The 72,089-nt window shown below is 41.9% G+C and overlaps 1 long non-coding RNA gene and 1 pseudogene across 1 annotated transcript; one reads left to right on the plus strand and one right to left on the minus strand.

The window, feature by feature from the left end:
- Nucleotides 1-26,921: 26,921 nt before the first annotated feature.
- Gm34689 lies at nt 26,922-48,763 on the plus strand. Its single transcript, XR_375056.1, has 2 exons — nt 26,922-27,069; nt 47,736-48,763. It is a non-coding gene; the product is annotated as a predicted gene, 34689 (long non-coding RNA).
- The window catches only part of Gm14111 (predicted gene 14111), a 1,209-nt pseudogene continuing 852 nt past the window's right edge, over nt 71,733-72,089 (minus strand).

Consider the following 72,089-nt stretch of genomic DNA (forward strand, 5'->3'; position numbering starts at 1 on the left):
AACACAAGAAAAGTGATCAAGGCTGTTGGGAACAAAATAAGGAGGGGGGGGGTTGGGGAAAAGTGGGGAAGGGAAAAGGGGCCCAACGACCGGTCAGAGTTCCTGTGCTCTGGGCAGGCAGACGCAGGCAGAGCTTCGGACACTTTCCCCTCGGCCCCAGGTGGGCATGTAAGCCTCTGACCCATGGGTGGGAGGTGGAGAAGGGGTAGCCCCCTACCGGGGACCCCAGGAGACACCCTGTTGCCCCAGGGTTATACAAGAGAGGGATGAGGGAAGAGGTTCTCAACACTGACCAGAGTGTGCAGCAGATCTTGATGGAACAGAGACTCTCTATGGTTTAAAAGCTTTATTGTAGAAATGCAGAGAGAAAAAGAGAAGGGAGGGGGGGGGAGAGAGAGAGAGAGGAGAAAAGAGAGAAGACAAAGAGAGGGTGAGCGACAGGGGTAAGAGGTTAGAGTGTGAGAGTAAGAGAGCGAGGTGGGGGCTGAACACCCCTTTTTTATTTTAAAAAATATTTATTTATTTTTATTTCTATGAGTACACTACCCTGTAGCTGTCTCCAGACACACACCAGGAGAGGGCATCAGATTCCATTACAGATGGTTGTGAGCCACCATGTGGTTGCTGGAAATTGAACTCAGTGCTCTTAACCACTGAGCCATCTCTCTAGCCCCACATTTCTCTCTCTCTCTCTTTTTTTCATGTAGAGATTTTTTATTGATGCATTTATCCATTTGTAGCTGAGTTAAGAGTAGACTAGTTAATCTTTGCTTGATTCAGATAAGAGATCCAGAACATACTAAAGAAGATGCAGCCCACTCTCACTTATTCAAACACAATGATCTCCCTAGTAATTATTAAAAGTTCTCTGGATATTGGGTGGATATTTTCTTTCTTTTTTTAAAAAAATTTTTATTAGGTATTTTCCTCATTTACATTTCCAATGCTATCCCAAAAGTCCCCCATACCCTCCCCCTCACTCCCCTACCCACCTACTCCCACTTTCTCAACAAACCAAAAAGAAGACAGCCACAAGAACAGAATGCCAACTCTAAAAACAAAAATAATAGGAAGCAACAATTACTTTTCCTTAATATCTCTTAATATCAATGGACTCAATTCCCCAATAAAAAGACATAGACTAAAAGACTGGCTACACAAACAGGACCCAACATTCTGCTACTTACAGGAAACCCATCTCAGGGAAAAAGACAGACACTACCTCAGAGTGAAAGGCTGGAAAACAATTTTCCAAGCAAATGGACTGAAGAAACAAGCTGGAGTAGCCATTCTGATATCGAATAAAATCGACTTCCAACCCAAAGTTATCAAAAAAGACAAGGAGGGACACTTCATACTCATCAAAGGTAAAATCCTCCAAGAGGAACTCTCAATTCTGAACATCCCTTTTTATGGTCTTCTCTGTTGCTAGGTAACTGGGGAGGAGTTTAGCCTGAAGGTTAGAAGCTTGGGCTACTGTCTATGGAACTACTGACCATGTTTCTCTTTGTGGGGGCTGTGGGAGGTGGTAACTTCGGCAGGGCCAGAGTTCCAGGAGCATGAGGGAATGCCTAATGTGTCATGAAGGTGAATTATGACCATCCCCACACAAGACAGCTGTTCAGCTGTCTTCCAGCTGGGCCCTGTGCTGCAGGTTCCCTGCTTTTGTGAGCTGTCGCCCGTGCTGAGGTGAACTTTGGTGTGCACACATGTGCATGTGCAGCCACACACATGTGAACAGTCATACACACACGGACACCATGCATATGTATAAAGAAATTAAGGAAGAACTAAATAAATAGGAGGATGTGTTCGTGCATCGGGTGAGTTAGTGTTGTCAAGATGACAATATCTTCCAAATTTATCTATAGGCTCAACACAATGCCTTTCAAATGCCTTTTCAGAAATGGGCAAGCAAGGGTCCTGGAATGTCTGAACAATTGGAAAAAAAAAGAACAACACTGTAAAACTGATATTCCCTGATTTCAAAACATACTGGGAAACTCTAGGATCCAGGAAAATGTGGTATATACATAAGAACTAACATATAGATTAATAAGTAGAATGAGATCCAGGAACCAAATCACACATCTATGATCAATTTTGTTTCAGCAAGAATGCCAAGATAAATTGTTGTAACTTTCTTGATGCTGTGTTAAAAATACCCAGGCAGAACACACTTAAGGCTTACATCCAGAGTGACAGAGTCTACCATGGTGGAGAAGACACTGCATCAGGTGGGGAAGGCATAGCAGTAGGAAGCCAGGCTCGACACATTCACTGCATTTGAACTCAGAAAATGTAGGAAATATTCTTCTATGAATCAAAAACTAGTATCTGGATCAGCAGGTGAGCTGTGCATTCCATCATTCACCGTGATCTTAGAAATGTTCACATCCTCTTATCAGTTACAACCACAGCTTGGCTTCAACACCAACACACACACACACACACACACACACACACACACACACACAAGAATTAAAAATAAAGAGCATATGTACTCTCTTATAGTTTAAAAGTCCTACAGCCCACTGCCTTTACAGTAGCTGTTGGGTTAGGTTTCTATTGCTGTGAGGGGGGGGGGAAACATGATTGAAAGCAACTTGGAGAGGAAAGGGTTTATTTTAGATTACAACTCTCACACACTTCAACACTGAGGGAAATCAAGGCAGGAATGGAAGCAGAGACCATGGAGAGATGTTACTTAATGGCTTGCTCAGCTTCTTTTTTATTATCCCAGGACCACCTACCTGGGGATGGCCCCACCCACCATGGGCTGAGCTCTCCTACAGCAATCATTAATCAGGAAAATGCCCTACAGACTTGTCTACCAGTCAATATTGTGCAGTGGTGGAGACATCTTCTTCAATCAATCTTCAATTTAATATATATAATGTGTGTATGTGACTATATGTGTAGTCATATATATGACTAAAACAATTGGTGTTCTCAAAATAAGACATGGTAAACTAAATTTAAACTTAGTGTCATTGGTTTAATAAATTTGCTTAAGTTTAACATTTTTAATGAAAAATGTTAAAAATGTAAGTACACAGTTTCAATAGAGAGATATAAAATGTCCATGTCTCCAGTAAAGGCTTTGATGATGCTTACCAAATAGCATATTGTTGGCACTCTAGGGAGGAGGGGGAACTGATGGTGACCTCAGTGGTAGTAAGTCAGGGACTGACTGTAAGCCATGGAATGTGCCGGTACAGCTGAGAGGACCAGGCTAGAGTTTGTAACAAGCACATATGGGACCCCTTGGGAGCCCCCAGAAATAACCAACTTTGGCACGGATTACAGCCATTAAAGGGACCCGGGCTAATGAGCTAGTTTAATTGGTTACTAATTGTCAATATGACCTCATTTGTACCTAGAGCCCAGTGAGACCTGGGGACATCCAGGTTACAATTAATAATGATCTGAGTGACATTTCACATCATAAATATCAAAATAGCCTGGTAATGTACACAACCAAAAGGGTGAGGCCATCTGTTCAGAGTGAATGAGACCAGCAGGCCTACCCCCGCCCCCCAGCTCAGTGCTGTCAGGAGAGACCTCGGGGAAAGCACCATGTTGCTGTATGAGTCAAGTGAGAAGCATGAGGTGAAGCCTGTATGTTGCTAGGTGTTGCAATCAGGGCAATCATGGGGCATTAGTAAAGTAGGTGCATATGGTAGAACACAGTACCAGGCCAGCACCTACCATCTTTGCTGTTGGCACTAGAGGCTTCCCGTTGCTCACGACTACTCACCTTCTCTGTCAGCCTATCCTCAGCTGACAGATCTGTCACAACCAGGAAGTCACAAGTCCCTCTTCTCACCCCAGGCAGCTTCCAGATAGCAACTGCCTACATCTCAGGGGCAAGATTAGTTGCTCCAAAAGGAGACTTGTGCAAAACAGCTGCAGAGCTTTCCTTCCTGTTCACACAGGAGGCCACAGCTGTGCTTTGTCCAAGTCTAACTTCACAGGTTTCTTCCTGAGGTAGCTTCTGCAACATTTCACCAGGCAACCCATCATTGCCTAAGGCTTTGCTTCATAAAAACACAACACAACAGAGTGTTGACTCCTGATTTATCTATTTTATAGGATTGCTGTCATTGGGGCCAGGGCCGCACTGAGCTATTGGTGTGGGCATTTAGGTGTGGCTAGCCAGGACGTTGAAGGGAACAGATGGGTGTTTAGGAGATAGAAAGAGGAAAATCAGGAGTTCAGAGTCAGCCTGGGCTATGTGAGACCCTGCCTCCAAACCAAAATAAGCAAGAAGTCATTGTCACCATGTGGGTCATCTTTAGATTGCTTTAGTTGCTCCACCAACACTACTCCAGATCTGAGCCATAGGGTTGCATGGGAATGACTACATCATAGGAAACTGCCCAGGAAGACAGAAGGCCCTTCTGATGTGTAAGACAAACGAAGGTGTACCTAACACAGGGTGCAACTAAAGCCTAAAGTTTATATTGTAGAAAAGGAGGTGGCTAATACTCTATGCTTTAAGCTACTAGCTCCAAAAGTCAGGAAAAATAGAGCAAAAATTAATGAAGAAGGAAACAGATGTCTATACAGTAGAGAAAAATCCAGTAAGTCGAAACCGGCAGTTTGAGGACTAATGAAATGATCAGAACTTTAGGAGAGACTAATCACAAAAGGGAAGAAACGGTAAATTCCCGACACAGTCTGAGCCACTAGACTCTCAGGGCTGGTGGCCTTAGAGATGCTCCACTCTAGGGTAGCTTGATGACTAAGGGCCCTGAGCAGAACAGGGTTTATTCCAGTAGATGCTCCACCACAGAGCTTGTGCATTATGCTAGAATCTTTCTTAAAATAAAAACATATACCTTCAATTGTTGGGATTAAATACCAGCAAAATGAATGCTAACTCTGAAACTAAAACCAGGCTATGTCTGAGTGCATCTCGGAATGTAACAGAATACCTAGGATAATTTTTAAAATTTATCTTTGTATCTATATGTGTGTGTGTCCACGTGTTGTGCACTCATGTGTGTAAGTGTGTGTGCCTGAGTGTGAAGACCAGAGTTGAAGCAGGTGCTGCCTTCACCTCTCAGGTGTTAGACTGTCAGGCACTCATAGCAAGCTTTTCCTGCAAGTCCTAGGAACTAAACTCGGGTCCTTATGTTTGCATGGAACTGTACCAGTTGATCTCTCTCTCTCTCTCTCTCTCTCTCTCTCTCTCTCTCTCTCTCTCTCTCTCTCTCTCTCTCTCTCTCCCTCTCTCTGCAAGCCTGGGGATCCCAGGTTTGGAGGCTGGAAATTCAGAAATTTCTTCTTCCTGTGCCATTATATGGTGGAGGGTGAGCAGATGAGAGACAGCAGTTTGTCGGGGGCACTCATTTTACCTTTTTGACAGTATTAATCTCATCCATGAGCACAGAGCCCTCATGCCTTAATGCTTCTTAAAGACTCCAAGTCTCAATACTGATGCAATGCAATTAAACTTCTGCTTGAGTTGTAGAAGAGACAAACACTCAAGCTATTAGCAGCCTGCTCTAACTGGGTTTGTCAGCCAACTCAAACATTTAAACCACCTTAGGTTGCATTTCTCACAAGCAGACTCTGATGTCTGGATTTTCCTTGGTTTGGAAAACAACACAGCTTGGAGTGGGGAGAAATGAAAACTTTGTCTATTCTGCAAGAATAAGAATAAGACTTTGTTTTTGTTTTTAGCTCAGGGCAGAGAGATGGAACCTTATGCTTTCTCTCTGCTGGGGATCTGTTTCATTGGCAACTTATAACTTTTTTGTTGTTGTTGTTGTTAGACCAACGACAAGAAAACACTAAGAGAAAGACAAAATGGAGGTACTATGCATCGAGTGGAATCTCCCTAGATCTTCCCACTCCACCCTGGCCTCCTGAACCCTAGCAACGCTGTGTGGAATAGCAGCACACCCAACTCCTGACCCTTGAGGTCAGAACAATAACTTGCAATTGCGTTGACATCCCTGTCATGTGGGAGTGACACATTGTGCAGTAACAGATGGTTGAAATGAATCAGTGTGAGACAAGTGACTGTCACTCTGTGGATTCTGGGTGACGGTGTCAAACTTGCCTCGAAGTAACTTACCTGAGATGTAAAGAGGCTGTGTGCTTCTCACTAGCATCCATACAGTGCAGGGAGGCAGGCTGCCCATCGTGGTGCTGAGTCTGTGTGTGTGTGTGTGTGTGTGTGTGTGTGTGTGTGTGTGTGTGTGTGTGTGTGAGGACAGTGACTTGAGGCACCCGAGGAGAAGGGGATGCTCTCACAAGTACAAAAGCTATGATGGTCTTCGGCACTCTGAGCAGGACACCCCGACACAGGCAGCTCTTGCCTCCCTTTTCTCAGCCCAGCAGGTCCTCACCACTCAAACTTCACATGGCTAAGCAAGGTGGACTCCCGGGCTCCCTTAGCTGCCCCTGATGGCTTCAGGCACCCCGTTTCTGGAGGCATGTAGGCTTTGGCTTTCAATAAGCTCCCTCCTTTTCACCCATCTAACCCCTACTTTTACTGCTGAAGGTCTTTTGGAACATCAGGCCCTTAGAAAGCTTCAGTATCTGATAAATGCCTTTCAGTTTTGCATTTAAAAAACAAAACATTCAACTCAAGTGGGCTCCAGTGGTGTTGACAGACAGGCTCTCTTGGCCTCTGGACCCAGCTTTATTTATCTCTACGAAGTGAATCCATTCCAACTACTTCTGCCACAGCTTACCATCTTCTAGATTTCAAAGGAGGAGAGATTTCTTCCTTAGCAACAGGGTAGTTTATGGTCCATGCTCATCTTTGAACTAACTGGCAGAGAGAGACATATGCAGGTTGATTCTGGCTAGTGTCATATGCTCTGCCAATGGCTTAGTCCTCAGTGGACCAGTGAATGATGGAGTAATTTCTAAATAAAATTCTGGGACTGGTGTCTAGTCAGGTAAAGGATTGTCCAGGCAGCATAGCAGCAACTATCCTGAGCCCCTGTTCTGAACCACTATCTCTCTTATAAACTGGTTCTGCTATCTTGTTGCCCACCAGTGATGCCCTGCGCAAACTTCAGGCACTGTCTGCAGGCTTCATGTGACCTATCTGTCTTTGTACATCCTTACCTCCCTGGGCAGGCAAATTTGTCAGGTACTCAAGAAATGCTTTTGTGATGAACGAATGAGTTCAAATTACCATGTAGACATTCAACATTTGAATAAGCACAAACACACAGGAAAAAGGTTAGACTGTAGCAAACGGACTGAGTCTCATTTTGCAGGCATAAAATTATAAAATTGATATAGCATGCATAAAAGTTCATGGATCATAAGCAATCAGTGAATACTCACAAACTGCACACTTATGCAAACAGAGCCTAACCAAGAGACCCTATCAGAACTTAGGAAGCTACTATTTCCTACATAACTCCAAAGAACTTCTTGCACCAAGGTTAGTTTAGTGTCTCTGAACTTCGCAGTTGCCATTCTCACAACTATATACTATTTCACTATGGGAACATGCCACACTTTATCTATTCTACTGTTGATGAGACTTCAGATAGCTTCCACTTGTGGGTTATTACAATAATGCTGTAACAGACATCCTAACATGTGTCCCGTTAGCACTCACGTGGACAGTTTTCTTGACTATATACCTAGGAGTAAAATTATGAAGGTAGACATAATTGCATGATAGCTGTAGAGGGAGAGCTAGGTGCTGTCTACAGTTTCACAATGAGCCTCGTCAACCATCATTGTAAAGATATGATTAATGGAATTTGTAGGTTTGATCTATGGAACCTAGGCATACTTTTGGACTGTCATCCCAAAACCTTGAACACAATACCTTTCTGACAATCCTAAATGAGTGAATGAATGAAGTGCCACACAGAAGTCTGAAGAGTCACAGACTTGAAAGTAAACTTTCTTCCTGCCTTGACTACATCGTGAATTAAACGAGAGACTTTGTGGAGGATTTCCTTCATAATCCCTTCAAAATGAGTTAGTCCTGCTCTGTACTAAATGGATTATGGAGGAATCCCAAAGCAAATCCAACTGCAATTAATGTTTTAATAAACCCGTTGCTAGTGTATGCAATGCCCACAACTTGTCAGGGGGGATTTTTGTCATATTTATAAACATTAATTAGTTGTTTGTTATTGTCAAACTAAATTTAAAATAAATCCACAGTACTGCCGGCCACTAGGGTGAGAATATCTCAGTGGTAACTGTAATTAGAAGATAGATGTGAGGGAATAGCCTTAATTAGTTAGCTAATGGGGAGCTCTATGCTAATTGAAATGAGGAGGCATTATATTATAGCATGATAAAATATCTTATGTGTACGAGTAAGACATGAGTTCCTTTGAGCATTAATAGTAAATCCAAACGTTATTTAACCCTTTCTTTATGGCCTTTTCACATAGCTCATAATTCTCATTGTCAAATAAATGTAAAATACTAAGTAAATACTAAGCTCCTTTTTTTAAAAAATTAAGGTGCAACCAATCCTGCTTTTGCCAAAATACTAAATGGTCTCTGTTGCTGGATTTGATTCTGCTCTTGTTTCCCTGGATTCCTCTAGAGTGGATGATCCCCTACCTTCCAACTCTTCCATAATTCAGGACACTAATGAACTTCATGGTTTCGTCTTCAAACCAGCCCTTCAGCACTGTTGTTAGCCACCTTTAAAAAAGAAAGATTTCTTTCATTTTTATTTAGCTGTTAGTGTGCATACCACATGTGTGCAGGTGACCTCGGAAGCCAGAAGAGGGCATCGGAGTTCCTGAAGCTGGCATTTCAGCTGACTTTGAGTCTGAAACCACCACAGGGGTGCTGGGAACTGAGCTGGGGTCTTCAGGAAGAGCACAAGCTCTCTTTAGCAGAACAGTCTCTCCAGCCCCACTCCCCTCTTGTCATAACTCATTCTCTCCAGATGGTGGCTTTTGCTGCCCTGGTTTTAAGCTGTCACAAGTGCAAGGTTCACTTCCTCAACCCTCATTCCCTGCTCCCTCGAGCTTCAGATGTCTTTATCCCAGGCTTTGCTTCCATTTCCTTCCAGTAGGTTCTGGAGCGACTTTAGGGAAGACTGACTCTGCTCTGCATCTTCAGACCCTTCGCCATCTTCTCAGCCTGTCTGTGCTTGTAGTTCTACCTGCTGACTCTGGGTTGTGAGATACCCCAGCCCAGGCCAGGAGTGCTAGATGTCCCTGCAGGATCAGACGGAGCATTTAAAAGTTACATTGCGGTACACTTCTGTACACATTTTTCTGTTGAATGGCTATTATAAATAAGGCTTCTATGAACATAGTGGAGCATGTATTGTTGTTATAACTCCATGGGATTTATTAGAATATCTACTAAAATACAACATTTTGAAAGTACTGAATGCTATAAAGTTTGAAAAAATAAAACCAGAGTCCATATTTCTATCATCAATGTCTGCCCACAATAAAGATGAACAATGCGTTCTAAGTGTATTAGTGTTGACTTAGTCCAAAGACTCTGGACTGTGATCAGGTCCTGGACAAGTAATCTGCTAGATAATCCTGACCTTCTATTGACTTCAACTCAAATCCAAGTAGTCATCTTCGGTGGATACCTCACAACAGTAGAACAATCTACTAGAAATGAAACTCAATCCTGAATTTCTGTTGTGGAAAATTCTAAAGCAAGCCTCAAGGATAAAGCTAAGTTTATCAGTAGTTTAATTTAAAGGCTTCCATGATTGATAGCTCTTCTCTCTAGCCATCACATGTCCATCACGCTATAATGGCCTGGCTGCTGGCCTCCTACTGGAAGCACCCCCTGCTTTATTCATGCCTGCATTGCTCTTCCTCACACCTGACACCTGTAAGAAGGCTTGAGCAAGAAGCTACCTTTGCATTCTCCAGAGCTATGTCAGAATCTTCAAGGGCTTCTTTCGAAGGCATAAGCTTGATGCAAGAATTCACCCACCCTTTCCCCACCTCTTCCCGAACTTCTTGTTGGCAATACTAATCAGAAGCTTGTTGAGCCAATTTTATCCCCAAATTCTTAGATAGTGTCCCACTTCAACAATCATGGAAGGAATGTTGAGAAAGAGGGGAAATGGCATTTTGACATTTTCTTGGCAACGCAATGCTGGGGTGGGCTGCAGAATAACTTAACAGCAATAAAATAACAGTCACGAGAGAAGTAACGAAGCACGTGTTTGCTAGAAGGGAAGAGAGGTCACAGCTAGAGAAAGGATTCAGGCCCCAAATCCTTAGCTGTTGCAGAAGGAAATGCTGCTAAGTCTGTCCAAGTGTTCATTCCATGTTGGGAATGCAGTTAGATTTAGAGGTGCTTGTCAAAGACCATCCTGCCCATCAGTGCTGGTCTAGATTGCAACTCTGGTCACAGAATCTGGCCTTTCAGCCTTCCACTCTGCTGTACAGGAGAGCTCATAGTTGTAACTTTCTTCTCCTACAGAACTCTGGGGACAATCTGGGAGCAGGCATCCAGACCCAGGATGGTTCTGCAGGAGTCCTGCTTTTTCTCTAACCCCACACCATGCTTTTGAAATTGTATTCTCATCTCTCATTCTGGCTCTGGCAGATTTCAGAAGAAATCCCTCTATCTATAAGTCTTACATTAGGATGGGGGGAAGCATTTAAAGAAAAAAAATGTGTCCTTCGGAATGAGTAAATAATGAACGTTCCTATTTTGGCTGCTTGCTGTCTGTACCGTTAGTGAGATTTAGCAGACAAGGGAATTTCTGTAGGGAACTCTAAATCACTTGATAGTGAAAGGGCTTCCCAGATGGCTTTATCAGTGTCCATGTAAAACTGAGATATCTGCACCAACTAATAAATTTGCTTCTAGGCATGCTTTTCTGACATTTGCCCAAATCCTCAGAGAACCTCGGTTACTGTATATCCTTGTACAGTATTTGAATTCTCAATTGTTATGCCTAGTTGGCTGCCTGCTGGGACAGGAAATAAAACTCCATGATAGAATGTCATTAAAAAAAAAATCTCTGAGCAATATTAGTTGCAGTGGTGTTATATGACAAACTCGGGTTTCTTCTCTCTCTCTCTCTCTCTCTCTCTCTCTCTCTCTCTCTCTCTCTCTCTCTGTATGTGTGTGTGTGTGTGTGTGTATGTGTATCTTCCTCCCTCCCTTCCTCCCTCCCAAATGTTTTATTCTCCAGAAAAAAAAATCATTTACATTATTGTCCCTTGTGGGATTTGTACATCCTGGTGCACGATAAAGACGCAGAAGGGAATTAGGTCACTAGGCAAGTTCTTTTTTTCTTTTAATAACTGCATCCAACCTCCTCCTCCTCCTTAATCCCATGCAGACAAAAGCAACAGAAACTAAGCCTTCCAGCCCCGTGATAGGCAAGGCGGGTGAGCAAAGCCAACAGCACACCTCTCTTTGCTCATCATGGATGTGTCTAATTAATCCCATGTGGACTGGCCTTATTCAAATACAACTGTGTTTTATAAACTGCTGCCTTGTTTTCTGGTCTGCGTGGTGACCCCTGACTGAGACAGCTGCGCTGTCTTAAGAAGTCAGCTATTATGGGAACAGGTTTCTTTCTGCTAATGGCGTCATGCAGGAAAGAATCTGTATTCAGTGCATGGAGAAAACATCCCCAGTGGGCAAGGAATTAAGAGACCATTAGAAGGGTATAAAGCAGTGGCAGCAGCAGAAGGGGGTGGATGGGCAGGTGAGGAGGAGGAGGAGGAAGAGGAGGAGGAGGAGGAGGAGGAGGAGGAGGAGGAGGAGGAGGAGGAGGAGGAGGGAGAATTGTGGTCCCAGATGCACCCTGGACAGGTGGTAAACCCAGGACTGGATGTCTTCCCCAGGGTGGCACCCATGTGGGTAAATTCTTGGGGTGCCAGGCAGGGTTCTTCAGGAAAGCCTGTCACTCAGGTTCTTTGCAACCCTCTTACCATCTGACATTTTTGTACCCAGGACAAACCCACATTTATGTATACAGGTCCAGTTGCCAGCATACCAATATTAAAGAACTCAGTTGTATAGAGTATGCAGTATCAAACACTCTCTTGGCATCTCATGCTATTCAAGCAAAAACCCCATAAGGAAGCCATTGGTATCTCTGTTACATACAGGGAAATGGAAGTTTGGGACAATGCAGCAACATATCCAGTATCAGCCACTACCCAGCATCTCTAGAGCACAGACTGAACCACTATGACCAAGAAACTCTGATTAAGCGTTACATGATCCTAAAGGCTTGATGTCTCTCTAATCAAGACACAAACAATGGGATGTTCCCTTCAGGAATGTGTCCCATGTACACCCAAGATCATACTTTCCATTATAGCAACAGTGTTTCACCCTGGCACCTACCTGGAGGTCACACATGGCACCAGTGCAACCAACAGGTTCTGGCAGAGATACGGAATGTCTCCAGAAGTTTTCAGGACATCAGAAAGAGAACCCAGAACTACTCTTGTCTATGTGGATGAACCTAACAAATATGATATTGAGAGAAAGGTGCCTGACACAAAAGAATACGTTGCTTTTCCACATGAAGTTCAACAACAGGCCAAGTGTCTAGTTACCCTCAGCGGGGTGTGCTGCCTCACATGTATAATCCCAGCATCTGGGGACCTGAGTTAGGAGTGTCACAAACTCAAGGCTACTTTGAGTTACCTTGTGAGTTCAAGACTAGCCTAGGCCACATGGTAAGATGCTGTTAAAACAACAACAACAAAGATGGCTGGAGAAATGACCCAACAGGTAGAAGTTCTGATGAACTGAGTTAAATCCCTGGAATGCAAGATGGGAGAAAAGAGCCAACTCTTCTAAATTCTACATGCTTGGTGTGACACATGTATGCCTACTTACACACACACACACACACACACACACACACACACACACGAGTAAATTAATTTTTTAAAACAATGGTTACCCTTGATGGGGAGGCTATTGTGTGGGAGAACTAGCCAAGGACATGGTGAGTATTAATTATTTTAGGAAGTTGGTTGCACGGAAATGTTTCCTTTGTACAAGTTTAATGGGTGGATGTGCAGCCATGCATTTTTTCATTATGTGTGTTTTACTTGATCAAAAAGACAAAGGCTTTTTAAAATAAATAACCCAATAGTCTTACAAAAGCTTTAGAGTTGATGATCAAACATCATTTGTAAATACAAATACAGTGCTCACCAGAACTGACCTAAGGCTAGTAACTAAAGAACAAAGACGGTTTAAGACGGCAGAAAAATGTCCCCTGACTTATTACCAAGGAACCTGCCTCATCCACACTCTGCTGATCAGCTAATGAATTGATGGCCTTTGTTGGGTAGGGTCACCTGGATGAACACAACTTTTGTCCACCAAAAGTACGAGTGACAACAAGGCACAGAGGTGGTTGGGAGGCTGTGAGATCAGCTCCTTGAAAGAGAAGTTCTGATAGTCATCTGTCCCAAAGCTCATCCTGGACAGAGAACATGTTGGAGAGAAATACTTCTGAACTAAGTGATATGGTTCCCACAGGGAGACTTCCAAACTCAGCACGCACTGAGACAGCCCCCAGTGCTCACAAGGGTGAGAATGAGTTTTGGCTTGGTGTGACGAGATACCCAAGATAAGCTACTTGAATGATGAAGGATCCACTGTGTTTCACAGTTTCAGGGGCTCCAGTCCATAGCAGGTTAGCCATGTAGCTTGCTTTTGTGGTGAGATAACATATTACAACAGAAGGGCGTGGCAGAGGCTACTCACTTTATGGCAACCAGGAAGTTAAAAGAGGGAGAGAAGGGGTCAAGAGGACTGATGGGTCACTCAAGGGCATGTTCTCAATGACATAGCTTCTCACAAGGTCCTGACTCCTAGACCTTCTACCATCTCCCAATAAGCCACTGGAGAGGGACCAAGACTTCAATGTGTGGTCCTTAGGGACATTCTAGACCCAAGCCATAGCACCAGCTTCTTCCCTTTTGCATTTGGCATTCACATTTTCATCCCAAGGTGATTTGTAATGGCTCAAAGTTACAGAAGAAGGATCGAGAGAGCTTCATCCGGGATACCTCAAACATGAGGATGGCAGGAGTTGGCTACCTGCCCCCTCCCAACCTGGTGCCATAAAGCCAGGTCCCCCACTATCAACCCTAGCAGGGATTTATTACCCTGACAGTTATCAGGCTTCACCTCTTGTTAGACTAAGCTCTTCCCCCAACAGAGCCCCTGAGTATGTAGATGAAGTATCTTCTAACACCTCAGCCCTGCCTTATAGTACAAGGCCACATAACCCTTGCCCTAGAGACCCTGGCCACCTCCACGGGAGCATAAATAGCCCCCATAAATGAACCAGTTCTTAGAAGCTGTTCCCAGGTGTGTTGCCACCGAGATCCTGCACTGCACCCACTCATGCCCAGTTAAGCTTCCTTCTTCCTTCTTCCACTCCAGTCTGTGTGCAATGGGCCTGGCTACCCTGAAGGAGAAGAGAGCAAGAGGCAGCATCCCAGGGCACTTATTCCATGTTTCATAACAATTTTCCACAGTACCACCTCTCCAGTCTCGAAAGATTGCCATACCTAGAAACCTAAGACACTGCTTTTGCCCTGAAGTGTGTGTGCTCTTTTCTGTAAACAAAGAACTGGAGGTCTTTGGAGTTATTGCTTCATGGAGCACCTTGCCTGAGGCCAAACACAGCCAGGGTGTGGAAGTTTCAAAGCTTAGTCAGGGGTGCTTCTCAACTGGGTCCCAAGGGGTGACTCATGAGATAGGTTAGCAAAAAAAGTGGTCTTGAGAAATAGGAAAGAGTTTTAGTGTGAGTTTTGGATTTTGTCTGTTTTTAATCATTAAAATTATCTTGAAAGATTCGAGAAAAGAATCTGCTATTCTCTGAAATAATCACAGACCAACTTTTAAAGTTAATCCCAGACACCTTCATGGCAGACGCCTGCATCATGATTGCTTTCATCACACATGCCTTCATCACCCATTCTTTCATCACAGATGCTTGCATCAAGGATGCTTCCATCCCAGATGTCTTCCTCGCAGACGCCTGCATCGTGGGTGCCTTCAGCATACATCCCTTCATTACGTATCCCTTCTTTTCAGATGCCTGCACCATGAATCTTTCTTTCCCGGATGTCTTCCCCACAGATGCCTGCATCATGGGTGCCTTCATCACACATCACTTCATCATGGACACCTTCATCATGCATCCGATCATCATGGACATCTTCCTAGTTCATCTTTCTAAATGTTCTTACCTTTTAACATTGAAACTGTCCGTACCATTTGATGTTGTTGTTAAGACCTGCTAAGTGGAATCCAAGATTTTGAACACTTAATGGGAAGAAAAGCAGCCAGATTATTCTAAATGTTGGTACTGAATAGGAGTGTGATACTTTAACAGTTGGATTTTAGACCTAGGCATGTTTCTTAGCATTGAAAAAAAATTCTCTTGTGAAATTTTTGAAGTGGGAGACATTAGTTTGTATTTCTCATCATTTTGCAGCACATATTAAACCATATGAGAAATGCTTTATAGAGATTTATATTTTTTAAGTAGAGAAAAGAAATTCTGGGTGTTTTTTTTAATGTATGTGAACTTGTATTTCAACACAGTTGCAGGTTTGAACTTGGGTTCCCTGGGGTGGAGGAATAGCAAGTGGTTTTAACCACTGAGCCATAGCTGCCCCTCTCTTTGAATCTCTATATGAATGGAAGTCTGTGTTGTCCACTGTTGTGTGTCCAGCTTCTTTCACTGAGCATTGTGCTTGTGAGATTTACCACAGTGCTGCTGTTAGTTTTCGCTTCTGGGTCCTGCTTTACCCTGCAGGTGTGCCCATGACGTGCAATATCATCTAACAGTAAAGATAGTGATTGGCCTCAGGCTTAAGCACCTCCAGTTGGTAAAACAAACTAGCAAACCTAACAAAAACCTGGTTTGGTGTGTCTCATTGATGTTTGTGTTCAGTCACGTAGCTTGGCTTTGCCAGCAGAAGATTAATGAGCATCAGAGAAGCGAGAATAAGAAATGACCTAGTGCAGCCAGCCTTGCCTTTCTTACCTTTCTCCCAATGCTCTGAGAAGAACACTGTCCAGCTCAAACTAATCCACTGGAGATATGACAAATAAGGAGAGATGACAGGAGGCAAGATACAGCCTGCTGCTAGGAGCCAACCACTGCTGCATCCAGCCAACTTGGACATGATAAGCATAATTGATTCTTACCTTGAGCACTGGGTTTCCATGGCTTGCTCTACATCATTACTGTGGGAGAGACTAATTACTATCATGGAGGCAGTCGTCCTCGTCAAGCTTTCCAAACAATTTGGAAGCACAACTGTCTCGTAGCCAATGCCATTGACTGAAAGTTTACATTTAGTCAGTGTAGTGAATGACTGCATTCTAACAACTCTATGGTTCACTCAATATTTATCAAAGGCTTGATTAAAAGAAACAATGTTTACCAAGAACTGCCAGAAATTCTGCCATGTAGCCACAGCCTGAGTCCTCTAAAATGTCTTTGTATTAATCCCAGGTAGCTGTGTCTTAGGACTGAGTTGTTTTTGCTCCTCCAGGATGATTCGTATTATGGTGTGCTGTAGCATGACCTTATTATGACCTGTGTTTACATCTACTGCAAGAACGTGGTTAGGAAAGCTCTGAGAAATGAGAGGAGGGAATAGGATAAGGGAGTGTTTCAAATTGTAATGAATGGGACAATTATGAATCTTCTACATCTTCTGAGTTTTTGAGACCTTGCAGACCATGTGGCCCGATTCTTTTATTGTACCATCTCCCTTTCAGTTGGCCTTTGAGATGCCTCTTAGAAACCATCTTCACTCCTGAATATTCCCTAATTTTCTCACCCAAGTTATTAAACTTTTTATTTAGTCTTCTTTTTGTGTGTGAATGTTGGTATGGAGATGATTGTATAATATGGCCAGAGTCACGCATGATTCTCCCATCTACACAGCTGCCTAGTTCCATCATGGCGTCCTCCCACTTCATTGCATCTTCCACTTATCACCCAAGCATCATTGCTTTCTCCTCAGTACCCTGATGAGCCTGTATGAGGCAATTGCACGTGTCACCTCTGTCCTAGGCATTGATATAAACCTGTAAATGTAATTTGTTCTTATACTCAAGACACATACCGTGTATTGAGAGAGTCAACAAGCTATATCTCTGCCCTCAACTATTATATAAAGGGGATAACAGGAGTATGGGCCTCTAGAATGTTCAAAGCAGGGAGTGTCAAATAAGAATGGCATAAAATATAGTGTTTGGTCTTCAGCAAGTTTTCAGCAAGTATTATGATTGATATTCTTATTTCTTGACTATTTCAACAGCCTCTTATCTAATATTGCTGACTGGAGTTTCTCATCACAACAAAAAGCCCTGAATGATTTTTGTATAGCAAGCTTTAAAATATGGCTTCTGTTGCAAGAAAAGGAAGAGAAAGGAAGGGATGGGCAAAGGTTAGACAATAAGCAGTAGGCTACAGTTAGATATGGTAAATAATTTACAATGTTCTGTTGTACAGTAAGATAACCATAGCCAAATGGGACTATGGTCATCAATACAGTAGCTACAGTCAACAGTGGTATAGCAAGTCTTTCATAAAGGTAAATGGGGATATTTTGAGTGCCCTAAATACACTAAGATGATAAATGATTAAGGTAATACATACACTAATTAGACTGATTTAGTCATTACACAAGGTGTGTGTGTATATCAAAATATCATATTGTACACCATAGATGTGTACTGACATCACGTGCTAATCAGAACGAACATTTAAGGCTGGTGAGATAGCTCAGCAGGTAAAGGTTCTTTCTGTGGTGCCCAGGTCACTTGAGTTTGACTCATTGAACAATCATAATGGAAGAAGAGAACCACAGGTGCACATGTGCATACCACAAATAAAAATTATATATATATATATATATATATATATATATATATATATATATAAAACAACTTTTCTTTTTTCAATTTTTATTGGATATCTTCTTCATTTACATTTCAAATGCTATCTCAAAAGTCCCCTATACCCTCCCCCCCACCCTGTTCCCCTACCGACCCACTCCCACTTGTAGGGGCCAGAGAGAAGGCCGGATGTCTCCAGATTTCCCTCTGCCCCTGGGAGAGTTCCGAAATCCATTTTCCTTCTCTCTTGATTTTTCTCTCTCTCCCTAATTTTTTTTTGAATTTTACTCTTTTATTTTATTTTATTATTTTAAGCCCTACTCCTCTCACCTGATGCAGTTCTTAACTACAGACAAATGCCTGTTTTCTTTTTCACCCCTATTTCAGATGCTATCCCGAAAGTCCCCTATACCCTCCCCTGCCCTGCTCCCCTACCCACCCACTCCCACTTCTTGGCCCTGGTGTTCCCCTGTACTGGGGCATATAAAGTTTGCAAGACCAAGGGGCCTCTCTTCCCAATGATGGCCAATTAGACCATCTTCTGCTACATATGCAGCTAGAGACACAAGCTCTGAGGGTACTGGTTAGTTCATATTGTTGTTCCACCTATAGGGTTGCAGCTCTTCAGCTCCTTGGGTACTTTCTCTAGCTCCTCCATTGGGGGCCCTGTGTTCCATCCAATAGCTGACTGCGAGCATCCACTTCTGTATTTGCCAGGCACTGGCCTAACCTCACAGGAGACAGCTATATCAGGGTCCTTTCAGCAAAATCTTGCTGGCATATGCAATAGTGTCTGCGTTTGGTGGCTGATTATGGGATGGATTCCCAGGTGGGGTAGTTTCTGGATCGTCCATCCTTTCGTCTTAACTCCAAACTTTGTCTCTGTAACTCCTTACATGGCTATTTTGTTCCCTATTCTAAGGAGGAATGAAGTATCCACATGTTGGTCTTCCTTCTTCTTGATTGTCTTGTGTTTTGCAGATTGTATCTTGGGTATTCTAAATTTCTGGGCTAATATCCACATATCAGTGAGTGCATATCAAGTGACTTCTTTTGTGATTGGGTTACCTCACTCAGGATGATATCCTCCAGATACATCCATTTGCCCAAGAAATTCATAAAATCATTGTTTTTAAAAGCTGTGTAGTACTCCATTGTGTAAATGTACCACATTTTTTTGTATAAAACAACTTTTCAGATTGTAAAGACACATATATATAAATGCCTGTTGAAAATTTATTGTGTACAGACATACATAGAGAATAAAAAAAGAAATTTCAATCTCAGTACTTTTATTTTCCCTTAAAGATAGTTTCTGTTTAGAATTTTTTTCTCTCTTGGAGCCAGAGTGTTCCATGCAGAATTATGTTCTACCTTTTAACTTTAGCAAGCTATTCAGCCATGTACACCACTGATTCCTTGATTTGAAATGAAAGTTAACAAGATGCTCAAGCAGTAAGAAGGTCTTAGTCCTAATCAATTTTTGTTCCACACTCAGTTACAAGTCCATGAAGCAGGTCTTTAAAAGTCATTAATCCTGGCCACATGGCTTTTAAGGAGTTTACCTAAGACTTGGAGACCACTAGAGAAAGAAAGAATAATTATTTTGAAGAGTTGCTTCCCAGAATCCCACACTGTTGATTTGAAGAAAAGGTTGTGCATCCCTGCATTCTTCTTAAATCTAAGGAACAATGGAAAAGTCAAGGGGACAAAACAAACCAGCTATTCTGATAGCAGAGGCAACCCAAGATGAACACACTGGAGACTTTTAATTTCCAGAATCTCTGAAGACAAAGGATGAATTAGTGCCTCCTGTGAGTCTTAGGAGACTCCTGTGAGATCATCATCTGAAGAAGCAGAGGGATCACCACTAAGGAATGGAAGTGGAGGTGCTACCTAGCACATTTTTCTTGAGGAAAGAATCACAAGTGGCCATCTAAAGGGAGATGCTTTCATCAGCAAAGAGATGACAGATCTCTAGAAAAATGGAAGAACCTACAATGTCCTTGAGCAAAATGATCAGCCTTAAACATCTGCTAAGACTAAGCATCACCACTAGCACTCTATGCTGTCTAATGATTGAATAACAATTGTTTCTACCTCTTTCCTTGACTCCCAAACAACTTAACCTATCTCTGCCTGAGCAGCTCACTGTCCTGGCCTTGGAAAGGGAATAACTGTAATCACAACTGATGTGTAAAGTATTGATCAGTATTCTGGAGTATCCTGGACTAGTTATGTTAATTATTGCCTGGATGGTTTTTCTTTTAAATTTTTGAAACAGGAACATTTATTTTATGTGGATAAGCAATAAGCTGCTGAAGACAGAGATTATCCTTTCATCACTGTGACATTTATTAATCAACACTTCAATACACACTTGCCAATACTGTTCTAGATTACAAGGCTACTAAATAAGATATAAACTCCTTCACAGATACCATGATAGCTTCATTATTTTCCAGATACAGTGTTTCCCTTCTTAAAGGATTATAGCCAATAACACCACACTTGGACCATTGACTTCTTTGATACAGAAGCTTTTACTGCAAAACAAAGCTCTTGTTGACTTCAAAGCAGCCTTAAGATGTTGCAAATTGATGATTTGTTCTGAACTCAGAACTTCTGTGGTTCATCTTCTGCTTCTGTTTGAGCTCATTCACATGACAGTAGTCAGCTGTGGTCTCATCTAGACTGGATGACCTTGAATGCACTAGTAGGAAAAGAGGTTTTCAGGCCATTGGCAAAGGTGTCTTTGCCAACTAAGTCTTATTATCTATGGAGGCCAATGTGTTTCAAGAACAACAAAAGAAAGCAGGTAATTTTAAAAATCTCTTCATATATTGGTAAAGTGACAAAGAATTTGCCAGATACTAGTACAAATCTACTATACAAATAAATATATGGTATTAATAGAGGTTATGGTGTTCTAATTCAAACTCAAGTTAGAAGGGAGCACAAACCATGCAAAGGTAGAAGCCATGAGACTAACAAAAAGAGAGAGAAAGCAAACAAACAGAGGCAACTAATAGGAAAACAAGATTTAAAAAGAGGAAAGAGAAATTCCAACAGAATTCAAGAGTTTCTAATAGGATTTATAATCATTCCAAATACAAAACCACATCTGTATTAAGTTACCAATGTCCCAAGCATTAATTAGCTCAAGTGACCCTCTGCTCCTTGTAACCAACAAAAATTAGGACCAGGAGTGGGGTTGCATGAAACCAGCCACTCAGAAGATCTGCAACATGTTTGCACTTGTGATCAGGATAGCAATAAAGTCTTTATCACTTTGAGATAGAAGGTTGTAATCCCACTGTAAGCAATAGTGTAATGGTAATGAACGTTGAGTCTTTGGGGGTTGGGAGGCTATAGAGCAGTTAAAGAAGAAGAAAGGACAAGGACTGCAGGAATCACGCATGTGTTCAAGTCAACAGTGAATCATTTATAGTTACTAAAGGGTAAGTTCTATGTCTGGGTTATGCAGTTGGAAGCAGATGTTTGGGAACATAGTGTGTCCCCACTGAACAATGTCCTTCCTGCTTAGAATTTTCACAATGGGTTCATTCAAAAGCATGTCTAAGAATGGTCTTAAATGTATTAATGAGTTGCAGCACGGGTCAAATTTCCAATGTTAACATTTTCTACGATACAAGATGAATCCCTGATAGATAAAACTGAAACTTTGCCAATAAAGACTGGGATATCAAGAAGTGGCCTGAAGGCTTGTAGATTTCCTATACCTTAAACACATCTCATTTTATCTCCTATATCCTTTTCCTCATACACACCACTTCTCTTTATTAGACAAAGCTGGTGCTTCTACCATGGGCCTAGCGACATATTACTACCTTTTTTGGTCCCTGCTTTTCCTAAGACACACCTGTCTCATTCTTAGAGATCCTCCCTGAGGCTAAGAGAACTCACTTTGGGTACTGTCTAAAAACGTATACTTCCCACTGAGAAACATCTCATTTGATCTGCCCCTACATCCCCTCCCCATTCTCTTTATGATTTCCATACCAAATTTTTCCTCAATGAATTACTTAGTCACAATTTTTTTATTTCTGAGTCATTTTCTGAAGAACCAGACTTAAACCAAACCACCACTGGCTAGCTAGGTAATAGCTGCTAAGTTCCAGGAAATTGCTGCAGTGTACAGCTCTAGGGTTAATCTCACCAAATATGTTGGTATGTATGGGGACTGGTAGAAAGAGCAGAGAACAGAGAGCCTGGCCAAGTATGGCAAACTGGTTTGGTCTTAGATGAAAAGAACATGGCCCCAGAGGTGCCTTAGTCCTTGACAGTTTCTACTTTCAGGTACAGGATCAGTATGTTTGGGGCGATAGGAACTGTTCATTCTCTCAGGTAATAAAGAGCCACTGTGGAAATCTCTGCATTTTGTGGGGGAAAAGGACCAGGAAAAAAACAATACCACATCTTGTAGCAAAGAACCATATTAAGGAGCCGGGCGTGGTGGTGCACGCCTTTAATCCCAGCACATGGGAGGCAGAGGCAGAGGCAGGTGGATTTCTGAGTTCGAGGCCAGCCTGGTCTACAAAGTGAGTTCCAGGACAGCTAGGGCTATACAGAGAAACCCTGTCTCAAAAAACCTAATAATAATAATAATAATAATAATAATAATAATAATAATAATAATAATAGAACCACATTAAGGTGGTTACTGTGACTTTTTATCTTTTTATCCTCTTTTATTTTATTTTATTGCCCCAGAATTCTATAAGTGGATAGTCTACTTGTTGAGTGAGAGGGCAAAGTTTCCAATAAGTTCAGAGGCAGCATCATTGCAGGGAATTCCTGCAATGGGTCATTGGCCTGCTTTTAGGGCAGAGCTAACCACTGGGATCACCAAGCATTTGTGACCCCAAATTGAGCTCCCCAAAAGTTTAAGAAGGAAAATGATAAATGGGGAGTGTGTAAATTCAATTTTTTGTGTATGTGTGTACAGGTTTGTGTACATGTTTGTGTCTTTGCACACATGTGTGTGAACATGCACATTTGTGGTGTGTTTGTATGTGTGTGTGGTGTGTGGATCAAAGACCAACATTTTCCTCTGTTGTTTCTTTATGTTAATTTTTGAGTCAGTTAGAGGAGCTGGCCATTGAGCCTCAGGATCCTTCCTGTCTCTCCCTTCCTGGTCCATACTGCTCTGCTTGGCTATTTTTGTTGTGAGTGTTAGAAATCCAAATGCAGACACTCTCATTTGCACAGCAAGCACTTGACCTTCTGCACTATCCCGAGACTTAAAAATTTTAAAAAGTTCCATCTTTAAAAGATGGAACTGTGTTTTAAAGGTTTTCATTTTGTCTTTGCTTTTTTTTTTTAAATCATTTTTTGAAATACCACAGAACCATTTAGAAGGTTCTTTATACCAATCCAGATGGTAGCCATGTCTGGGAATGCCTACATTGGGAATGAAAGACAGCATGGAAATGCTCTCTGATAAGGAGTGAAAGGTGAGCCTGAACGAAGAGAGGCAAGCATATAAATTTTAGAGCAAAATTCTCTTTCATTTGAATTAGAGATAATTCTTAAATCCCATTATGATTAAACTGAGTGAACACAGTCTTAAGGCAGCAAGTTCTCCCAGAAGAATCTTTCTCTTGGTAAAATTGCTTTATAGAGGCGGCAGACTCCCCCTCAGGAACTATATGACTTTTCCTAGTGCCTTGTCTTTTATTCTCAACAACAGTCATATATCTGGCACCTGCCCTGTGTGTTTCATTGACTCATAGGCTAGCCATATTTTCAACGTCTTTTTAAGGAGGATTTCTCTGTAAGTAATTTTCAAGGCCATTGGATGAATGGCAGTTTGGTTGTGCAGGAGGTTCAAAGATGGAGGACAGGACACAAAACCACACCACATGCGTGGTCCTTTCCTTGCACTGTGTTTGAAGATGTAGCTCAACTCAGGGGCCTCTAACCCAGTCAGGTCCAAGAACTAAAGAGGCAATAGTGGTAACAGTTCTCAAGGGGTCCTAATGACACTGGTCCCCAAGTACCTATTAATAAGAAATTACTTTAGGAAGTCTGTGTCACACACATCTGACCGGGGGTGTAACCTGCACCCGTAGTAGGTTACTTTGAATTTAATGGTTACTGACTCTCCAAGATCTCAGATCTTGGCCCCAAACACTCTCCTCTGTATGCTTCCTGGCACAGCCTGGGTGTTCTGCTGTAAGAAGACTTTGGATTTCCCACTTGGGAACCCATGACCTTATAACTACAATGTTATAAGAATTGAGAAGTTAGCAGTATAGAAATACCAAGCTTAGAGTCCCAAGCTGCTAAGTTTGAGGTCCACCCCCAGTATCATAAATGACGTTGGGAAAGAGGTGAATGACATTAGGTGAGTTTCTTACCATCTCTGAGCTTTACTTTCCTCATCAGCAAAATGAGAACAGTAGCCGCATGTGGGACTGTGATAGGCAGCCTATTTTGGTTGAATGAGGCTTGCTCCAGTGGCCCAGTAAAGAAATCTACAAGGGACAGAAAGGCGAGCCATGTTCCCAGAATCAGGTGCCTGTCCATAATTCGGTGACTATCAGTCACATAGACAATGTCCCAAGCTTCTGGCATTCTGGCTAGACTCCACCCCCACAGTTACCTGACTATAGCCAGGTATGCTCCTCCCCACAGTGACCTGGCAACAGGGTGGGCACTGAGTAGCTGAGCCTATATGCCTGCCACTTGTGAAGAGCTCAATCCAAGTAGCTCATTTCATTGTCACTCTTGCCGGTATGTTCAACCTTGACAGGAATGTCAGTCAACATATCCTGACTATTCCACGGGGTGGGCAGGCATGTGAGCACTTCTAAGTATTGATTAACCAATGGGAGCATTGGACTCTGTAGGATTAGCCTAAAGTACATTATACATACAACCCTAGGGGTTCCCAGCTGGACTTAATACCCCCTTCTCCTGTGTCACCTCAACACTTTACTCCTAGAGCTGACTAGTAAAGTGGAAAGTTCTGGTTATGTTGGAGACTCAGTTGTGTCATGTGCTGTTTTTCTGGAAACTGTTTTATGAGAGGATGTTTTGCTGAAGCAGACACATGAGAGGATGTTTTGCTGAGCACAGACACGTGGTGTTTTTCTGGAAGCTGCCTGGTGAAAGGGCATGTGATGTTTGCTGGAGCAGACATTGAGAGGACACGTGATGTTTGGAAAGAGTGTAAGTACAACCCAACAGACAGTGGACAATGCTCTGGCGTTGGTTCGCCTTGCTTTTTTTGCTGATCTTTGCTTGTTGTGACTTCAAAGACAGAAGCACACCAAAGAACTTATGGTGGTGTTCTGGCTGCTTCTTGTCACTTCAGCAGAGCCTCTCAGTTTCCTCTGGATTAAATCACTGCTGATGCATGTGTGATATTTAGCTAGTGGACTGCACTACTGACAACGAAGATTGGAATTGCCCCCAAAGAACTACTTCTAAATGGATCCACACACACCCTTGTCCTATTAACCATCTTCCTCCCCTTCCTTTGATTGGTGGGCTATAAAGGAGGGTAAAGTGTTTAAGGACCCTTATTAAAGTAGGTTTCGAAAAATATAAGCCTATAGACTAGCATGATTGTTCAGTAAACTTCTTGTATTCAAAACTCACCTTAGGGTCAGATTCTAATCCTAACCCTAAGCTACCACCAGCATCTCTGAAAGATGAGAAAATGGAGGGTACTGGGATGGTGATCAAAGAGCTTCTCATAAGTGAGACTTGACATTTTAGGCCTATCTCTGTGTTAGGGTAATTGCTGTTTGATGTGACAGCAATCAGTCTTTAAAATGGCAGTGTTTGGATTGTTCTATCTTAAGCTGTGGGTCACCAAAACCTGTTGATAACCCATTGACAAGTAATTCAAAGCTATAAAGATCTTTGATCTAAGAGTCTGATCCCTAAAGATGAGGTGATGGCAGCTCCACCTTGTGGACAATGTAAATTCCAAGCACTCCTAATACTCTTAAAAACAGCGCAAGTGGTGAATATTCTTAAAACAATCCCTATTTCTTATCTGGGAACCCCAGAACTGGTCTAAGACCGAGCTCACCTACTGCTTTGAAACTGCCTTTCCATTTACATTCTCTGCATCACCACTTAGAGTGTTAGTTGCTAACTGTTTAAATCAACTCAAGCTAGTCTTCACAATAAAAGCTTAAGTCAAAGTTATATTTTGAGTCATTCATGTGACAGAAACCCATCAGGACTGAAACTGGACCAAGGTTGTCCATTGTCTCTGAACCTACACCCAGCATCTTTTCATGCCCTGGCACTTTCCTCTTGACGTGGCCTTCGCCATGGTAGGTTTGCACTCATGACCCAGCATGGGACATGTGTTTGTTTCCATCTGCTGTTAGTGGGGTCTCTTCCACAGAAACCCAGTACCTGAACTTTAGGCTGTTTGGACCAATCAGAAGATAGCTGAAAGAGAAAAGAAATGAATGTTGTGGCCAAGAACATCAGAAAATGTTGACCTTGCCCACCTGAGTGTGCGGTACTTCCTCCAGTTACTCAATTTAGAAAGTTGAAGTCTGTAATTATTTTTCCCCTCTCTTCTAATATCCATTACTTTCTTGTTTACTGCCCTCCTAACTCTTTCCAATCTGCCCTTTGACTCCTTTCCAGTTGCTAAAGTCTTTATCTTAACTTGGTCATTCCAAAGAGCTTCAGCTTTCGATGGAAGACAAAGCTCAGATCTGTCTGTATTTATTTTAACCAAGTTGATGTCCTTTAAATAGTTGTTCACTTTGCAACGAAAAGAGTCAAGCACAGGGGACGCACGTGATCTACGATGAAAACAGCTCCTTGAAGCTGGGAGACAAAGAAGCAAGAGGTTGTTAACTATTGAGACTCAAAGGCATGGGGGAGGGTGTTTGAGGAGCTGAAGTCCAGAAGGCAGACTGATATCTCCCAGATAGGTGAGTTAAGATCCCAAAGTATTAGGACAGCTGTTGATTGTTTTCATAGGAGGAGCTTGCACGGCAACCAGGAACCGGAAGCAAGGCTGATCAGGTGTTGCCAAGAACCGGAAGTGCTCAAAAGCAGTAACTACTCGGGAATCCTGGCATCTGAGATGTTCCCATAGACAGTGAGCCAACTAGAAGTCCTAGGCTCCTTCTCATGCCAACCTTGCAGTTCTTTGAGTGACCAACACTGTCAGAACATAAAACTCTACCACCTTAAGACCAATTGGTAAGGGATTTTTTGTTGGATGATTTTGGTTTTGGTTTTGGAATGGTTTCTCTTGCTCTCCAATTGGCCTCAAATTTCTGGGTTCAAGGAGCCTCCTGTTTTCTTAGTAGCTATAACTGTAGGCACACACCATTATACCCAGCTCAAATTTGTTATTCTTGTACCTGTTTTTTCCCATTGAGTGTGGTGAGATGCAGAAATGCTGGCGACACTCTCTAAGACCAGGGAGCAATTAATTTGAGCAGGTGTCTCGCTTCCTGGTATATTAGGAAACACTGCTTCTGCCAGTCTCACAGTAACTACAAAATGGGGGTACACTGAAGTTTGTGTGCCTGACTCCTGAGCCAAATGCCTCAACTGCATATCTGTCTGGCAGGCTAGGCTGTAGGCCATGAGGGAGTAACCCACCCGACATCAGATAACTGTTCTCATGAACCAGGGACTGGAGGTGTTCACAGGCCCTAGTTCATCTGGGAGATGTATAACTGGGCAGCAATCCCTTGACTGCCATTAGCGCTTTATCTGAAAAGGACAAACACCTCCTGCCCTGTAAATTATATCTCATTTCTTTAAAAAATGTGTGTGGATGGAGAGGGGACCAGGGGAGGGGAGTGAGGAAGGGAAGCAGCCAGGAAGGGTAAATAGATAAAATAAATGGGCTTGGTGCATGCCTTTTGACCATTTTGCTTTACTCTATTGATTTGGATTTTTCCCTCTACCCTGGGAGTAATCAATTTTTCAGTGGATAGGCAGAATACAATAATTTCAAGCAAACTCTTCAAATGGGTTGTCATTAATTTGCCTTTTGGCGGTCCTCGTTCGCTGGGAGTAAGACGTGTTTAGCTTTCTCCAAACACTATTGGAGGGGGGCCCTGGGGATTTGCTGGAGCTGATTGGCACAGGCCAGGGAATGCAGACTTGGGAGAGGTTGGGAGAGTTGGTGCAGACTAATGAAGGCACAGTGTTTGCTCATCTTTACGGAGTCACTTATTACTGCTAATTGGGAGGGATAGTTCAAATAAGCACAGAGGAGCAGTTGTCACACGAGCGTGACATGGTTTTAAAGAGGCCTCCCCGACTCCCTGAACTCCTGAGGCAGGCTGGCTGGGCGCCTGGGCTTCGTAGCCCCTATAGAGTGGAGGCTTTGTCAGGGCACCCCATAGAAGTCAGCAGTCTTAAGAAACCTAGGTTTGGCAAGGCATCGCAGGGAATCTCAGACAGACACGCAGCTGCCTGGAACACTTAGAAAGTCAACAGCTGACGGAAGGGGAGGACGCTGAGCCTGGCTGTAAATGGACTTGAAGATGTGATTGGAATTAATTTGAAGAACATAGTTAGAGGTTGTTTTCTTTAAAGGGCCTAATTGGTTTGAAGAACATTCATTTGTATGAGTGCTAAAATATTAATAACCGACATACATCTTCTAGGGTTCTGCCACTTTATCTTTTGCTTATTTCCTCTCTGAGAAGACATTAATTTCCTCTGAGTCCTATTAAATAGATATGAGTGACTGTACCATGCTGGTCCCAAAGTATGGCCAGTATTTCCAAATTATTCAATCACATGTATGACCACTAATTCATTGTTAGTTATTAGTGTCAAAAGTCACTTGGATTTTCCTGATGTCCAAAGGAAAGAATCACAGTGGCCCACAATTCTTCATTTTTCAAAGGAGCGGAGTGTTTAAAACAGACCAGGATCTACTTTAGACATAAGGACCACAAAGTGAAGTCCTTGTGTCACACATGTCTCTTCAGATGGGAAGAGGGACACTGAAACTGAACAGGGATGACCAAGGTAAAGCAGGGCCTTGTGTGTCCGTGCCAATGTTTCCCTTGGCTTTTTAGACTTTTGTGCTTGCTTAGTCTTATGGAAAACAAGCTAATTGCATGCTGGGAACAGGCATATGGTGGACAGAGTTCGTTGTGCTGAGGGGATCCTGGATAAGATACATAAAATATCTGACTTGAGATATAATTCTTATCCTAGGGGTATTGGTGAGAGGTTCTGGTGATATGTCCTTGTCAAGTGAGAAAACATATCATAAGACAAGAGTGTGGGGCTGGAGAGATGGCTCAGTGATTAAGAGCACTGACTGCTCTTTCGAAGGTCCAGAGTTCAAATTCCAGCAACCACATAGTGACTCACAAGCATCTATAATGAGATCTGATGCCTTCTTCTGGGGTGTCTGAAGACAGCAACAGTGTACTTACATATAATAAATAAATAAATATAATAAATCTTTGGGCCGGAGCGAGTGGGGCTGGACCAAGTGGGACCAGAGAGAGAAGAAAAGTGTCTGAAGACAGCTACAGTGCTATAGTTTACTTACATATAATAAATAAATAAATCTTAAAAAAAAAATAAGAGTGTGGTGCCAAGCCATGGTGTCTTCCTATAGCACCATTCTATGACCCAGACTTCCTTAAATATCATTGAACACCTATGATACATTCTACTTAAAGGGCAAGTGTAAAACCAAGGTTCCAGTCTAAAATCTTCATGGACTTCAAGATTATGAATTAAGAATATACAGTGGGCTGAGAGTTCATTGGTGATTAGATGAACAGAGAGGAGCTGCGGTAGGAATGGAGTCTGGCTTTATCCTTGCACTATCTTGGTTCACTGTGACTTACATGTTAGGTACAGCAACATCATGTATCACCACCACACACACACACACACACACACACACACACACACCAATATGCAATTATAAATGTTGGTACCTTGAAAGGAAAAAGAAAAGTCCTCACTCTTTTTCTAAGAGCAGAAACTGTGCTATCTATTTGTGACACGCAGGATGATAGACATCAGGGTTTTTCTTTGAATGTATCTTCAAGACATGACATGCTTGCCCCAGTGAAGACAGTAGGTCTACAGAAGTAACCTTGCTTTATGTAATGTATATAAAGACATCCAAAATTGAAAATTTAAATTGATGTTCTAAAATTTAAGTAGGAACATTGAACTGTGAAATCAGACTAGTAGGTAGGCAATCAGGTGCTTTTCTGGAAAAGGTAAACCATGGTGCTCAGTGAGAAATCATGTTTAGGTTTCCCAGCTTAGAAAATAGAAAATCATTTCCTCCTGTGTAAGATTTTCTGTGACGTATTAAGAATGACTTTGTTGTTCATTTTACCTTCTGAGCAACTTCAACATAAGGCAAACCATGCCCCCTTCACTTCTGCATGAACGTATTTAATTCTTGCTTCACATCTATAACTCATTTATTTTGCCCTGAGACATCTGCAGGGGCCATTGACATGAGATAGAGGGGAACTGGCAAGCATGCATGGCTTCCTCTTAGACTGTTATCTGCCTTGGTAAGGTCTGGCTTTGTTGAAGTCAAGAGGAGAGCCTGTCTCCATACTGGATGATGAGGTCAGGTTGACCAATTAAGAACCGGATCCTATAGCCTTTTTTTAAAATTCTGGGAAGATGAACTGTTGTTGCTAAAGTGAATCCCACAAGAGAATATTTGTCTCAACTCTTTGGAATTTCATTCTTAAAGGGCCTAAGCAGAGTGTGTCCTCTTATGGGCAAAGAATGGTGTGTGTGTGTGTGTGTGTGTGTGTGTGTGTGTGTGTGTGTGTGTGTGTGTGTGAGACGTATAGAAGTGTAAAATGAAAAATTTATTGTCCTTAAATAATTCTATGTGATGGTTCTTTGTATGGGTTAGAAGGAGCCCTTGGGAATTTGCCACTTACAAATGTTGACAGTGCATTCCAACAGCATCCAGGTAGTTGCAGAGTCAGACCTCTGCTTTTGATGGGAATGTGGTGAATGAAGGTAGTCTGTCCATCCATGTCACAGATAAACCATAGGGCTGGATCAAATGAGGAACAGTGATGGAATGCAGGAGGTAAGGCTCCATGACAGCCTCTCTTTCCTTCTGCCACTGTAAGAAGTTTCTACATAAGGTCAGCACTGCTCTTTCATGGTAGCCTCATTTAACATGTAAAGGCTTTTGTAAGAGGAAGCCCCTAAAGGTACTAATTCTGGTGGTGGCAGGAAGAGAACATTTAAAAATCCATTTCATGTTGGAGCTTAGGAAAGGATGGCCAAAGGCTGACTTGGGAAGGGCTCTGAATGGCTGAGGAGAAGAGGGTTGTGTCACGGGAGTGGTACCCCACGACATTGAATCCTTGCAGGCTTTTGAAGATCACATGCTAAGGTTCAGGGAGAACCAGGTGAAACCGAGGTACAGTGGAAAAAAAAAGTGGTGATGGGGTGAACTAGAGAGATAATCATGATGGAGTCAAAGAATGGCATAGAAAAGAAGGTTGCACTCTGGGAAATCAAATGATGAGACCTTGAGTTTGGTCCACATGGCAGCTAGTATGTCATTGGCTTACAGCCAATCTGATGCAGTAATGGTGTGTGGTATTAATAACTGAAGCATTTTACTTGATAGCCAGGAGCTTTTTCTAGCCCCAGGAGAGGGATCACCTACTTCTGAGCCAGAAACCAGATGTATTAAAATTGGCCTACAAGGAATAAGATGGCGGCAGGCCGGGGGAGGCCAACGATCATGGTGTGTGACAGAAAGATTCAGGAACATAAATTGTGGGGGTTTTCCTGCTCCAGGAGAGTACCCAGGGAGGGAAGGATAGCACAGAGTGGGGCTAAAAATGGAGAAAGAAAATCAGGGTAGGCTTTCCTTCCACAAGTCCTAATGGGGAGTTTTAAGGAGTGTGTTTATATACTCATTCACCAGGTACTGACCAAATAGCCAGGATACACCAGTTACTGATCTACACACATGGGAAACATCCATGCGCCACACAAAGAGCACTGTCCCCACTGTTACCACATTCCCCAGAGAGAATGAAAACCACAAACACAACAGAAATAAAGCACAGATCTCTGCAGGGTAGTACTCATCCAAGTAAAAGAGGCATAAAGAGTGCAGGGAACTGGGGGTGAATTATAACTTAACATGTTGATGGATTATAGTGAAGAGAAGAAAGAGGTGAGGGAGGGGGCAGTTTGGCCCAAAGGATCCCCTCCACCGTGGCCGTTCAGAAATGCCCTTGTTTGTGGTGGATACCTTGCCAATGACCTGGTGTGATGAAACTTGTCTGTATCCCTCAATGATTCTTATTAATTACCCAGAGCACCCCAACATGTAGGAAGAAGAAGGGAGTCAGAATAACATGTAGAAAGCCTGGATAAAGATCCAAGCAGAAAGGGACAGAAACACAGTATAAGGCCGCCTCTGAGCCAGGCATGATGGTACAGACACATGACCCCAGCATCTGTTTCGGGCTAGATTGTTTTTTTCTTTTTTCAAGTTTATTTCAACATTGGGTTATTACAGTGTGTACCAGTTACACTGCATATTTATCTTTTTCTCAGTAGAGGTTCTGTTAATGGCTCTATATGATATCACATATTCACTACAAATAAAGTTGACTTTTTAAAAATCCTTAAATGGACAATATCTATAAGAGGTCTCATTTCCTCAATTTTCTGAGATTTCCTTGATTTAGAAAGTACTGTTCTCATGCTGGGGTTGTTGGCGCATGTCCTGGGGAGGCAGGGGCAGGTGTGGGTGGATCTCTGAGTTTGAGGCCAGCTTGGTCTACATAGTGAACTCCAGAACAGCTGAGGCTACATAGTGAGGCCCTGTCTCAATAAAGAAAGGGGAAGGGGGAGAGGAAGAGAGGAAGCAAGCATAGCTTCACATTTGTTCTCCATAGCAAATGAGAATGTCCATAGTTCTTGCTCTAAGGTTCTATTTGGGAATAGGAATGTTTCAATCTCCATTTTGTGACTCTCAGGGTATCTATATTAATCTAAAGGTGAAACATAAATGCTTTGCTATGTTTTTGTTTTCTGGAAGAAATGGAGGAAAGCTACTCTAACCAGCATTCCCACACACTAGAAGTTCAATGTCTCTTGGCCTGTCACACAAAGGCTTAGTCTAGAAAATGGTTACTGATCAGTTGTGACCAAATGTCCTAAGTTTTGGTTTAGAACATATGCCCCTGGCACATGTGTGGACATATGCCCCTGGCTCATGTGTGGACATATGCCCCTGGCACATGTGTGGGTATATGCCCCTGGCACATGTGTGGGTATATGCCCCTGGCACCTGTGTGGACATATGCCCCTGGCACCTGTGTGGGTATATGCCCCTGGCACCTGTGTGGACATATGCCCCTGGCACATGTGTGGACATATGTGTGTGTTCAACTTTCAGTTTTTCCCTTTTATGAATCCTCAAGAATATTTGAGCCTCTCTGTTTTTTTGCTTTGGAAATAACCCTAATGACCAGCCAACATCTCCAGGGGCTGAGATCAGGTTGCCAGACTCAATCTTTTCAAGCCCCCACAAGCCTTTTTTTTTCATTGCTATTAGAACCTTCTGTTTATGTGATTGTAGAGTTTATTCATAACATTTGTGATAGTTCCTTCTATTTCTGTCTAGCCAATTTAGTGGTCAAGAGTGTAGGCTAAGACACTCCAGAGCTGCGCTGTATTTTTAAATGGGCTTCCACTCCATTTTTGACTTCTGTTTTTATAGCTATTTCCCTCATGGGGTGCTCAGACAAAGACAGAATAATCTTGATTTAGTGGTGCTATAATGCCAAATGGACAGTCTGAGCCTAGCTCATGGAGAGTACATAGTGCATAAGTTCATATAAGTTAAGCCCTCTCCTCCTGCTGCGACTATCCCCATCCCCCCCATCCCCACTCATGACTACCTGTCATGATAACAACCCTTGCTGTCCCTGCCGTAATGAGCAGAACTGTGCAGGTAGAGGGCTGGAAGATATGTGTGTCCCCACCTCGGCCGTTCCTCTCTTGTGCTCTTAGCCTCCTAATCTGTTCAGCACAGTCTACAAGCCCTTTCAAAGTTCTGGATGAATATTCCACATGGCAGCACCAAATGTACTGGTTGAGTCTTTCTTTATACACCAACAGGCCTGATTATGCTATAAAACTTGCTTACCTACCAGGGGAAAGAAAGGCAAAATGGCTCAAGGGGAAAAGTAAAGTATTAGCCCAGGGAAATCTGGCAGCAGATTCTTGCCAAGGAAGCAGAAGGTGGCTAACACTATCCCCAAATCTGGCCCAAGTTCCCAGGAACTGGTCATCTACTATCTAGACTCTAAATGAAAGTACACTAATTACTTCCTTGCTTCTCAGCACTTCCTCCTCAGATACAGGTTTGAGAGAGCATCATCTATAGTACAGGTATGCTAATGACTTGACTTTTGCATCATCGTGACAAAAAAAACCTGACAGAATCAACTTCAGGGCGAAGAGACATATCTAAGCTCACAGTTTCAGAGAGTTTCAGTCAATCACAGTGAGGAAAGCATGAAGGAGCTTGCGTCATGGTGGTGGCAGCATGTGGCAGAGGCAGCACGTGGTAGTGGCTGCTCATATCACAGCAGACCAGGAAGCACACAGTGTCACAGGAATCAGAAGCATGCTATAATCCTCAAAGGCCTTCCCTTAGTGACCTTCTTCCAGCTAGCCCTATCTCCCAAAGGCCTAACAAAAGGAGTACTTTCAGCTGGGGACCAAGCATTCAAACAGCAAACCTGTGGGGATATTTTGGTTTTAAACCACAACAGGAGAGTATTGTCAGGATTAAATGAGAAAAGAAGTGAGCCACTCATAAGTCGCCCAGCATAGTCAAAGTTAATAAATAATGCTAGCAATAGTGATATTTAATGGGTGGAAGGTTTATTTTATTTTTAATTGTGTGTGTATACACACACACATGCATAGTTGCACATGCGTGCCTGTCTGTGCCTAAGACATCCAAAGGGCATCAGGTCCCCTAGAGTTGAAGTTACAGGTAGCTGAAAGCTGACCAACATGAGTCTTGGGAAGTGAACTCAAGTTCCCTGGAAGAGCCACAAGTGCTCTTAACCTCTGACCCATTCAACCTCCATCCCCATCTTGATTATTTTTAATGTTATTATTTAATTTGACTCAATGTAAGATTTATTCTCTGCCCAAAATGTCTGCGGGTGAATGCTAAAAGCTGCACTCATTAGAAAAACTCTGGTCTGCACAAGAAGTTGTAAACTCCAACGCAGGCGTCTCCATGTGCACCATCCTCTCATTATGGGGACCTTAATCCCTCAGAGCCTTCATATCCCAACTAAAACTGGCTGGTGCTGTCTCCTTAACCTACCTCATAAACTGCACTGCATGATCATTTCTGTTCTCAGCCAGTCAAAGCAAAGCCAGAGGCTCAGAACTACCTTCCCTGATGAAATGTGTACAGGGCTATGTGGCAGCATGCTGAGAGCGCTCTGCCAAACCATGCTCCCCTTCCTCAATCCAAACAGAGGAGGCAGAGAGAAGGTCACAGAGAAAAGCCTTATCCTGGAAGCAGCTATTTCCAGGCCTTCTGATTCAATTTCAACAAAAACGTATTAAGTATATACTATTATTAAGTGTGTAATGTATGCCCAGCCAGAATTGTTGGGACAATTTTGTCCAGTAGAATTTTTTGTGGTAATGAGAATGTTCTATATTTACAATGTCCAATATGGCAGCCATCAGGCCACGTAGCTCCTGAGCATTTGAAAGGTGGTTACTACAATTAAAAAAAAATAAAAACTGAAATTTCATTTGTTTACTATTAGTTGCTTTTAAATTAAAATTTAATAGCTGCCATTCTCTGCCCAAAATATCTGTGGGTGCAAGCCAAAAGCTACACTTGTTAGGAAAACTCTGGCCTACCACTGCTGTGGCTACCATGGCAGTACAAGACTAAACAACAAGATTTGACAATGAACAGAATAACTAAAGAAACTTGCTTTCTTTTTAAATTAAAAAAAAAACAATCTTAATGTGTGCATGCATATGTGTGTGTGTGTGTGTGTGTGTGTGTGTGTGCGCGCGCGCACGTGTGTGTGTGTGTGTGTGTGTGTGTGTACATGTGCACTTGTGTGTGAGTGTGCATACTATGGCACCCTCATAGAGGTCAGAAGGCAACTTTGTGGAGTCCATTCTTTCCTTCCACGTTTACCTGGCTTGTAGGGATTGATCACTAGGCTTACCTGGCAAGTACTGTTCCCCATTGAACCCTCTCACTGGCCCAAGACTCCTGCTTTCTTGAAGTGTATATTCAATAATTTTAAAGGGGGACAGGAACAGACAAAAAGGAAACTGCATGGCCAGAAAGGGAAGAGCGCAGAGAGAAAAAGAAAGAAAGAAAGCCAGAGTGGAGTTAGGAATGGTCAGAACTGTAAAAGGGGTACTGTGCTTGGCTGTCTTCATGCCAGGGCAGGTCCTGGGAAGGCAGATCTCTAAGACTTTATTTTGGTACCAACTACAGCAAACTGTAGAGTCCTCACACACTGAGTGCGAATCATCTGAGTCAGGTGTCTGATTTGGATGATTGCTTTGATCCGTCTCAGCTCTGTACTCAAAATGCACCACTTCTCGCTCGCTCCAATAATGAGGAATAATGTGTGTCTTAATGGGGCTTCTCCATTAAAAGGTTTTGGAAATAATATATAAAATTAATGGTTTACAAGAATAGCTTTAGACACTTGAAAACAGAGCTAACCTAAAGACCTTCCATGTACCATGAATACATTCACTCCCTGACTAAAAATGAATCCCAAAATTGGTTTTGATTTTTATTTAAAATTCAAATGTCTGATGTCCTTAAATTGAACAAATGATATTTTAAAATATCTCTATCAGCCTCCAGCATCTGCAGATTGCGATTTGCATTTTGAAATTGGCTGCTTGAAATGAAGGAGACCGAGCGCCGTCCTCCTCCTTCTTCTTTTCCTATTCCCCTCCTGTTATTTAATGAAAACGCTAGAGGTCAACCCTTTGTCCTTAAATTAGTTCCCATAAAAATCTTTTTGTGTTTTGCAGCTTGTTATGATGTCTTGAGGCTGGAGGAAACGTTGCCATTAATTATGTCTTTGTTGAATATGGATATCTATTCAGAGTTAGTTGAACAGTTTCAAACAAAATTAGCATCCAGCGACACTCAGCCAGCTTTGGGCTGGTTATCAAGACTATTCCTCTTTTCTCCTCCTGTTCTTTTTCTCTTTAATTTTTTTTTAAAGCTGCGAGAATGCTGTTCAGCAAGTGTGTATTATCTAATATATTCAGCTTTCGGTTGCCACTTTTTCCAGATGAAGATGAGCTTAATTGAGGTTGTCCTTTTAAGTTTGTAGAGCCCTTCAGCATTCCACACAAAAGCGTGTAGAGGCTTTTCATTTGTCTTGAGTATGTTTCAGATGTACAAATATTATTTATTTTAAGCTCTGAATCAAAAGGTGTGCTATAACTCTGTTAAATAAAACATTACTCAGGACTGAAATATATATATTGAAAGTAAGCCCGTCCCCACTCATTATCAAAATATTTTATGTGACAGGAACCCAGTGAACAAATTTTAGGATTTATACTGGGGGAGCTGTTTGGCCACACATTCCCGGCAAGCAAGCAAGCACTTAGCAAAGGAATGTATTCTCGATTCCACTGAGGATAAATATTACAAATCCACTGTGCAGCTAAGCTCTGAAGTTAGTTCCCTGTTTGACTACCCTGGTGCATAGATAAGACCAGGGTAAAGCTTAACTCTGAAGAAGTGAAGTTCATGGGTGGAAGGACACTCAAGCGTATTATACATCCATGGGGGAATTGTTGAGAGAGAGAGATAGAGAGAGAGATTTGGCTGGCTACAGCCTCAGTCTATTCACACCTGTTTGTAGGATGAGGGTCAAAAAGGCAGATGAAGGAATTTAATTCCACGAGGATCTAAATCAAAATATTAGAAAGTATTCTTCATTCCATGCCATGTGGAAAAAAAAAAACCCTGAGAAATAGGATAAGATCTCTCTCTCTCTCTCTTTCAGTTTTAATAATACCAACAAAAAGTCCATAAGTATCGCACTAGCAAGAGTAAATTAATTGGCTTAGGAATGAAAATTTCAAACAGTCCGGTGGATGAAAATGATTCCCTATTATAGAGAAAACAAAGGGTATGGGACTCTGATGAGGGCCTTGTATATCTTTAAAATATTTTGTATGAATTTTCCTTCCTTTCATTTACTTCTGTCTCCTTCCCCGAGTATGGAACCAGTGCTGTTTGTTGTTAAGTATTCCCTGGGAAGAGGCGCTAACCTTGCACTGCTTTTAAGTATAATGTACATTTTTCATTTTAAATGGGGGCTCATAATGACATTGTGTAGAAGAGATTCCAGGCCTCCCTGGTTATCACCATGTCTCCTTGAGCTGCGCTTCTGGAAAAAAAAAATGCGAAGAAGGTAGCTCTCTGGAATGAATAAATTCTGTAGCCTGCCTGTAATTATTTATTAAAATAGATTAAAGAAATAGACTAAAAAGGAACCCGCCACCCGTGTTAGAGAGAACATAATAAGAGTACATAGAAAGGGAAAATTAACACCAGGGAGGAAAGAATGTAAGATATGCGTGTTCAATAATACAGCCATCTCTGCATTGTTGGCTCACGGGCAGACACACTCCTGGGTTTTTCATTTGGCAGGGTGGGCTGTGCTAATGAAAACGTGGGTTACTAATACGGATGTGTATGTCTCTAATTAACATTAGAATTGAGTGGTAAACATAACCAGGAGAGAATTCAACAGAGAAATGGGCTAAAAGAAACCGGAGTATCAGGGGGGAGGGGAAGGAGGCGGGTTCGAAAGAAGAACTCCACAGCCTTTCTTCAGATGGGTTTAATTTTGTCACTTGAGTCAAAATTGGAAACCCGTTTTCTAGTACAATTGCTTCTGTGTTTAGTGAGTGTTGCAGACTCTTTATTACAGGGGAATTTTATAAACTTGGCACCTCATCATCAAGCCATCTTGGGGGTCAACTTCCCACTTGTACTTTTAGCTCTAAAGCAAGTACTTTATAAAAGTGTCTTCTGATTTGTAAGATTTACCATAGATTCTGAGATGAGCTTCCAAACCTAATCCCTCACCGAAGTACCCATTTGTCTCTTCATGTTTAAACTGCTACGTTCTGTTAACTCTTATCAAATGCAATAGAATTCTTTAACAAGGCATCAAAGATAAATGTAGATTTGTGTTAATTCTGCGTTTTGTTTTGTGATTGCTGTGGTGCCAGTCTGTGATCCTTGGGGGTGAGTACAGCAGGAATAGGAGAGGTTTAGCTTTATGGTCGATGCTGATATTATTCGTGTATTCCTTTTAAAAATACCAAATGTATAACTGGAAGTGCTATTTGTGGGCAGTTACTTTAAAATATTTTAAACCATATTTAAATCATATTTAGCTAAAGAAAACAAAATAAAACCTCACCATCTTTTTTTTTTTCAAACAAGATATACTAGCATCTATTTTCACTGTTTTATATCAACTTCACCATGCTATTTGGATGGAATAATGTGCTATGATGCTTATTATGAAAAGAAACAAAACAGAATACAAATGTACACAGTAAGAGGAAATGCTTCTTCTAGGAAAATAGACATTTTTGTCTTTTATATTTTTGAAAACTATTTAGTCAAAACAATAACATGATTCATTGAAAAAGCTAATGTCTAAAAAAACAAATCAGCACTTAATTTCCTTTTGTATCCATAAGGCTAGTGTAACCTACATGATTTTTGGAGGCAAAGGAAAAAAGCCTCTGTATTCTTTAGTCACAGGAATACTCAAGAATTTCAGCAAAGCTCAAGTATGATCCTTGTGTTTAATCAATTTAAGGACAACTTTCTTTCTTGGTAAGATTTAATGCTTAGCCCAAAAATTGTATCAAAAGAAAATGTACATTTCCAGTGTAATAGGCCTTTCCTTGTTAATTTGTTAGGGGGAATGCATACAAATGTATCTAGAGAAATGCTTTGCATCTGCAACATAATCAGATGCAGGCGTGGCGGGCTTCTGAGCTCTGCACAGCGGACCGAGAGCCAGCGGCTTGCCCGTTTTGAGGCTCAGAAAAGCAGAGACCTCATGAAAATGCACAGCCTGAATTCTCATCACAGCGGGTTGCCTCGCCACAAAGTTATTGCCAGGGGACAGTGTTCATTAGCTTCACCAATTCTGTACTTCTGTTTATCTGTCTATTACCATCTTAGCAGAGTAAATCATTCCTGTTCTTCCCAGATCCAGTCCCTTCTCCTCCCTCCAAAACCCAACATTTGTTACCCATAAATGGGGAAATGCTCCAGGACAAGGGCAATAGCTTAAATTGAATTTTCCTAATGATTTAGTGAATCCTAGCACACATTTTTACTTTGTTGTTTAGACTCAAGAAGGCATAAAATCTCCACCATCTATTTATCATGTAGTTATTTTAATGTAAACATGTGTCCATTTAGATGAAGTGTTTTCATTATTAAGCTAATTCCAGCATGTCTCAGATAGACCATGAGAAGGGGGCAGAGCTCTGGCTGACAGTACCAAACCTGTCTTGGCTCAGCCTGCTGTCAGATACGTCTTCATTAGGTTTTGTCATTCACCGGTGGCAAATGCTGTATAAATGGAATGACGATCAGGCCCGCCTTGATAACTTGTCTTATCTCATTAGTTTTCACATCAAAGTTAATCAGCAATGTGAATTGTAATTGCTAGAGGAGACAATGCGTAGATCGCTGGTCGCCCCCCCCCCATGGCATCTTGAAACATCAGCAGGCTGGTTGGAGCAGATAGGCTCGGAAGGAAAATGATGTGGAAGGCATAATAAGCGAGCTGCTCAGAATTAATGAGCTAACCCAATAAGAAAAGAATGGCCAATCAATGTGAGTTGGGCAAATATAATTTAGAAATAATTGCTTGATTGGTTGCCTATAGTAGACTGATTTGACCACACACAAGGATTAAGAATTAAGATGTCAAGGCAAAAAAATAATTTGGCAACTGAGGGCATGTAATTTTTGTGTCCTTCTTTTTATGATTGAAAGAGATGTGTGTTTGATACGCTATTCGCCAGAATGAAAACATTAGACACCCTCTTGTTCTCTTTCTGTTTCCCGCACAATGAAGGCCCATTCAGAACACAATTGTGATACTCCTGAACGGGACATGAAGAAGGTGTGGAGGGAGGGAGGGAGAAAGGGAGGGAGGGAGGCTTCACTCAAAGGATGGATGGGTTGGCACACAAAGCATTTGCCTCTATTTTGAGCTATAACTTGACCAGGATGCTAAAGTGATAGATGCAATGATCTGCAAAATATATCAATTGTCTGTCTTAGGTAGGCCTAAAGAGTTCTGCTCACAACCTACATGTTCCTAATGCAATATTTTTCTGACAGCTATTCACCAATTAGCAAAGGGCCCTGGCTGTATTCTTCTGTCAAAACTCCGGGAAGGTTCAGCCAGAAGGTAAATTTGCTTTGATCTACATTACACCTAATTGAGTCACAAGCAATGTCTCTATCCCAACATCAAGAAATGTGAAAATGTTAGATTATTTCACTGGGGATTAAACCTAATTTTCGCGTGTTCTGCATTAACCTATTAGGCTGGCTAATCTGCATTGCTAATGTGGCTGAGGCAGCTGTCACAGCTAAAGAAAAACATGATCATGCAATCCTTGAATGAATGATTCCCGGCCTGATTAGTCTTAGTGAAGTTAGCTGAGCCCTGGTGATAAGGAAGGAAAATTCCCAGGTTGCCAATAGCTTTGAAAATTATCAGACTGTAGGCAAAAATACACCTCATGATTCACAGGCTTGGGTCCAAATGCCGAGTTGAGTGACATTATTTAAGACTGACGAAGGCTAACTCGAGTTGTCACTCGCATAAATGTTTGTGTTTATTTTTAAGAGACTGATGTAATGGACGCAGATTTAAATGCTAATAGAAGCCAGCCAGACACATAAAACCCCAGGCGTTGTTACACTGTTGGTCTTTTATTAACATAGATTAAATTGTAATATTTTCTAGATAAATTGGCAGAATCAGAAAGATGCATTGCCCCCCAGGACGCTGGAGAAGAACGACTTCTGCAAGACTTCTGGGCTTCTCATACATGTAGCGATTTGTTACACGCCTACCATCCTTTTTCCTTATCCCTTTTTAAAATGGAAATCAGGGGGGAAATATATTCAGAAGGACAAGCGTTGTTTTCCGCAGCTCTGTGGCCAGAACCATCTTCTCGGCTTGCCTGCTTAATTTCAAGGATTCAGCAGCCCTGTATTTTGTTTGCTGAGAGGCATGGTTTGCTTTCACCTCCCCATTTGATTTCAGCAGCAAAGGAGCCACCATGATGGGTCCCCTTCAGATGTAGAGAATGTTCAGGAGACTTTGGGTGGCTGCAAATAGAGCCGGGAGTCCATTTAATCCGATTAGCAGTTCTGCACAATGGGCCTGCCCAGCCCTTTGTGGACAGAGGCCTTTACTTTATTTGTTTCTATTAGCCCAAGAATCGCTTATCAGAAAAGTGGAATTTTGCCCCCATCAGATTGCTCAGACAATCACCAGAAAACCAACGAGGAAATAGTCTAATGTGTCAATATTTATTTTCTGGCCCTAATTGTCCCCAGAGAGGACTTGTTGAGTGGGCAAAGTTGGCAGTCTTGGTTTATCTGTAGTCTCGATTGTTTTCCCAGTGTGTTCGCCCCAGAGCAGCTACTGTCAGGGTGATAACATCCGGGACAGCAAGAGCACTGGCTTGCAAATAAAGGCATATTAAGAGTCTGAGAAGAAAGGGTGAGAGAAGCCAGGATAGCCCTTAAGGATAAGGAAAAAGGCAGTCCCCCGTCACCAGCAAGAAGGCATTTGGGACTGGGTTCCAAACCCTGGGGAAAGAGAGAGCATGCCTTTTGCTTCTTCGTTCCAATCTCAGGAAGCATGCCTCTGTGGGTAGAACTCCCTTCTGTGGTTTTGTTTCTGCTGGCCTCCTGTTAATTACAGATTTTAATGTCTAAACATTCTCTGGCACTGCCTCCATGACAGTGGTAACCACCAGTAATATAGCATTTTGGGTTTGTTTGTTTGTTTGTTTGTTTGTTTGTTTGAGACAGGGTCTCAGTAGGTACCTCTGAATCCCTGGAATTCACAGTGTAGCCCTGGCCTGGATCTCACTGAGATCCACTAGCCTCTGCTTCTTCAATGCTGGGATTAAAGGTGTGTGTGACACAATTGGAGCCTTTCTTCCCTACCTGATATTGTTCTGCAAACCTGCTGGTGGATTTTCCCCCCCTCCCCCAGGCCCTCACTGGATGCCTCCTATTCTTAAGCCCATTTTGCAGAGTCACCCAGGCCCAGAGAATAACCTCAAACCTCTGGTTTCTAAGTGCCATCTACTGAGTAGAGAGAGTCCCAGTCCAGACCTAGAGAGCCACTGGCTTCTCAAATGCTGTGTCTTGAGCACACCCCCTTGGTTTTTGGTATGCCTAAGAGTCCCATTCCCTAGGACCTTCTTCCTTTTTTCTATAACTGTCCCTCCTCCTCAAGCCCACTACAATGGCAGACATGGCGTGCAAGCCTGTAGCTCCATGGACCAAGTGTTTTCAATAACACTATGAGGCTCAGTCTTCACAGTATCTGTTCACAGAAGACGGGGCAGAAATTTCGATTATCCAAGCCTCCTTTAGGCCTCTCAGACCACAGTGACACTTGAGTCACTGACGATCACTTGTGAGCAGTCACGCCTCAGCAACTTATCTGAACTGGGAACAATGGCTGTGGACAGACCCCCTTGCCCCTGCTCAGCTGAAAGGCTGCATCCCCTCTGGTTCCCTGAGATGAGCCATGGCTCCTGAATCTTTCTGAGGAGACAGCAATTGTATCTAATCACTCGACACAGCACCTGCTGTATTGGCTGCATAGAGTCATCTCCGCCCGGAATTCTTCCTAACTCCAGCCTGTTGCACAAGTTAACGGGTTCTTTGCTTTTCCAGCTGGATCTGATAGCATTTCAGAGAGCCTTTGTATGGCTCGATATCACAGGATCACTGTACCTGTGTGGGGATGTTAACAAACCTATGTTATGAAACCCCGATACTATCTTTCAGTAAATTAAATCTGTCTTCCCTATGAATAGCAGAGTTAAGAAAGCTGAGACAAATTCCTTTTTAAAAAAAAATACTTCTTTGAATTCTGTATTACTCACGTATCGATTTTCTAGTAATTCTGCTGGGCTCATTCCTCCAATAATAATGTAATATCATGATGCCAAACATATTTTTGAATTATGATAATAGCTTCTTAGAGGGTCATTAACCTCGGCATTGATCACAGGTCTAGTTGTATGCCAACAGGATACTCAGTGATGTTTGACAGTGTAAATGTCACATTGCTGCTGTAACAGGCTACCCCAAACACAGTAACTTAATAATAGTGAAGATCTGTTTCCTGCCAGTTCTGCAGGTCAGGCGTTTTAAGTGGGTCCTAAAGGACTGAACACCAAGGGAGCTAGGCTGATTCTCCTAGAAGCTTCAGAAGGAATTTGTCCCTTGTCTCTTCTGGATGTTGGGTTCTATGGTTGCCCTTCCTTCAGCCTTGGCCCTGATACTCTCATTATTCCACTCTGGTATCTCCTTCAGGCCCATCCAGACACTGCATTATATTCTCTGCATTTTAAGACACTGAGCTTAATCACATCTAAATGGCCTTTCCAAGATGTAGTAGACAATGTTAGAGTGGGAAAAACCTCTACTGGTTAAGAGACTAGAATCTGTGACCTTGGTGGAGACATAACATTCTAGTTGGGCCAGGGCAATCATGAAGACAAGAGACCAACCCTAGGATGACAGGCTAAGGTTAAGGCTGACCTTACCTTAAACCATGCATTCTAGTTAGTTTTCTCTTCCTGTGATTAAACACCAAGACCGAAAGCAACCTAGGAAGGAGAGGGTTTATTTCATCTTGTCGTTTGCAATACATTATGGAGTCAGGGTAGAAGCTCAAGGCATTACATAGAGTCAAGAACTGCAATAGAGGTCATGGAAGAGTTCTGCTTAGCTTACTGCCTTACTCTCTATGGCTTCCTTAGCCTGCTTTCTTATAAAACCTGCCTAGGGGTAACACCACCCACAGTGGGCCAGAACTACCACATCGATCATTACGTTGTTTTTAAAAAAAAAATGTCCCATAGACTTGGACAGAGGAAGGAACAGTCTATCTTAGTTGACTTCTATTCCAGTTGGTCAAGTGTTTCTGTATGAAATGCTAATGAACTAGCACTTGCACATTTTCCCAGGTTTGCTCTAAAACATACCATTGTCATGGTACCCTAAGGTGATCACCACATTACTGGTTGTAATGAAGAGAAGTCAACGAAAATATGCATAGAGCATAAAGAACCAATACTGCCCATCTGTTGGTCTGCTTGGATCTGCTAATTCAGATAACCCTAGTCCTCAACTCCATAGCCATCAAGTAGTCTAGGTTGTTTGTTTATGGGGCAATATACACGTTCATCCACATAAGAACCAAATCTATGGTTGTTCTATCCTTAACCAGCTTCTACAATTACAGTTATATCTGGTCTCGAAACCACTAATAGTGGTCCCAACATAGTGGTTCCAAATCTTCATAATAATTAGAATAATTATCTTTAGATTACCAGCACAAAGAGTGAAAAATAATCAGGTTCGGTGAACTGTTTCTTCTGCCCCATTGGGAAAAAAAAAAAAACCTTCTGCAAGCCAGAACCTCTGAATGAACAGAGAAAAGAGTTGGAAGACAGGAAGTACAACACCTGAAAGTGGATAACTAGGAGTGAGAGGAAGGAGTGTCAATCATCCTAACTAAAGTTTCTTGGTTTCCCCATTCATGAATCTGATAAAGACATAGCACTCTATAGTATTTTCTCAATGAATACAAGAGCACCTTAATTCCTTCAGTGGATATTCTGTCCATTCTTTTGGGCTGGATATTTCTGTCAATAGCAATTGATCCCATAGTCATTTTCCTACTGTGCCACATTCTTTGCCACTAAACTGTCCATTATGTGAGACAACAGTGTTCAGGGGATCCATGTAGTTAATCATATTGTCTGTCAACCCTAAGAAAGTAATGTGGAAGCATTGAGTTTGAGGAAGTTCAGAGTGCTGTTGACTTAGGTAAGAACAAATTATTTCCTCTTTTGGGATTGAAGAAGTTTGATAAAACCAGCCTGCTGTCTAGGAGTCTGAGGGGTGATGCCAAGGTTTCTTCAGCTGATGAGACAAACACTAATATGTAGCAGAAGCTAGATAATGCAAACCTAGTATCCATCTCTGTGATCAACATAGGAAGCCACATCATGAACACTGGATTTTCCTTGGTAGAGTTAGGTGACATTCATGGGGAGAGTCATCCAGTAGAAAGAGCCTGCCTTGAAAGGACATTGGGATAAGATGCAAAAATGTCATGTTCACAGGCCAACTCACATACTCATCCCCCAGTCTGCCCTCTCTTCCTTTATCTAATCTTGTTCTTTCCTCTGCTCAACCAGTTAACCCATTCACCACTATCAAGGAATCCACCCATATTCTTCCTTCACTTCTGTCTCAAAACAAAGTAGACAATCACTGTTTGGGTTTTTTTTCCCCACTAGAAAGTCTTTCCTTTATCAGGAACAGCACAGGGTGGAGCTCTCATGGAAGCAGTCTTAGCATCAGCTTGTCACCCTATACTCCATATGGATCAATCCCATGCATATTCTTCCCCATTCCTCCTTCACTGAAGCAAATGAGTGCATAGAGGTGAGATGCTAGAGCTTGTGATGGTTTATATATGCTTGGCCCAAGGAGTGGCACTATTAGGAGGTGTGGTTTTATTGGAGTGGGTGTGTCACTATGGGCTTGGGCTTTAATACCTTCATCCTAGCTGCCTGGAAATCAGTCTTAGCAGCCTTCAGATGAAGATGTAGAACTCTCAGCTCCTCCTGAACTATGCCTGCCTGGATAATGCTATGTTCCTACCCTGATGATAATGGACTGAACTTCTGAACCCATAAGCCAGCCCCAATTAAATATTGTCCTTATAAGAGTTGACTTGGTCATGGTGTCTGTTCGTAGCAATGAAACCCTAGGACAGAGCTACAGAAACAGTTTGCATAGATGTTTAATGTCTTAGTCCATTTTCTGTTGCTGTAACAAAATAAGTAAGTTCTAAGGCTAATTGATAAATAGTATGGTGTATTTAGTTTGGAGTCTGGGAAGTCTTAGAACATGAAGCTGGTCATATAGTAATGGCCTTATTGTCATACGATAACACAATGGAAGGAATCACATGACAAGACAAAGCAAGAATCTAGTTTAAGTCATTTCCCCTCATACTAGAAAACCCCTGATGACTCATAGGGTCCCCACCTACAAGACCTTATCTAATCTTAGTCCCCAAAGGCTACTGTCAAACAGCATTACCATATGACTTTTGATGTTAAGTTCCCAGCACATGAGTTCGGGGGCAAATACCTGACCCACAGCACTGGACCATCTACTTATTTGACAATGCATCCTCTGGAATTACTCAGGCCCAATCCCTCTAGACTTTTGCATGTTCATTAGAATTGTACTTTGTCAGCCTACCCACTGGGCATGCTAAAACTAGGGATACTCATTTATATTGGCCATTGAAGTTGCATAGTTACTCCATGCTCCGTGATCAGGTGATGAAAGATTAGAAACAGTTTCTTGGTACAAATGGCATAGCCTTGCTTGGGAACCCTTAGGATTGGGGTCAAAACTCTACTATGAGGAATTTTTTTTTAATTCTAGACAACATCTTTATCTACTACAGGTATATCTGAAGTCATTGGGTATGGTGATTATACAACCTGAGCAAGATGAGCTTACTTTAAACTTTCCTGAAGACCAGACTCATGGGAGAGAAAAAAAAACAATTCATAGCAGCATTTGCAATGACAATTTATGCTTCTCCCAAAAGCCATGAAGACTCAGCAAATTCCATTCCTTTCTCTTGAAGTAAGGAGATGTGAGAAAGAAGGGCATGAGTTTCTCACTCGAAAGGATACCTCTGCATGCTTATGGATCGTTGAACTTCTGACGACTCCATTGATAAAACGATCCTCTAGAGATCTTTGTAAGGATTATTGGACACCTTCTTGTAAAATGTTTTTAATTAAGATATTAAGAACATCTGTAATGTGCTGTTCACCAGATCCTGCCAATAGAAGCTTTTGTGATTTATGTTGTAACAGAGAACAGGAAAGTCCACATATCTCAGGGGAAATGTACGCTGCTGTCCTTCCCTCATAAAAGACACTGCTTTGGCTGCCTTTTTCTGATGGGAATTAAAAACAGCGTGTTCATGGGTGTGGTGGTCACATATGAGCTTCCAAAGGAGATATTTATTTATTCCAATAAGAATCAGCATTCAGCCTGCAACTGTGCTATGCCATCTGGCTAAGTCTGTGGTGCCTCACTGTGACCACTTTTGCAGTTTCCTACAAATGAATTGGATGATAATCATTTTTAAAGTCTTTGAAAGTGACCGGGGCTCTCCTGGGATGTGTTCTTCTGGTTGATTACCTTAGCCGGGACAGAAGAAGAACAGTTTCAGGCCTTTCGCTTGGACCCTTCCATCATCCCTCTTAATCCTCACAGCAGGGAGGCAAGATGAGAATCCAGCCAGCAGCTGAGGATCCCCATCCTGATGATGCCTGTGAGCAGGGAAGAATAACTCATCAGTTGGGGGTGAGAACATATTGGACACTCAGTGGGGTGGATTGTGGCCAGAATCCTGTTTGCTACCTGGTATATACATAAACTGCACTCTAATAAACTGCAACTTTGGGTTCTATAGCATTCCATATTTAGGCTTTATGTTGTCAGTTTCGGTCTAGATCAGTAGCTATATCAAGACCTAGGTATAACCTTTGCCCTAGTTAAAGGCGTGTGCCACCACGCCCGGCTGGATTTTATTTTTAAGAATCAGAAACAAACTGGGCAGTGGTGGCACACATCTGTAATCCCATCACTTGGGAGGCAGAGGCAGGCGGATTTCTGAGTTCGAGGCCAGCCTGGTCTGCAGAGTGAGTTCCAGGACAGCCAGGGCTACACAGAGAAACCCTGTCTTGGAAAAAAAATAGAAACAAGTCTGAAATGATATTCAGTGTGATGGTTTGAATAGGTTTGGCCCCATGTATTTGAATGCTTGACCATAGGGAATGGCACTATTAAGAGATGGGGCCCTTTTGGAGGAGGTGTGGTCTTGTTAGAGAATGTGCATCACTGTATAGGTGAGCTTTGAGATCTCCTAGTGCTGAGGTTCCACCCAGTGTGGAAGATAGTCTCCCCCTGGCTGCCTTTGTTTCAAGATGTAGACCTTTCAGTTCCTTCTCCAGCACCAAGTCTACCAGCATGCTGCCATACTTCCTAACAGAGGATAATAGGCTGAACCTCTCAAGCTGTAAGCCAACTCCAATTAAACGTTTTCCTTTAATTGCCTTGGTAATGGTGTCTCTTCACAGCAATAAAACCCTAAGACACTCTAGAAAGAGTGTGAGGTGGTTCAGTGGAAGAAAGCAAAATATAAGACAAGAAAAGTTCATAGAAGGGAATGTGGAAACTGAAAACAATTCTACAGCCACTGAAATAACAGGGACTTAGGGTCTCTGTGTGTCTGGGCTGATCCCTGTCTACCACTTTATTCTCTGGGTAACATTAAACATTATTTAGAAAGTAGGGCCATTGAAGTCTACCTTTCAGGAACATTCCAAACCAATGTATATATTGTATAATAAGGGCCAACACAAAGCAGGCTCACAGCAAACAGCTACCGTTTCTCTCAGGTTATCAATGGGCTGTCCCACTGGGGTTCATTCAACAGTCTTAGCCAAAGAAATTTTGAGTGAGCATGGAACAGTTTTAGCTGGTGATTCAGAGGAAAAGAAAAATGAACAACAGAGTGTGACTTTTAAAAATACCTTTGGAGCAATTGGATTTTATTTTATTTTATTTTATTTTTTGGTTTTTTGAGACAGGGTTTCTCTGTGTAGCCCTGGCTGTCCTGGAACTCACTCTGTAGACCAGGCTGGCCTCGAACTCAGAAATTCACCTGCCTCTGCCTCCCAAGTGCTGGGATTAAAGGCGTGTGCCACCACGCCCGGCTGGATTTTATTTTTAAGAATCAGAAACAAACTGGGCAGTGGTGGCACACATCTGTAATCCCATCACTTGGGAGGCAGAGGCAGGCGGATTTCTGAGTTCGAGGCCAGCCTGGTCTACAGAGTGAGTTCCAGGACAGCCAGGGCTACACAGAGAAACCCTGTCTTGGAAAAAAAATAGAAACAAGTCTGAAATGATATGATAATGAAAAGAGGAAGTAGATATATTCTTGGCTTGGAAACCACAAAACACAAAGCCAGGGTAAGGACCTAGGTGTTGGTCATTTGTCTGGGGGTAGATTCTAGGGAAAGAGTGAAGAGAGTTTTACATAATATCAAAATCCAGTAAAATAGAGTTCTCTTTCAGTATCCACAGGGCATAGAACCAAGGATCTCCATTGGATCTCCAGGAGTTCAGGCTCCATCTATAAAATGATGTTATGTTATGTTTGCACAGAGCCCATGAACATCCTCCAGTATACTTTAATTCATCTCTAGATGATGTAATATAATACAAACACTACAAGGGTAACTTAGGGAATTGTGTTGGGAGGAATGTCTATAACTGCTCTGTGCAGAACTCACCAAATGGACGAGCAGCTGTGTATGTGAATGAGCTTGCTAACGTTGTGAGTAGCTGAGAAAAGTCACACTGAATGCACACTTCACTACTTTTCTCCAAAACATCAGAAGTTACTAGAAATGACACTGGATTAGGAACGTGACAGTAACAGCTTTCTTCTCCAGGACCGATGGCCTCACCAACCAATGCAAGCCCTACACCTACGACCCAGAAAACATGGTGGAAGATGAGGCAGAAAGACTATAAGAGACAGAAGACCAAGACATTTGCTGTGAGAGAGCTTCCTGTGTGTGACAAGGGAGCTGTAGCTACGGAATCTCAATGTGGTCACTTAAACAAGACCAGCGTAGTAACACCACCACTTGATATGCCAGCATGGATGAGGTAAACATCGCAAAGACCCGCCCCTAGATGAAGAGCCACAGATAATCGATGGCTGCAGGGGTGTGTGTGTGTGTGAGAGAGAGAGAGAGAGAGAGAGAGAGAGAGAGAGAGAGAGAGAGAGAGAGAGAATCAGTCTTTTCTAGGAATGAGCCTCCTGATAGGTTACCAAATCCCAAGCAATCAGCCCTAAACATATATGCAGATGAGAGCACTAGATGATCTGTGCATGTAAATACATACACATATGCATGTACATATATGTGGGTTGTGTGTGCGCTCTTGTATGTGTACATTTATATGTAACTAATTTAAGAAGAGGTCACAAGTTTCAGAAGGATTAACAGGGACATGGGACATGGGAGGAGTTGCAAGAGATAGAAATACAGTGCTCATATGCAATCCTCAAAAAAAACTTTAATTAATAAAAAGGTGGACTGCAACTAAAAGCAACAACAAACAAGAGAGAGAGAGAGAGAGAGAGAGAGAGAGAGAGAGAGAGAGAGAGAGAGAGAGAGAGAGAGAGAGAGAGAGAGAAAACAGTAACAAAGAAGGGAAAAAGACCAAAAATTGAAGAGTTTATCTTAGAAGTTCTACCAGCTCCTGTTTAAGGGCTACCTCCAAGACATTGCTTCCAGAGAAGTGGGGACAATCTCCAGGACTGAGGAGAATCTCACCAAGACAAGCAGGACCCTAGGACATGCTTAGCACACACCAACCACTGTGAAGCCAGAGGGACAGGCCACAGTGGTCACGAGGCTCCTGCAGCCACCCTTATATTCTCAGATTTTGCTATCATTCCTCAGATAAGCCACTGAGGGAAGGTGTGGATGTTTGTTTGTTCTTGTTTTTTGCTTTGTTTTGTTTTAATTTCCTGTTTCGAATTAACCTCAGTCTACCCATCTGCAGTGGTTTCAAGCAAGCCCAGGTGATTTTGCACTTATGTTGCCTTGTTTTCATTTGTCTCTCTGGGTGCCTAACGCAACAAGAAATGACTTGAGGACCCTTAAACACTGTGGCCCTTCCTGGAATATAGTACTGTGTATGACAGGAAATGGGGTCCGCCCACACACACAACAATACAGCAGCAGAACACAGTGCTAGGATTTGGAAGAGGGCCTAAAAGATTTGGATTCTACAAACAGCACTGTTGGCAGCTGGAGGCGCTCTCCTCTGTCCATGGATTTCATTTTAAAAGACCCGTGCCTGTTTTCCTTCAGTTGTTAAGAAGTTGTCTCGAGTTATGAGTAAAACTCCAAAGCTGATGTGAAAATTCATTCGGCTCTACCTCAGACACTTCCCAGTTTCCCACTTCCAGTCTGTCAACAATAGAAATAGTGTTTTTTACTGTTCTTGAGAAAATTATCATCAGTCTTTGACCTGGACCTTGAAGCTTCAGGTGAAAGGCCGTGTGCCAGGCAATTGGCCTGCTGGCTCCTTGGTACCCACAATGTTAGAGGTGGTTTCGCCTCATGAAACCTGGGCCTGTGAGGCAAAAACCAGGAACTGTCAGAAGCAACCTGAAGCCACCATGTCAGCTTAGTTTCTTTATAGCTACGGTGTCCTCTGTCATCAGAAAGAAAAAAAAAAAGAAGAAGAAAAAAGAATTTTCCTGAATTCTTGAGACGGTTATTAAAGGCCCCTTCTGTAGAACCCCTGATAACATATACCATGGCTTATTGTGCACTCACTAGTTAAAGATGCCCATCCCCAGAATGGAACATACATCCAGCACTACATATTAAACACATCCTTCATCCTCAGCATCATTTCCCTCATTTTTGAGTTCTTATGTCTATTTATTATGACAGTTTTGAGCGTGACAGAATCCCATCTAGATGGCCTAGTCGGCCATCACTGGAAAGAGAGGCCCATTGGGACAGGCAAACTTTATATGCCCCAGTACAGGGGAACACCAGGGCCAAAAATGGGAATGGGGGGGTAGGGGAGTGGGGGGGAGGGTGTGGGAGACTTTTGGGATAGCATTGGAAATGTAATTGAGGAAAATACATAATAAAAAAAGAAAGAAAGGGAAAAAAATCCCATCTAGAACTGGCTTAAATACAGAGAGGAATCCCTCATTGTGGTCCTGGTATGACTCACCTGGAACTGTGAGAGAATCCTTTGGGACAACTAGACAGAGGACACACACCTCTCCCAGGCAGACTTTTCACCCCCTGGATTTGTCACTCTTTGTCCATCTATATTATTCTTTTGTATTTATATATATATTTTATATAAATATCTTATATAATTTTATATAAAGTTTGTATAAATTTAAAATATATTATAATATATAATGTTGTATATTATGTGCTTATGTTCTGTTCCTTTGTTAACTTTTAAGATGACAATATAGTCTTATGTCATTTCAACGATTTATGTCTTAAAGCCCAACAATCATGAGGAGGTGAGTTGTTCCAGCTTGGAAATTTACAGAGAAAGATTCTGATTGGATCACCATGTCCCAGTCAACTCTTAAAATAACATGGTAGGCAAAGCATCAAAAAGAAGGAAGAAATAAAGAAAAGGAGGGAGGGAGGGAGGGAGGGAGGGAGGGAGGGAGGGAGGGAGAAAAGAAGGAAGAAAGGTAGGTAGGTTGGTCAGAGGTGGGTGGCCAAATATAATCATCTTACCAAAAGACTTACTCACTAATCACTAAGGTCTTTCTGCATCGGCAGCCTTCTTTGCATTATCTGTTTGACATGAGCTAACTCTCAAGTTCAGGGTAGCCAATATCTCTGCCCCCAACCCAGGATTGAGCCTACTGTAACGAAACCTGAAAGACCTCCTTTTAGATTTAGATGTTAATAATTACATATGTTAATTGTATGATGTATTGAGCTTCATTATGACACTTTTATAAATGCATATAATATACTTTAATTCTATTTACCTCATACTACTGTCTCTTTTGTTTCCCCTCTTCCCCTCCTCCAGGCTCCTTACATTTCTCCAATAATCCCCTGTGGTGGTTTAAATAAAAATGACCCCCATAGGCTCATAGGAAGTGGTCCTATTAAAAGGCATGGTTTTGTTGGAGTAGGTGTGGCCTTGTTGAGAAAAGTATGTCAGTGGAAATGGGCTTTGAGGTTTCAAAGGCCCAGTGTCACTTCTCCTCCTGCTGCCCACTGATTCAGATGTAGAACTCTAAGTTCTTCCTTCAGTACTGTGTCTGCCTGTCACCTGCCGCGCTTCCTGACATGATAATGGACTCATTCCAAACTTGTAAGCCAGCCCCAATGAAATGTTTTCCTTATTAAGAGTTGCCATGGCAATGGTATCCCTTCGCAACAATAGAAACCCTAATGAAGACATCACCCCCCCCCTCAACTGTCACGTCTTTCTGCTCTAAATCTAATATAGAAGAGAAAATGAACAATATTCGATTTCCCAAGCCTGTCTTATTTTTCTTAACATGATGCTAATTCCATAATTTCCCTGAAACAGCATGATTTTCTTCTTCCTGGTTGCATAATATCTACTGCATGCATATGTCCTATTTTCTGTTGATGAACATAAAGCCTGATTCCATATCTTGGTTATTATGAATAGTGAGATGATAACCATAGATGTGCAGATATCTGTGTAAGTGTGCAATGTGTATTTATTATTTGTTTCATTGCTGTGATCAAATGCCTGATACATTTAATGAAGGGAGAGTTTATTTGGTCTACAGTTTAAAAGGATACATTCCATTATGGCACAGAAGACAGAGCAACCATGATTGGCAGCCAGTCACATTCCAGTGCCAAGAAGCAGAGTTAAGTAGATCCAGGTTTATAAACCTCAAATCCCACCCCAGAGACTCACTTCCTCCAATGAGTCATCCCTCATCAAAAGCCAATCAAGAGAAGGAAGGCCCCATAGACATGCCTACAGGCGAGTCCACTGAAGCAATTCTTCAACTGAAGTCCCCCTTCCCAAGTGACACTAGTTTGTGTCAGATTGACAAACTATTAACCAGCACTGGAACCAATTAAAGACCAGAATTAAACCCCTGCAAATATAGGCAGTTGTTCTCTAAGAAAGGAACAACAACAAAATCCAATGCAGAAAGTAGAGTTTTTAATAAAGTGATGCTGGTACAACCTGACAACCACATTTAAAAGAATTCTTAACTAAAATTTAAAACCTAGGCATTAAATTTGGATCATTCACAAATGTTATTCAAAATAGATCACAGGCCTAAATGCAAAATACAAAGTTCCTAGATGACATAGGAGAAAGGCTATGTGATCTTAGATTTGGTGATGGCTGTTTAGATACAATATTAAAGATGATTCAGGAAGAAATAAAATTCATCTCTACAAAAGGCACTGTTAAGAGAATGAAAGTATGGGATTGCAGGCTTGTACAACCACTCTGGAAATCCGTCTGGCGGTTCCTCAGAAAATTGGACATAGTACTACCGGAGGATCCAGCAATACCTCTCCTGGGCATATATCCAGAAGATGTCCCAACCGGTAAGAAGGACACATGCTCTACTATGTTCATAGCAGCCTTATTTATAATAGCCAGAAGCTGGAAAGAACCCAGATGCCCCTCAACAGAGGAATGGATACAGAAAATGTGGTACATTTACACAATGGAGTATTACTCAGCTATTAAAAAGAATGAATTTATGAAATTCCTAGCCAAATGGATGGACCTGGAGGGCATCATCCTGAGTGAGGTAACACATTCACAAAGGAACTCACACAATATGTACTCACTGATAAGTGGATATTAGCCCAAAACCTAGGATACCCAAGATATAAGATACAATTTGCTAAACACATGAAACTCAAGAAGAATGAAGACTGAAGTGTGGACACTATGCCCCTCCTTAGAATTGGAGGAACAAAACACCCATGGAAGGAGTTACAGAGACAAAGTTTGGAGCTGAGACGAAAGGATGGACCATCTAGAGACTGCCATATCCAGGGATCCACCCCATAATCAGCATCCAAACGCTGACACCATTGCATACACTAGCAAGATTTTATTGAAAGGACCCAGATGTAGCTGTCTCTTGTGAGACTATGCCGGGGCCTAGCAAACACAGAAGTGGATGCTCACAGTCAGCTATTGGATGGGTCACAGGGCTCCCAATGGAGGAGCTAGAGAAAGTACCCAAGGAGCTAAAGGGATCTGCAACCATATAGGTGGAACAACATTATGAACTAACGAGTACCCTGGAGCTCTTGACTCTAGCTGCATATGTATCAAAAGATGGCCTAGTCGGCCATCACTGGAAAGAGAGGCCCATTGGACATGCAAACTGTATATGCCCCAGTACAGGGGAACGCCAGGGCCAAAAAATGGGAATGGGTGGGTAGGGAAGTGGGGGTGGAGGGTATGGGGGACTTTTGGGATAGCATTGGAAATGTAATTGAGGAAAATATGTAATAAAAAATATTTTTAAAAAAAGAGAATGAAAGTATAAATCATAGACAAGAAGAGATATACCAGATGGAAGCCGTGACCTTAAAACATACACATGAAGGACTAAAACTCAGTAATAAGAAACCAAACAAAGCAACTAAAAGGTTGCTCTGACATTCTCCAATTAATTATTAGGTGCAGTTTAATTTTTACCACTGAATATAATGTTAGCTGTGAGTATCTTATAGTTGACCTTCATTAAACTGTGGTGCATCTATGTTGTTTCCTTGAAGTTGAACACCATGTCTGTTTCTTTAAAACAAAACAACAACAAAACCCCCACAAGCTGGCAAGATGGTTCAGTGGATGAAGGCACTTCTCACCAAGACTAAAGACTTTGAGTTTATTTCCTAGATCCTACGAAGTGGAAAGAGAGAACTGTCCTCTGATCTCTACACACATGCTATAGCAAGCATTTATACACACACACACACACACACACACACACACACACACACACACGAGTGTAATAAGGATATTTTTCTTGAGACAGGTTTTCTTAGGCTGTCCTGAAACTTGCTCTGTAGGCCCGAATGGCCTCAAAGATCCACTTACCTCTTAGTGATGAGACTAAAGGTGGGTGCCACCACCACCACCTGGTAAATATTTTTAACAACAACAACAATAATAATAATAATTAATAATAATAATCATCATCATCATCATCACTCAGTTGCTTTTTCTCTCACCTCTAGTTTGTCTGTTTCTTCTTTTGTTTCCTTCAAGCTAATGACTATGGGGTTTGCTCTTCTCATTCCTTGCAGTATAAAATTAAGTTGTTAGTTGAGACATTAAACTTGCTGCCTAGATTGCTCTTGCTTATCCTACGTAATCCATGTGGAAAACTAAGTATTTTCTGTACAATGCAGATGCTCAGTTCTAGTCAACTAGAAATCTCTTCAAGAAAAATAAGGCAAGAAGAAGAAAAAAAAAGCACCTAAATAGGAATTTTTTAAAAAGGGAAATTGTCATTGCTTGCTGATTATATGAACACATATAATATGTATAAAACAACAGGATGTTCTAAAGGTAAAATACACCATTGTGGAGGGAAGCTCATTAAGACAGGAAGCAAACAACTCAAAATAGCTTCAGGAAGTCCCTGAAACTAACAAGATTCACTAGACTGCTTCCTCTCCAAGATTATATAAACAGTAAAGACTGATGAAAGTCACTCTCAGAGAAGCTGTGCTGCAAAGAAAACTGAAGATGAGCCAACCATATGGAAAAAGAAGACACAACCAAGGAGCCTGAAAAAAGCAAAAAAAAAAAAAACAAAACAAACAAACAAAACAAAAACAAAAGCAAAACAACCAGGGAGTCTGAAAGAAACAGTAACCAGCCTAACTGCCTAAAAAAAAAAAAATCAAAGACCAACCCAGCTTCCTGAGTCTCAGACCAACTGAAACACCAGGAGAGGACACCCTCTGACCTGCTGAGCTGCTTGTAGACTGTGCAGAGTGCTCCAGGCTTCAGCTTTTGTGAACTGACATCTGGGATGGGATGGGCTTTTGGTGATGCAGTTGTCTTTGAGACATTTCTGTGACTGTAAGTAACTTCTTACCTTTATTCCTATAAGGAACGCCAGTCAAGTTCATTGGCTCACCAAGTTAAAATTTGGACATGCTTTGATAAGTTGACAGTTTCCTATCTGGGGTGGTAGATGTTCATTCACAGAAATAGTGTCACACAGCATTATCTTTAATAAAGAAGCTAAAGATTACACAGCAAAACCCTGTCTCAAACAAAGCAAAGCAAAACAAACAAACAAACCCTTAAACAGACAAACACAAAACCCTAAGAGAACAATTCCATTTACAATGGCTACCAATTAATAAAATACACAGGAATTGATACTATTATAAAGACATGAAGGTGGAAAGATGGTCTAGCAAATAAAGGCATTTGCCAACAAGCGTGATCCTTAGGTTCCTCATGGTGGAAGAAGAAAATCAGTCCTTTTCAGTTGTCTTCCACGCACTCAGTGTCATGTGCAGGCAGACACACACGCACACACGCACACACGCACTCACACCAAATGTAAAAAGATACGAACATAGAAGGGGACTATGTAGGGAAAAAAATACGATCTGTGGAAATGGAAAAGGACCGAATAAGGTAACAGGTGAATAGAATTATCACATACATGTATGAATAGGCCATAATAAAACACATTATATATAATTAATATATACTAATAAAACTTTATCACCCAGGCTAACCTCAATCTTGGGGTCATCCTATCTTGGTCTCCTGAGTTCTGGGATTGGAGGTATGGCTATGACATCTGGGTATGTTGGCAACATTTGAAATTTTTCCTCTTAGCAATTTGAAATGTGTAACACTCTGTTTTCAACTATCCTTACACTAGTTAATAGAAATTATATATGTGTGCATATATATGTACATATGTACATATATATGTAAACTCTAAATGGAATATAGATTATGGAACACACACACACACGGAATCTAAAATAATGGAATAGAGAGCTTAAGGTAATGAGATGATAGCCATTGAGTATTAAGTCCAGAGGAAAAAGGTGTTTTAGCACATATATGTGTTTATATAGTACATAATATATAATACTAACACATAATATAATCTATATGCATATATAAAATATATGTGTGCATAATTATATGCATATACAATATACATATACTTATATAAATAACATATATGCCTGTATTATACATTTACATTTATATTATACAATTATAAAATTATAATTGTTAATTAATGCTTGGATCAACTGGTGACAGAAATCTGTTCAACATAAAAATCTAAGTCTTTGAGGTAAATGTCAGAAGTGTGATTTCTGGATCATATGATGTTTGTGCATTTAGTTTTTCAAAGATCTTCTGTACAGATTTCTATCATGACTACAGGTTCTACCCTGACTAAGGGAGTGAAGAAGTTCCCTTTTCTCTGCACCTTCATCAACTCTTGGCATCTTCCTTTCCAAAATATCTATTCTAAGAGGCTAAGGTAAATCTTCCTGTAGTTTTAATTTGCATTTACCTTATGATGAACTATGTAGAATATTTTTCACATGTCTGCTGGTCATTTGAGTGTCTTTATTTGAGAAATGTCCGTTCAAGAAATGCCCATAGACTGTAAACTTTTTATTAATTATTATTATTACTGAGTTGATTGTCTCCTATAGAGTTTGAACATTAATGTTATACCATCTCTGTATTTTCCTTCCAATCTATAAGTTGTCTTTGCACAGTGTTATTTTTTCCTTTGCTGTGAACATGCCTTTTAGTTTGATGAAGACTCTATTTCTGCTTTTCATGTTTGTGCTTTTGGGAGTCAAGTCAAAATTCACTGCCCAATCTTTTATAATACTCAGCTTATCGTTTCCCCTGTAGCCCTTGAGTTTCTCTCCTTGTGTTTAATCTACCTTGAGCTGAGTTTTGTATGTAGCTCAAAAGCTTAATTCCACTTATTTGCATGAAGATGCCTTATTTTTCCAATAGCATGTGCTGAAGAGACCACTCTTTTTCCACTGTAGTTTCTTGGACCTTTATTGAGAGTCACTGGGACATACACATGTGGGTCTTTCCTGGGTCCCTCTTCTATCCTGTTGGGGAACCTATCTATTGTTTGTTACCATGCTTCTTTAATTATCATAGCTTGTAATAAGTATGGTTGGACGTCAGGCAGTGTAATGTACCAAGAGGCTCACAAGTTCCAGGCCTGCCTGAGCTATGCAACAAGACCCTGTCCTAAAATGAAACACACAAATACATGACATACTGTTATTATTCTGCAGAAGTGCTTAGAATTTTCTATTCTCCAGGTCATGCTACACAATGTACATCCTGTATTCTCCCAGAAAAGAGTCTGAGGCCAGAATTCAAGTGAGTCAGCTCAGGATACTGTAACAGGATAGCAGAGACTGGGTGGCTTAAAACAACAGGACTTCATATCTTTGTTCTAGAGTCCAGAAACCCACACATAGGTCATACTTAGGCTTTAGTGAATACTGCATCCTGGCTCATAGGAAAGCCATGTCCTAACATGACAGAATGAATAAGGAGGACTCCAGGCCCTCTTAGACTAACATACCTTCCTTGTGATGAGGACATTCATTATCCTCCAAAGGGCCCACCTCACCTCCAAATATCATTGCACTGGAGATTTGGCTTCAGCATGGAAATGTGGGAGTCACAAGTATGCAGAACACAGGGAAGTGCACAGCAAACCGGTAACAGGATAACAGTAGAGGACTGAGGCTGTCAGTGGGGGAAAGAATGCTCAGTACAGGGTAGACTGACAGCGGAATTCTGGAGCTCAGGGGTGAGAGACTCTAGACTAGAGCATAGCGAGGATTGACATGTGTGGACACATAGACAGGGATAGTTAACACATGCACGCGTGTGCACACACACAGATGGGAGCCAGCCCTGTGTTTCCTCTGCCTTTAACTGATTCTGCTTACCCTTTTGTTCCAGTCACCCAGAAACAATCTGAATCTGCAGGGCACAGAGTATCTTAGGTGTGTTGTCAGGAGATGCTGATGGGAAGAAGTGAGACAGACAAGAGGCTCGGTGCATCCAGTCATGGGAGTATGCTGCACAGTATATACATCAAACTACTGTCAGTTAGTTGGAGCAGGCTCACTGTCTCATTGTGGCAATGAGGCACACACAGTATGTGTGTGTGCATGTATGTGTGCATGTGTGTGTCCAGGGTCACTGCCATGCTGGTCTGTGCTTGTGCTGCATACACAGACTGTGCTCAGCTTGGCCTCACATCCATAGAGCTTTGAACAGTATCTGTGAAATTTGGAAGCCTTTCGCCTATACCAAATAGAAATGAACACGAATACATACACACTCACACACACACAGGATCATGTACACATGAGCCCTGTTATCCCTAGCAGGCCTTGTTTTACACATTTGAAAATAGAATTTCTAGGTTCAGAACGGTGGCCCATGTAGGTGGCCCCTATAATACCAGGGCAGTGTACTCAGCTTCTCAATTTGCAATCAGAAATCCTAAACCTTTGACTTGGGCATGGCTCTGATCAAGCCCTTGTTAAGGTTATTTATTCATCGATATGTATGGCTTTCCTAAGCGATCATTGTATTTACTTTCTAGTGCTAGGAACAGGGGTATAACTTGTGACATTTCTTTATTTAAGTATTTGTTTATTTGTTTATTGTTATAAAGGCAGGGACACAGACTTAAAAGTTTATTAACATCTAATCTGTTAAGATTGCCTCTACTGTATGCCAGCACAGCCGCACATTCAAAATGTATACTAATTACCAGTGTCCCACTCTGTGTGTATGCTTTCCACAGAGATCCTGACCTTTTTGTTAATAACTTTGCATTATATTCATTGACCTGAAACAAATTGAATTCAGTGGCACTCACTCAAGAATTGAATTACATAGTCTTCTTAATTGGTCTCTTATTTAAAGGGAGGGAAGTAACGGCTTGCCACCTGTAATGTTTCTAGCAAAATCAAATTGGGATTCTAATGCATTTCCCCAAGCTAGGTGAAATTTTTTTTCAAGGTCTAGCTATGAAAATACCATTCTGGTATTGTCTACAAAAAGAATCTCGGGCTTCTTGTATTTTCATTGTCAATGCCATGAGGGGAAAATGTCCTTTGAGAAACATAGTCATTATAGGAGATTCATGTAGATCAGGTGGACTGGGAAGACTCTCAGAGCCAGTGGCATTCTGTGTCTGTTGGCCATGGTTGTGCTGTCTGACCTGCTCTGGCCCTTTAGATTTGGGATTACATGATATGATGTGCCACTGACTGGCAAAACAGGAACCATTAAACAGGAGTATGTTAAGCATGCAACGATGTTTTCCACTGCATTGGTTAGTTTTAAGTCCTTGAACGGCTTTGTGTGTTAGCTGGAGGGGGGGGGGGGCAGAAATCTAATTTCAGGAGTTTAGTAGTGGTGCTCTCCTGTCGAGCTTCACAGGCAGTAGATACTGCCTGTAACATTGTTCTCCATACTGCTCACCGCTCACTCATCTCTTCCCTTGGAGGATTCTTGCAAGCGATCAAAGAGATAAGGAGCCAGGAACATTTCGGCTCTGTTTTCTAATTCCAGTGTGAAATTAATTGTTCCGACTGCAAAGAACTACTTACTCTTTTCCTTACCATATTTAACTTAAAAATGCAAATGTTATTAGTGGACTGATCACTGATAAGGGCGCCTTTGTGCCCGGCTTTAACCTCTATTAGTGAGGATTATGAGGACGTCGTCACATTGGCATTTTCTAAGTGTCACGGTGACAGCACTTGCTGCACAAATGCCTAGCTGTCACCGTGAGTTTTATCACTCGGTTTTTCCCTCCGAATGTAGACTAATAAGCCCAGAAATTACAATTGCCTCCCTGCCGAATCTGTGATAGGCGGAAATAATGATATCAGTGCCCTGCTAATCTTCTTGCCTCTGCGCTTGGCACTGTCCTATTGAGTCACCTGTCACACTCCGCTTTGATGAGACGAATTCAATCTCCCTGCTGTAATGACAATGGGGCCATTTTAATGTTTGGAAATGATTATGTGGAAGCTTCGTCGGGCTCTGTCTTGGCAAGCAAACCCAGGCACTGTGCACGCCGGGAGAGCAGTCTCTGGCTGTCGGACAGGCGGAGGAAATGCTGTGTTATTCCGAAAGAGACATGGAAGTCAGCTTCACAGTGAGCCTTCTGTGGTGGCCTTGCGGGAGGGAGGAGCAGGGAGGGGAAGAGGAGGGATCACTCTCGCAAGAGCTTCGCCATTGGCTAATCTCATGTCTGCACAGATTTACCTCCTGAAGAATTTCCCAGAACATCTGTGTGTTCAAGAAGGCAGGGGTAGCTGAAGCTTATAAACATGACTGTGACTGACTGTACAGCATCATTTGCTGGGGCTATAGGCAGACCAGTGTAGTATTTCCCCAGGACATCAGCCAAGGCAGATCACCCTTACTCCAGGTCTGCTCTTAACCTTCTAGGAGAGTAATATTTCCACAAAAATACCAAAACATATATGCCTTAGAAACGTAGGACCTGCCGCATATATTAGCTTCTAAAGTCACTGTGGAAACCCAGCAACGTCTCTTAGAGCCAGAAGTACATGAGCATAGCAGTTTTTCTCCAAAGTAGATGTAGGTGTGTGTTTAACCAGAAACATGAGTAGACTGTTTATAGAGACAGCCTTTATGATACTGCTGAGCTAAATAAAGATAGCCCACCACAGAAAGAATGGGCAAAGACATCAGGAACTGTTCAATGGTGGAATGCTATCTTCTGTCAGAATGAATGAATTCTAACTACCTGGATGGGTCTCACAAACCTGCTACAAATAAAATAAGTAAAATGTAAGAGGATGTGTGTGAAGAGTTCCATTCTTAAGCATTCAGACGTAAGTAAATCTGTCACATTGATGGAGAGTTGGGATAAGGACTGAAAACCCCAGAAGGAAAAAGGGCTCGCATCTTCAGGGTCTTGCCAATGTAGTTCCCTTGTAGATTGCTTGTCTGTGGACAAAAATGCTTAAGACTGTGTGAAAATTAAGAAAGTGATAGAATCCACTGGATGCCTGCTTGCTGCTGTGCTACACTCTTCAGGACCCATGACAAAGTCAACAGGAGCGAAAACTCAGGAGCCTCTGAGCTACTTCCCAAACTCCTACAAACACTCCAGAACTCTTCCACACTGCTTTGCGACTGCAGCTTCTCTGATACAAGCCTCGAGGATGAAAAGGACTCCCCTTCACAACTACTGTTTATACGTATCTTCCCTATTTGAACAATAAAGTTCAAGGGAAACATTTTTATCTCTGGTAATAACATCCCAGAGGAATAGCAGCCCACAGAGCATACAACTCACTGTCTCTGATCGTTCCAGAGGGCAGGTCCCAAGTTCCCTGTTAACATGAAAAAGAGGTGGGCAGAGAGGAGCCATAATTCAGCAGGCAAAGTCATGTGCGGTTGGGTCAGGCTCTGAAATGTAAATTGCTTGGCTTGGTTCCAAAGCAAAATGGAGATGTCCCCAGGTTGATTAAATAGTTTTCAAACTAACTCTCTACCTCCTCTATTTTTTTTTTCCTTATGGCAATCTGCTTGATTCGTCTTATCTGTCCAGACATGACATTCATTAAGTTAGTGTTCGCTCACTTACAGTTACAGTAGAAGTCAGTGGTGTATACATTTTAATCTCATTTGGTACTTTGATCTCTGTTAAACATGGAACCAGGACAGTGTTTTTGTTTTTAATATGCCAATAGTAAAGAATTAATTCATGCAATTAAAAATTGTGTTTAAGGTCAAAGGGTTTTCCTTGGCACTTGGTACCTGTACAAACTTGGAAATGTTCTTTAACCTCTCGGAAGTTCCGCTTCCTCATCTGTGTAGTAAAGATAAGACATGTGCCTTCCCAAAGGACAAATTAGAGAATACATATAAAGCAGAGAGGTGCCTGGTATACGCTAGGCACAGTGAGCAATGACTCCCAGAAGGTTGGTGACTGTGACACTGTTTCCCTGAGTAAAATCACCAAGAGGCTCCCATCACCCACAAGCAAATCCTACACTTGTCTATGGGGTGAAAGTCCTTCATGACCTGACCTGACCCCAACATGATAACCAGCCCTGATATTTCCGGAAGACTAAATTCTGTGTTTCAAACCTGTTCTGTCCTTTTCTCTCCAATCATTTTTACCAAAGCATCTTTTGATAGATTTTGTTCCTTTCCTTCCAACTATTTCTTCCAATTTAAAGCTTCCTGTTTCTTCCAGGCACAGCCAAGTTGCTCTTTTTCTCATACACCCTTTGCTACATTGAGTTACTATGGCTACTCTGAGACAGTGACATTGTAGGACCTCATGAGTCTTAGTTTTGAAGCAAAACACTCTAGATGACCATGCAATCCTCTTCATTTTCCTACCTCCATAACTTAGACCAAGCAAATGTGAGCAGGAGCCATGTGGACCCTTTTACTGGACAACCATCAGGGAAAGTAAATTTTAAGGAAAATGGTCAGCTCAGGTCTTCTCCCTCATCTGCTGTAACAAGCCTATAAGCCATGTGATCCAAATAGGTCAGCATCTCTATCAGCTTGAGTTCTCATTTGAGGAATACAGTTGGAGAGCCCAGACCAGATATCCAAGGTTCCATGGTATACACCACAGACATTTGGCGGTTGACTATATCCGTTGCCAATGACTGGGACTTGTCTTCTCTGTGTTTTCAAATTCCTCATAATCTGTACCCTGGTCTTTGTTAAATGGATTGTACTGTCTGTATACGTATGTAACAAGTGAACTTTTATCATAACAAGGGCATAGGCTTCTAGAAATCAGGGACCAGGGTAACTCCATCTTCAACTCTTTCTCAGCTCCTATCAATTGTTAGAACTATGCAGGTGTACAAAAATACTTCTTGAATAGTTGCCTTCCCCTGGTATTTCTGAATAAAGACCAGATGCATAAAGGTTAGCTATGAGGCAAGATTTCCCAGTACATGCAGTCGTTCCTAAGGAGGTATATGTACAATAGCATCATAGACCACCAGGATCACAAGCATTTCTTTGAAGAGACAGGGTTCTTTCTCCAGTTTAGAGGTTCTTCCCAGCATTGCTGGTTGAACCAGGCAATAATTGTAATGACTTTATAAATTTTGATAGTTGCCTTTTCTGAAAGTAGTTTTTTTTTCCCCATTAGTTACAATGAGGTTGAGAGAGGATTAGTTTCTTTTATTGATGTCAGCACTCTTCACCGTTTGATGAGTGAAGATGGTAGATTTCTCCTAGAACCATGATAGGCTGATGCTGGAGCACACATGACTATGACCTCTTCCTGCAGAATGTGCCACAGAAAGGACGGGAACCCCTACAATACCTTCCAATTACTTAAATCTGTTCTTTGTTGTTTGCAACTATCTATCTCTTTATATGCAGAACAGCCACAGGTAACAACTGCCAGGTATTCATTTAAATTTCAGAAAATTCTCAGGAGACTGTTTTGGATTCTTTAGATAACCCTACTCCTGTCTGATTATTATGTCTGGCTTGACAAAGGAAAAAAAATTGAAAAAATGAAAAGAAAGACCCCTGGTTTGAGTGAATTGACTGAATTTAGCCAGCTGGTGGACAAACTGTAGACCTAGCCACAACCTTGATCTAAATGATACCAAAGGGAACAAATCCCCAAATATGATTAAGTTGAAAGAGCCTTGATCTAAAGAAAACATTAAGAAAGGTATTATGCATTTTGGGAGGGAAGAAATATAAACACAGATGTACTATATGGGAATTTAAATTTCTAGATTTCACTGGAACCACCAAAAACAAAAGAAACAAGCATTCGTGAAGATGGAATGTGTGGAAAATCTTGCTGTGAAAGATGGAAATAGAAGGTGTAGGGGAATAGTACAGAACCTTTTCTGAGGGGGAAAGGAGGTCTACCAGTAGTCCTGAATTTTGTAGCCTCTAAACATACAGAAAGACTTTTGCAGAGTTCTAATATCACTGGCATAAAGAATGTTTTGTTCTTGGGAATGCCTATTCTTGCATAGAAAAACATATTGGGAGGCCCTTGCACAAGTGTTCATCCCAGGTAATCATTTGTCACATTGTTGAGGGATATATCCCAGTCTCTGTTTGTAAATGTATCCCAAAGAAAGGTCTCAAGAAAATGTTTCTTCCAGAACAATGTACAGGTTTAAGAGATGTGTACCAGACTGTCAACAGAGGCTATTACAGAAGTGAGATCCCAAGTGTCTGCCAACTGGAGACTGCTATAACCAACCAACATGACCAAGGCAGCAAGACTCTCTGATTATAGTTTCTATACATTCTTCTCCCTAGTAGTTCTCAAGCGATGGATGAGAATTATAGAATAGACATGTTTGGCATCAGAAAGAAAAAGCAAGCTCACTTCCAACTTGTTGATAAGCTAATGAACACTTCTCCTGAGCCTTACCTTGTATATAATATAAGAAGCTGAAATCCTAGCAACAAGCACACTTAAGGATGTTGCCATGAACCAAACACATGCCTATTGAAATGCAGAGGTTTGTGCTCCCTCTTCATGTTTCCAGTAAGATGGGAGCAGCCAACAGAACTGCTAGAGGAAGGCTTCCCATGAGTTTAGCAGCTCTGTAAATTCAAAAGGTCAGTGACCTTCCTAACATATCATCAGCACACAATATCTGGCACTCTTGATCCTCTTTAGATGCTCAAAATATCTAGGTGCTTGAGAGCAGATGTAGTAGTAACAAGGGCTTTAGTAGATAAGTAAATGCATTGCCCTTTGTTCTGTTTCTTGGGCTTCTCTTTTACATTGTGGGTTGGCTACCTTAAGTTTTGCTGCATACTTTAAAATCTTGAGTATTCTTAAAAGGAGATTCTCTCTTGATTTTCTTTTTAAGATGGAGTTTAAAAACATGGGTTCAGAATTTAGAAAACAAGGGCCTGGTATGGTGATGTATACCCACAATTCCAGTACTTTGGAGACTCTGTTAGGAGGATAATATATTCAAGGTCATTCTGACTCTGTCTCAAAACAAACAAACAAACAAACAAAACTTTTGTTAAAAGGCATCTATTCTTAGTAAGGACAACAATTGTCTAAGAGTAAATTCTCCTAAACCCTGAACTAGACTTCCTAATCTAGTATCTTCTGGCATTCTTAGGGAGTAGAGGAAAGGGAAGAAGATTCTGAGCTGGAAGAGAGAGAAAGGCATACAAGAATGTGATCTGAAATTAAGATCTGTAAGAGGACAGCTTGAGCCCTGATGCTGTGGGAACAGTGAAGCTCAGGTCCTCTCTCAACAGCTACCTCCATCTGAGGCAGAGCTTCAAAGCACCCTATCTTAGTCAATGTTCTAGTGCTATGAAGAGACACCATGACCAAGGCAACTCTAATAAAGGAAAACATTTCATTGGGTCTGGCTTACAGTTTTAGATGTTCAGTCCATTATTATCATAGCAGGATGCATGACAGCATGCAGGCAGACATGGTGATGGAGAAGTTGCTGAGAGTTCTACATCCAGATCTGAAGGCAGCAGGAAAAGAGAGACACTGGGCTAGGCTTTGATAGTTTAAACCTCAAAGCCCACCCCTGCTGACACATTTCCTTCAACAAGGCCACACTTCCTAATCCCTGTCAAGTAGCACCACTCCCTAGTGACCAAACATTTAAATCTATGAACCTGTGGGACCATTTTTATTCAAACCTACACACATCCTATAGCCAGGGAAAGTTTTGCATCCATAGGTTAAAAAGACATCTGAAAGAAGATAATCAAAAGTACCAGGAACCAAAGCTGGACATGTAGCTCAGTGGTAAAACACTTGCATAGCTTTGAGATGACCTGGATTGGGTTCCTATAGCCACAAGGAATAAGAAAACTAACAATAGCTGGAACTCTCAAGTGACACATTCTATATAGAAAACAAAACTTTTATATTTTGAGAATCTCATGAGTGAGCACTGTTTATATCATTTCTACCCCACCTCCTTTCTCCCAGCTCCTCCCATGTCTACCCAGCCCCCTCACACACTCACACTTTTGACTTTTTTGAGGTAGGGCTCCACGATGTACCCCTGGCTGACCTCCAATTCATAGAGATTCACCTGCCACCATACACAGCCAAGAGGAAGTAAAATAATTTTTTAAGTGTGAGGAAACTGGGTGGTGGCACCTCATGCTTTTAATCCCAGCACTTGGGAGGCAAAGGCAGGTAGATCTCTGAGTTCAAGATTAGCTTGGTCTACAGAGTGAGTTCCAGGACAGGCAGGGCTGCACAGAGAAATCTTGTCTTGAAAAACAAAAACAAAAACAGGGACTAGGGGGCAATTGCCCATTCTTTTCAGAAACCATAACAAAAGCTCAAGACAGAAGAGATTGCTGAGGGCATTGTTAAAGTCATTCTGGAGAATGATATACAGCCTCATCAACAGGAAATATAAAATGAGAGTTATCTTAGACTTTCATTTAAAAGGGTTAAAATTTTGTACCTTGTCAGTTACTAAATTACACTTTTGTGCCTGACAAGGAAAGTTCAGTTGCCTAGAAACTTGTTTTAAAATAACAGTGTGGGTGCTAGTCACTGGCCAGTACACACTGTCTTCCCATAGTGCAGAGCCACCCTCTTACATTAGAAACTAAAATAGTGATGTTTACTGCCCAGACATCCTGGCAATAAGTCATAGCCAAGGAGATTCATGGGGACAATCTGCAAAAGGAGTGTTTTGAAGAGTCATAAGGAGAGAGATGTATGGGGAAGCAGCCCCTCTGCCACCTTTGCCACTCAGATCAGAAGCAGCCATCTTGCTGTCTGAGAAGAATGCTGAGAAGCCAAAATGTTACCCAACATGCTGCCTTGAGGCCTTGACATTCCTGAGCAGATGAAGCAATGAGCCCAAGAACAGCTCAGCCCCCAGCTCTGTGTAAACAAGAAGAACACGTGCTACGTTGTAGTTGGCTGTTCAATCATTTGCCATCAAATTAATTTGTTGCTGTGGCAATCTTCCTAAAATGTTGATTTGCAAACAAGCAAAAACTCACAAATGTTTGAAATTGGAGGTCTAGCTTGGCTGATCTAGCCAAGGATGCCTATCTAGCACGTGCAAAGGCCTGAGTTTGACCTTCAGTGTCAAAAAAAAAAAAAAAAACAAAAAACAAAAACAAAAAACAAAAACAAAAAACAAAAAAGAGAGGGGGGAGGAACAGCAGGAGGAGGAGATGGAGGATGAAGAAGAGAAAGAGAGTGGAGAATGAAGGATTTATTTCACTTATGAGCGTGGTCAGCTGGATCCTTGAGTTTCTCATGTGGCTGCAGTGATTTGGTAGCTACAGCATGGAACGTCTGAAGATGGCTTTACTCAAATTCCTGCCACCTGGGCTGAGAAAACCTAACTGGTGTAAGTAAGCAGGGCAGGAACTCCTGAGTCACATCTATCCATCTACTGTCGTCTATCTAATTGGCGGCCTTGGGGAAGTTAAATGGAAAGAGTTTTATATGTGTTTTTAAGGAACTAAAACCAGCCCAGCTAAGTGCCTTTGGGTTCTGCTGATGACTCTGAACAAACACAGCCTCTGGTTATCCCTCTGCGATTCATCCCATCCCATTCTTACTAGGAAAGTCAGCTTTGTCTTGTTTAGTTTTTCTTCAGAGCCCTTATAAACTCTTTCATTCCTTGAGGAACACTTTTTGGGGGCCCAATATAGGCCCAAGCCCTTGAATAACTCATGACTCTTAGCAGGGAGAGCATCCCAGTTTGTAATGCCAGAAGAGGTCATCTGGTCCCTGGGATGCCAAAATAATTCACAGAAAGAGGAAACCAGTTCGGCTAGGCAGCTTGTTGGAGAGGTTTTCTGTGTCAGCTTCTCATACCCTGGAGCCACAAGCTGATCACCACATTCACACTGCGTTTATGTGAGCCCCAGGGATCCAAACTCATTCTCACACTTGTGCTTCCAGGGCTTCTCCCAGCAATGCCTACAGACCCTTGTCCCTTATTGATGGGGTGTGTGTCCCGGAGACATTATCCCTACACTCCAAGATACCCATCTCCAGAGACTTAGCAAGCCCATTGGCATTCCTAGATACTGTCCACAGGAGACTGCAGGCAGGCTGAGGATGAGTAGTGAGATTCAGACCTCGGGACACGCATCTCTTTCCTGTCTCTTCAAACAGAACTTTTTCCACTGCCTCAAATTCCTTTTTCAGAAGTAGGCAAAGTGTGCATTCCTTTTTTTAAAAAACAGGATTCATTTATTAGCGTTTGCCACATATTACTTTGGAGTGTATTCCAGGAGTAACCTTAGGTTTGTCTAACAGGAAAGCACAGTGTGTCTTAGCTGATTACAATTCGAGCTGATCAAAAGGCTCAAAAGAGAAGGTGCTCACCTTCAGAAGACCCCTGGTGGCAGCACACTCATTAAGCAAACCTGATGGTGGGAACTCTTACCCTGCCCCCATCCCCAGCTGCTCCCCTTCTTTCCTCCCACAGCTCATTAGCACCTTACACAGAGGAGCAAAGCTGAGATCAGATCAACAGGAAGCCTATAAAAGCATAAAAACCTGACTCAGACCAGAATGAAGTTGAAACTAGTAACATAATATATTTTTTCAACACTTTTTTATTGTGATTAAAATATAGATATTTTGTCATTTTTAAGCATCAAGGGTACAGTTCAGTGACATTGACCAAACCCATACCGACGTATAATTACCACACCTGTCCATCTTCAAAACCTTTCCAGTGGTTTACAGAATTTGGGCTATCTCTGTGATTGGGGGGGGGGCAGTGAACTTTATTGATGGTATTCAAGAGAGTAGGGAGGGCTCCATAGGCCCCTCCTGTTATGGGGATCTGGGGTGGAAATTGTGAGGGAGATGTGTTGGGGCCGAGTTGGGATAGGGACTCCTCAGCAACTGAGGGCCTCTCTCTTGCTCTCAGTGTCCTTGCTGGGGTGGGTGGTCCAGGGTTTCTTACTCCTTGGAGACCATGAGGTCCACCACCCTGTTGCTGTAGCTGTATTCATTGTCATACCAGGAAGTGAGCTTGACAAAGTTGTCATTGAGAGCAATGCCAGCCCTGGCATCGAAGGTGGAAGAGTGGGAGTTGCTGTTGAAGTTGCAGGAGACAACCTGGTC

The sequence above is a fragment of the Mus musculus genome, chromosome 2 (assembly GCF_000001635.26).
Source record: "Mus musculus strain C57BL/6J chromosome 2, GRCm38.p6 C57BL/6J".
NCBI classification, from domain to species: Eukaryota; Metazoa; Chordata; class Mammalia; order Rodentia; family Muridae; genus Mus; species Mus musculus.